We start from the raw sequence: 71,329 nt of genomic DNA, 5'->3' as shown, positions 1-71,329 counted from the left end.
ACATTTATTCCACAAACATTTATTGGCAAGCAGACACAAACAGTGCAGGGACTGCTTCTGTAGATTCAAACCAAGTCCCAGTTCGCTGCCTTTTAGAAGCTCTGAACACCACCTTCATTGGAAAGGCTACGTCAAGACAAACACAGTGACGTTCCAGACGCAGGATTCAGTTACTCTCAGTTGGATCCAGGCGACCACATGTTCCCAAGTTAGAGGCTGAACACAGGATTAGTCACCAGCCCAGCCTCAGGGGCCGGCTTGAAGAGCCCCGGCTACCCCTCGCAAGCTTTTCATACCCTGGTCATGAAATGGAGGAGGTGTCTCCAAAATGTTTTAGCCAAACACAAAACCTGAATACCTTCCTTTCTCCAATGAGAGCTCATTTCTAACAGTCACCATGCTAGATGGAAAGCGATGATCTGCACCAATGAAAGTCATTCTAACATCCCCATGTGACCTAGCAATGGCTGCTGTTTCAGCCACCCAGCCTGCAGGAATTCATTACGGAAGCCCCAAGGAACTAACGCATCAGGGAAGAGGAGACATCAGTGGTTGGCTCCAGGGATCTGGAGCTCCGGAGACTGATCTGGACTGACATGTGGACTATAAGTTAACGAGAAATAGATGGTAACCAAAGGGGAAGGATGGGGTCACCTGGGAAAGAGTTGTAGGTGAGAAAAGAGGGTGTAGGACAGCGCGATGAAGAAGACCAGTATTCCTGGTTAGAGGTGGAAGTGGGAAATTTGATGGGGATGGATGCAGGAAACTGATGAAATCAGGGTAGGGTTGAGATGGGGAAGCTCAAGAAAATGAACAAATACTGTAAGATCAGGGTCTGGGTGCGATGTGGGAAGAACTGTAGAAATACCCGCGAAGTCAGGATGCGGAGGTGAGCAGTGGCAAGTACAATGGAAGGACACACAGACGAGGAGGACAGGGCTGACAATCAAATGTCATGGTGTCATTCTATTAAGAGTTATGGAATCCTACCAAGCTTATAGTCACAGTACACGCTCGTGAAGAGCAAATCAGAGCAGGCCAGGGCAGCCAGAATAGTCCTTTTTCCTCTAATGCAGACCTTAAACTTAAGGGGGTAGATAGCTCTGGAATTATAACTATTTATGGACTTGCCTGGAGAGTCCCCAGGCATAACTCTGATATGCCCTCACTTCCTTTCAAAATGAAAGTCCTTTGAACTGATGAAATTTAATTCACTGGAGTCATCTGTGTTAACAAGCCTACACAGATTTGGGAGTTTCGCTTTATTCTATTGCAGCCTATCAAATGCTAATAAACACAGGTCTTACGGTCTCCTGGTGGCTTTAGAAAGAGACAGAAACATTCCCCCCGCAGACAATCCTCATTGGATTTTGATGATGACCCTAAAGATTTCCCACTGGTGCCCCAAAGTAATCACGCTCCATTGGGGCAAAGAAGTCTTTGTTTTCTAATTATAGAACAGATGTTTACAGAAGCAATTATCCCTATGCCACCCAGAAAAATTAATCTAAAAGCTCGGTCTTGGATTTAGGAAACAGCTGTGTTCTGCCAGCAACAAACCCTTATTAGGAAGAAAAAAAAAAGAGTCATCATGTATATGGACCAAATGTATTTCAGAGCAGCTTTTCCTGCTTTCCCAGAATTCTGAGATTCCAGGAATCAAGAGCAAGTCCCTGTCACTGCTGGTTCCGTGGGAGCAGGTGTGAGGGCTGGGGGACCACACATTTTCTGTTGGCAGAAGAGGAAATCACGAGTGCGCCGCTGCTGGGTCTCAGGCCCTGGGTCCACCTGCCTGGAGAGGGAGTGGTGACTCCCTACAGGATGGATGATCGGTCATTCACTTAACACTGAGCTGCAACGAACCTACGGTCTCAGGGACAGCATCACCGCCCTGCTCAAAAAGCGTCCAGTGGTTCCCCGACTGCCTCCTACACTAAGCATCGGTGCTTCCCCTGGGAACTGGAGACCCTCCATGGATGCTCCCCAAATCCCTTCCCAGCCTCAGCTCCCCGTCCTCTGTGCGCCCTCCACACGAGACCACGTACTGTCTCACCAGCCCAGCTTCCCTGCCTCTAGTCCGCCCCCCTCAGGTGGGCCTTCCCAGCCACACGTGGTCCCGTTGATGCAAGGAAAGAGTTTCTTCAATTCCTACATCGTAGGACTATTTCCCTGTAGCAACATGTAGAAAGTTGGGCAGATATGTTCTCCAAACACAGAAAGCTACGGGCAATTTTGTTCTTCCAGATGTGTAGGCACCAGTTTTTCATTGCGCCCATCCCTGTGCGCAGTTACAGACACTTTTGTGTGAACCTCAGCTTGGGCACCCACTGCAAAGCGCTCTGCGCTGTGTTGCTTTTTCCTCCACGTGAGCTCCAGTGCTTGGCAGAGAGCAGTCTCCTAACCCCCAGTCACTGGGTATCGCAACCTTCAGAGCTTTTCTCCACATTTAACTTCATTCCAAAGTGATTGATCTTTAAGGCACATTTGTCTTTGTATCGGGCTTAGCACCAGCAACTTTTAAAAAATGTAGATAATATTGTCACATAACATATGAATATTTAAAATTACTAATAAGTATAATAAGTATAAAAGTTAAAATAATAGCATAATAATGGCCACGGTCATTCACAGAATGTTCAATACCCACAACAGACAGATTGGTTTTTTGGACTAATAACAATACAACATGGAATAGTGAGTATTTTGTTTTACCAATAAGAGAGGCATCAATATTTACTAATAATTTTTTTAAAATATCTTTTTATTGATTTCGGAGAGGGAGAGAGAGAGAGAAACTTCAATGATGAGAGACAATCATCGATCCGCTACCTCCTGCCTGTCCCCTACTGGGGATCCAGCCTGCAACCTGGGCATGTGCCCTGACGTGAAATCGAACTGTGACCTCCTGGTTCATAGGTCGACACTCAACCACTAAGCCACGCCAGCCGGGCTACTAATAATTTTTAAATGCAGTTTACTAGCCGCTTGGCCCATCAGCTTACAAATTAATTAAACAGGAACTGTGTTTTTAATTTGGGGAATAAGAATCAGTCCAAAGATGGGGTGGTTAATGAGCCTTTATTAATATCTCTGTATGTCCCATTTTCAAATTTTGGATGGGACTCGGTGCTTTTGGGGAAATCCATGGGGTTGGTGATAAAGAGCAGCAGGCAGGTGGGGGTGGTGTATGAGTCAGAGTCACCTGGAGGAGCGGGACAGGGGCAGATCCACCTTAGGAAGGTCAGTGCAGGGACTGGGCTTCCACCGTGGCGGGGCCCGGCTAGGAGCGGTCAGGAAGGCAGGCTGGCACGCTGGGCAAGGGCTTCCACCGTGGCGGGGCCTGGCTAGGAGCGGTCAGGAAGGCAGGCTGGCACGCTGGGCATGGGCTGAGGCCGCTGCCCACAGGCAGGGTTTCTTTTCATGGCTCAGCTCCGTTCCGAAGCTCTTCCCGCTGATGAATCAGGCTTTATTTATTGGGTTATTTAGGAGAATCTCCCCGTCTTCCAATCAACTGATTACGAGCTTTTATCACGTTTATGAAATACTTTCCCAGCAACAGCCCAGGTTAGTGTTTGATTCCAGAAGTAGAGACAGAAGCCCAGCTACCTGGACACATCAAAGTGCTCTGGGTGGGATGGACCAAACAATGTTAACAAAAACGTGTGAGAGAAAGATGGGGGGAGGGGGGGGAGGGCGGGGGGGGGCTGGGGGGGGGGAGGCCAAGCAGAAGGAAAAACAAGTATATAATCTTGCTTGAGTTACTACAGGGAGGCCAATGGGCCTGGACTGTTACAAACCAGGAGGGAGAAAAGGCAAAATTCACGGGGGGATATCCAACTGTGTGGGCCGTTCAGGTCATAGGAAAATGCGTGGGTTGTATTCTAACTCAAATAGGTAATATTAAAAGTTTTAAGCGGCAGAGCAACATAAAGCTACATCCTTTTAAAGAGATACCCATTCGCTGTGCAAGGAGACCAGTAGGAGGAGAGCCAGGTGAGAGTGGATTGTGGTACGCCACGGATGCTGGGGCTGGAGATGGAGGAAGGTGGGTAGCTTTGGGAAACATTCTGGAGGTGCACCAAGACAGGCACTGCTGTCTAATTACCGGCATACCTCGGAGATGTTGCGGGTTCGGTTGCAGACTGCCGCAATAAAGCGAATATCGCCATAAAGCGAGTCACACAAGTTTTTGGTTTTCAGGGCATAGGAAAGTTATGATTCCTCTCTAGTGTGGTTTATTAAGTGTGCAATTGCGTTCCACCTTAAAAAAAATAAAGCAATGTACATACCTTAATTTAAAAATATTTTATTCCTAAAATATACTAACCATCATCAGAGCCTGCAGGGAGTTGTCGTGTTTTTGGGCAACAACAGACTTGCTCAACGCAGGGTTGCCACAAACCTTCAACTTGTAAAAAAAAAAATAAATAAATAAAAGCAATATTTGCAAAGAGCAACAATGCAAAGTGTGGTAAAACGAGGCATGCCTGTTTCAGTCTTCATTCTCCCCTTTCAGTTACCAACAGTCTTAGTTTTGTTGGAGGCAGGCATGTGCCCAATTGCAACGTTCATTGTCCCCAGCTCTCCTGTCACTGGAGCTGAGCACGGATGGGGAAGGGACTCTGAGGGCTCTTTTGAAGGACAGACTCCGCTGGCTTGACTGTCTACCTGTTGCCCTTCCACCATCTTCCTGCCTAAGCCTGGGATGCCGTTTTAAATACAACAGCCATCTCTCTCAGCCAGGACGTCAACAGCCACACCCTTACGAGTGTGCATCTGGGTGTCTGTCTGTACCGAGTCAGGGCACCTTTATGCATATACATTGGCACTGAGAAGTTGAATGCTTTATAAATGAACTAATTTGTCCAGTCTGGACTTGAGTTATAAGAAGTGAAAGTTCTAGAAATCTCTTGACAAACAGAACACCCATTTGTCCTCCCCTCCCCTTTTTTTTCTGAGACCCAAGTAGGCTTGAGGTAGAGACGGCAGGTTCAGATAGTCCGATGCCAACCATCATGCTCATCATTCCTTTACACACTTGCATCCCTAAGGAACCAGATCGGCATAAACAAACTCCTGGCATCCTCTCTAACTTTGCTCTCTGCCATCTATCTCTCAATAATTTCCAGATGAGATGGTGAAAAGAAGCCACGGTTCATTCTGGGTCAGCTTCCATGGCAACTGACTGACGTTCGCATTGAAGTCTTTCTTCTGGAAATGTCTTTAGAAGAGAGAGAAGTGGGGGAGGGGCGCGCGTAATGAGCAACCCCCATTTATTCTGAAGGAACGCAAGACGGAGTTGTTTACAATCTGGTGCTCTTTCCTTTTTCCTTTCTTTCCTTTCTTTTTTTTTTTCTTTGCCGGTTAGTTTGTTAGGAGGATACCTCCAGCTTGTTTCTCAGCAAGGCATAGAAGTTAATGTCAAAGTGGCTTTTGGAGTAAGAGGACTCAGGAGTTACTTGCAGCATCTCATTATGAAACTAGAACAGCAGCCCCAGAGTCATTTGCTGCCCTGAAGTTTTGTTCTCACAGCTCTCTGGTGGCCCAATTGTCATCTTATTTAGAAATCAGGGACTAGCCTTACAGGATGAGCAAAGGCCTAGTTTTTTTGTTTTGTTTTTAAATATATTTTATTGATTTTTTACAGAGAGGAAGGGAGAAGGATAGAGAGAAACATCGATGAGCCAGAAACATCGATCAGCTGCCTCCTGTACATCCCCTACTGGGGATGTGCCTGCAACCAAGGTACATGCCCTTGACCGGAATCGAACCCGGGACCCTTCAGTCCGCAGGCCGACGCTCTATCCACTGAGCCAAACCAGTTAGGGCAGGCCTAGTTTTTAAAAACTGCAGATTCTAAGGCTAAACCTCAAACCAACAAGTCAGAACCCTGGGACCTGGGACCCGGTGTGTGATTCTGATGACCTATGACTCCTTCCCTCCCCGAAGAGCCCAGGAGATTGTCTTGTCCCCTGGAAGCAAACAAGAACAAGGCCTCGGGAATAAGCCAAAGGCATCGCCTATGGAGAAGGGCTAAGGTCAGTGCGGCGCATACAACTGCATTGTGTTGGGGAAAATGCAAGAGAAAAGCCAGACTTGCCACCATTTTAAAAAACATGCTTTTATTGATTTCAGTTCCCTTTCCCTCTGGCCTGTTTCAAAACCCTCTGTGCATTTCCTACATAGGATTTAGGATTTAAGTAATTAAACAGCCCTGTAATTATTCGCCCAATAATATTAGAGCTGTGCTGCTCTGGGAGCGGCCAGGGTGCAGAGCCAGCTATGCCTGACAGTGATTATGGGATGCACCAGCCTTTCCAAGCCTTGATCAGGCGCCAAGGTCAGCTATTCTCGAAGGACCTTGCCTTGTCTACGGAGCATGACGTTAGACTAGGGATCAGATGACTTCAGTTAAACTGCACCCCTCACTCCCATCACCTTGAACAAGTCATTTGACCTCCCTGATCTGCAACGAACACGTTTGCAAAGTGAGAATTACTACTGCCCGCCCTTCGGAAGGACTGCCGTGGGGATGAATGAAATCACCTGGGAGGAGTTTTAGCTTCTGTGCACCAGGGGTGTTTCAAGACTGAGTATTTCATGCAACAAAATGAAAATGGAAAGATATCTGTGACAGCTAATTGCTTCCTTCAGGAAACCGTGTCTTCGGTTTCTTAGACACACTTATCTGACCCTATCCCTGGCCTAGACCTATCAGCAGAGCCAAGAGCAACCCGAACGGGGACTCATTCTGAGCTGTCAGGAAACGGGGTTCCGTTTCAGGAAAGAAAACAAATGCTCGTTTTGTTTCCGTCTCAGACATGGTGCTGGGGTTTGATCACAAATCTGACCTTCACTTCACCCCCGAGGAATGTGTGGTGGATTCTTGTGAGAGGGTAGGTCCAGCATCCCATGACCTGGCCCTGGTGCCCCTTAGCCAGAGCCCGGGACCTCTGGAAGCCACCTGTGGGCTGTGACGTCACCCCTGGCCACAGACGACGGCTCTAGGAATGGGCAGCGTGCCTGAGCTGGTCTAATCAGACTGCCTCTTCCAGGGACCTGATAAAGGTCAGCCTCTCTCTGGACTGACGCTGTAAAGCTTTAACCCTGAAACAGCTTCCTCTTTGTGGCCATTAAAAGTGGGATTTTGGCCTGGCTGGTGTGGCTCAGTGGTTGAGCGTCAACCTATGAACCAGGAGGTCACAGTTCGATTTCCAGTCAGGGCACATGCCCGTGTTGCGGGCTCGATCCCCAGTGTGGGGCAGGCAGGAGGAAGTCGATCAATTATTCTCTCTTATCATTGATGTTTCTATTCTCTCTCTCTCCACCTCCCTTCCTTCTGAAATCAATAATTATATATATATATAAAATTACATATATCTATATATATAAAATTATATATATATATAATTTTTTTAAAGTGGGATTTTGCCTTCCATTGACTCCAACCCCAACTCACAGGAGAGAATTTATCAATAGAGGTGAAACTCAAATCAAAACCCATTACCTATTTCTGGCTTTGGTCTCTCCCTCTTTTCCTCCCTTCCTGCCTCTGGTCGTTCTCTTTGTAATCATGCACATAAACAAAGAGGAAGATAAATTCACAAAGCACCCGTACGTGTCATGAACAAATTTTCCCCACTGCTGTGCAAGTTAAAAAAACCACACACAATAATAGGGTTTGTTATCCACACCCTCCGCTCTCCTCCAGCTGTTGAAAGTTTATAAGCCAACAAAACAAGGCTGCGGCCGGACAGAACAGCATGCAGAAGGAGTGGACGAATCGCCTCCCTGGCCAGCAGTGCACTTGGATACAATGGAGAACACGGCGTCGCTTTTTCTGGACACTTGAGGCTGCCTTTTTGTAGCCACCAATTTTGTTTAAAATCCCTGAGTCACCAATATGGAAAGTCCCCAAACAAGTATTTTCAGATGATGAGTCTCACGGCCAAGTTTCTGTGATAGCCTCCCTGCCCGGCCCAGCCTCCCCCGTGAGGAGCTGCAGCCAGCCGGAGAGTGGGGAGGGAGGAGAATGAAGAAGTTGGCCAGAGAAAAGTGGAAAAGAAAGGAGAATCATTGTTCCTGGGCTTCTGGAGGCTTTCCTGCTCCTGGTTCCTTTTCTTCTTAAGTTACAGGACACGCTCCAGCCCTTCAGATAAATTCCCCGGTGTTTTGCTGACGTTGGCTTGAGTGAGGCTCGGATATTTGTAGCAGAAGAAGCCTAAGTAATACCGAGAGAGGGTACGTCTCCCCCACCCCTTTCCAATGAGGAAACTGAAGGTCAACGAAGGCCAGGCAGTCATTGTACTAAGCTCTTAGCATGCATTACAGTATCTCATTCAAACATATCGCAATCCTACCATATACCCCTGCTATTTCACTGGAAAAATGGGTGAGGCTGAGTAGCTTGCCCAAGGTCAAGAGTATAGGAAGTGCCAGAGTTGGGGATCGAACATACGCTTGCTCACTCCAAAGCTGATGTCTTCACCACCACCCTCTGGGACACAGTAAAGTGAACTTGCCGGCAGTATGATCTCAGTAACTGACTTACTCACCATTAGTCTATCTCACCTCGTTACAATCTCACAGGGGCGGGCCGGCAGGATGGGCCCCATTTGCAAAACCAGGACCCAGCACAGTTCCCAGGGTGCTGTGCTACTCTCCTCCTTTCTTTAGCTCTGAATCCCCCCTCCCCGGCTCCACAGTTCTTTGGCAGAGAATGGGTGAAGCTGAAGAGAGAACGAATCTGAGGAACCGCTTTTAGGACAATGATAGTATCATTAAGCCCTTTATAGGGTGGCCCGGCCAGTGTGGCTCAGTTGGTTGAGCGTCGTCCCACGCACCAAGAGGTCGCCTGTTCGATTCCCAGTTGGGGCACAACCCGGGTTGTGGGTTCGATCCCCAGTAGGGGGTGTGCAGGAGGCAGTCAATTGACGATTCTCTCCTTCTCTGTCATGGATATTTCTATTTCTTTCTCCCTCTCCTTTCCTCTCTCTATAAAAAAAAAAAGATAAAAAGATATAAAAAAGGTTTACAGGGTGAAAAATAGTCTAAACACACACAGATCTACCACGAATTACAGCTGGGAATTAATCTGGGCCTTAGATTGTGTCGCAAGGTAATATATTTCAAATATTAACTTATGTCCTCTCTTTTTTGGCCCTTCTATTTTTTTTAACAGCAAAGCTATTTTATGATTATTGATTCGGGGAATGATGTTAAGAAGGAAGCAAATAGGAAAAATATTTTTTTCCTGTTTCTGAAGTATTCAAAGCCTAGGATGTTAGGGGCCTAGAAAGGTCTCTCCGCTTAGATAAATGTTTCTTGGAAAACATCTCAAATAAGAGGAAAGCCGTGTAGGAACCATACAAACCAGAACGAGGAAGTCTCTATGGTGACTTGCTTGGACCAGTGAGGAGGACAAACTGGGTGGCACGTGGCCCATGCAATGCCCTTGTAATAAACCAGGCTACGTTAAAGAGCTAATAAGCCCATGGAACATCTAGTTCCCCTACAATTTTTTAAAATATATTTTTATTGATTGCGGAGAGGAAGGGAGAGGGAGAGATAGAAATATCAGTGATGAGAGAGAATCACCCATCGGCTGCCTCCTGTACGCCCTCTTCTGGGGATCAAGCCCGCAACATGGGCATGTGCCCCGACCGGGAATCAAACCTTGACCTCTTGGTTCACAGGTTGATACTCAACCTCTGAGCCACACTGGCCTGGCGTAGTTTATGTGATATGTAATACAACCCTAGAGCAGGAAGAAACCTCACATGAACTGAAATTAAGTTTTTACCACCCTGGGGAAGAGGGGCTTGAAATAGAAATCAGACTGAATTTCAAACATCCAAGTTGTTTCTCTTGTGCCTCACGCGTCTGGGCTGGGATTCACCCCCTGACAACTTATACCATTGGCTGCAGCCCAGGAGAGCATCCCTGGCAGAACCCTGTCTCCAAGGGGATCTGGAGAAAGGATGCAAAGGAAGAGGCTCCGGGTCACAAGTGCGGGAGGCTCCTGAGCAGCAGAAGGGCCAGGCCACGCGTCGCTGCCAGCTCAGCTCACATAAAAGGACACGTTGTCTCTTGATCGTCATCCCAGAGCAGGGACGTCAAACCATTTCGAAACACTTCTTTCTTAGGGAAAGGGCCAAATGTTGCATAACGTGACAGACGGGTTGGCAGCCCGAGGCCCGAGGCGAAGACTGAACCCGCTCCAAGGGTATCAGGAACCCTGTTTCCCTGGAAACGATGGGCTGTGCCTTCGGACTCTGTGACCTTGAGGCCATTGTTTGCATTTCTCTTTGAGAGGCGCTGCGGATGCTCCCTCTGTGGCCACAGGTGAGGGGAGGGAGAACGCCACAGTCACACGTGTGCTGAGTCGGCTTCCCTTTGATTGACGGCCGAACACCCTGTTTCACGAGCTGGGATCCAGCTTCCTGCACACTCTGAACTCAAGGGGTGCCTTGGAGACAGCGCAAGTGACCGAGGGCAAGAGAGGTGCCTCCTGCAGTAGCAGTAGGTTCTTGGTCTTTTTTATTGAAAGCGCGGTCCAAGGACCTGTAGGAACAGAACCATCACCTGGGCGCTTGTTAGAAATGCCGGACCCTGGGCCTCGCCCCAAGGCGGGCCCAGAGGACTTTTCAGGCAGTGAAAAGACTCTGTATGATTTTATAATAGTGGGTATATGTCACCATGCACTTGTCTGAAACCAGGGGATGTAGAGCACCGAGAGTGAACCCTCAGGTAAACTGGATTTGGGCGATTCTGATGTGTCCACGTAGGTTCATCAATTGTTAACAAATCTACTCTGGTGAATGATGTTGACGATGGTGGAGGTTGTGTGCGTGTGGGGGCAGGGGTGTATGGGAAATCTCTGTATCTTTCCCTCAGTTTTGTTTTAAACCCAAAACTTCTCTAAAAAATATAAAGTCTTAAAAAAAAATGAGGTCCCCAACTGCTCCAGGCGGATTCCTTGTGAGGGCAGCTGTGTAAAATCAGAGCAGGCGCCTGGAGCAGAGGGCAGGCCCTGGAGTTAAACCGCCCGAGTTCAAATCCAGCCCTCGTTGCTTATTAGCTCTGGGGTTTCAGCAACATGCTCTCTGGGCCTCAGTTTCCTAACCTGTAAAGTGGGACAATGATGATAATAATGGATTTAGTCCCCAGGGTCGCTGTAAGGATTTGATGAAACAACATAAATAAAACATTTAGCATAGTGCCTGGTACACTGAGCCCACAATAAATATTAGTATTTTCTCCCTAGCTGGTTTGGCTCAGTGGATAGAGCATCGGCCTGCAGACTGAAGGGTTCCAGGTTCAATTCCGGTCAAGGGCACGTGCCTCGGTTGCAGGTTCCCGGTTCTGTCCGGGTGTGTGCAGGAGGCAACCAATCAACGTGTCTCTCTCACATCGACGTTTCTCTCTGTCTCTCCCTCTCTCTTCCACTCTCTCTAAAAATCAATGGAAAATATCCTCAGCCGAGGATTAACAACAACAACAAAAATTAGTATTTTAAGAGGAAGTGTTTTGTGTTTTGAATACCTAACAAAGGTGCCGAAACCTTCTTGGAGATGCCTTCCATGTTTTTTTCTTTTCAGCTGCAGAAGACACAGTGACTGACCCTAACTGCTTCCGACGGGTCCCTGTAAGTGGTGGGCAGTGCTGCCAGTTCTTGGAGGGAATGGCGTACATCACTGTTTCTCCAACTGTATTCATCCCACTCTCCACTCTCTTTAAAAAAATCATTTCCACACACAACCCATATGTTTTATTTTTATTTAAATCAATTTACAATGAATTTGTTTTTTTAAAGCCACATCCTAAGCAATAGATAACGTCTATGAAGTCAGTAGTTGTGTTTCTTTAATCCACATTGAAGTGGGACCGTAACCATGGAAATAAAAACATCCGCACGCATATCAAACGTTACTGAGAGCTCCAGGAAGCCCCTCATTCTTCTTCTTCTTCTTCTTTTTTTTTTAAATCCTCACCCGAGGATATTTTCCCATTGATATTCAGAGAGAGTGGAAGAGAGAGGGAAAGACAGAAACATCGATGTGAGAGAGACACATCGATTGGTTGCTTCCTGCAGGGACCCTGGGCCGGGGAGGAGCTTGCAACCAAGGTAGTGCCCTTGACTGGAATCGAACTCGGGACCCTTCGGTCCGCAGGCCAAGGCTCTATCCACTGAGCCAAACCGGCTAGGGCCCCTCCATTCTTGCATGAGCGTTTCATTAACTCCCAGCTGCAGCTCCGAAGGTTTTGACCTCACATCTCTCCACCCAAGTGATTTGAGCAAAACCTTTTGGCTTCCCTCTCATCCAGCCCAGCTGGGGACCGGAGTCACCCAGTGACTTGCCCAGGATAACCGAGCTCGCAGGCAGAAAGAGGGGCCCCAGCTTTTCTCAAATACAAGCCGGGGCGGCGTCCTGACTGTCCGCAGCCACAGCGCCTTCTCGCTCGGTGTCCTCTGTCTTGTCCCTGTGACTGTTTCGAGCGCCCTTCCTCCCACATCCCTGTGCTGGCTGGCTCAGACCACAGAGCAAGAAGTGATCATTTCTACATGCCATGGCTTTCATTTCGCAGTTTGCCAATGTCAGAAGGGCCCGATATCTTTGGGCGTTACCAGGGTTTTTCTCACATTACCAGAGCAACGGCTGGCTTTTCTCCTGCCCTCCTGCTTGTCACAAAGCATATTTCAAAGGAGGAGTCTCACGGGCCAGATTCCATTCCCCTTAAATATGTGAGGCTGCTACGAAAGGAATGCATGAGCGCGCTCCCACCAGGGACAGCCTGCAGCCCAGTTGTGGCTTCTCCACGAATTTTCCGGCAATATTCTGGCCATCCTCGGCAACGTTCATTGATGTCCGAGGAAGGACAAATGAGCAGCATCGCTCTGCTCTGCTCCGCAACCAGCGTGACAATGTGCGTGGACGTGGTGTTACCCACAGTCAGGTCGGTTCAGGAAATATTTTCTGAGGGTGCCAGGCAAACTATGAGTGTCAAATGCGGCGAGGTCACAGGACAGATCTGGCATCTGGCAGCCCTCACCAAAGAGGGAGGTGTCTTTGCAGCAGGGTCGGCCCATGAAAGTGTTCAACTTGTGTTTGTCTAAATCATACATTCTGGAGGGGGGCGTCTAATGGCCCGCGGGGGAGTAGAAATGGTTGTTGGAGGTGAAAATATTGTGGCTATTACGTCGCTCAATTCTATCCAACAAAATCGTATTCTTTAGGGAGAAGTTTAATCTAACTAATTTAAGTAATTAATTTAATTTAATCATTTAAGTTTAATTTTTTTCTTGGTATGGGGTGATAATGGGAAAAAATGGTAGAGAAACACTGATGTGAATGATCTGTATTTCCAAGGTGCTTCTCTGTTGACCTAGCAATTCTGTTTCTATGATCTCTCCTGGAGGAAGAGTCTCCGAAAGAGGCATGTTTGCAAAGTTGCTGACTGCGTCGTCTTTTAAAATAGTGGAGAGACCTCCCTGGCCAGTTTTCTCAGTGGTTAGAGCATCGGTCCTCAGACCGCAGGGTCAAGAGTTCGATTCCTGGTTAAGGGTGCGTACCTGGGTTGTGGGTTTGTGCGTGCGAGAGGCAACCAATCAATGTGTCTCTCTCACATTGATGTTTCCCTCTCTCCCTCCCCTCTGCTCTCTCTAAAAATCAGTGGGAAAAAATATCCTCGGGGTGAGGATTAAAAAAATAAATAAAATAGTGGGACAAGCTAAATGTCCATCAATTGGAAATGGTTGAAAACCTACGGTGCATCCGTAGTATGAGATACTATATGTCAGTTAAAAGGAATGAGGTAAATCTAGAAACAGAGAAATTGACATGGAGAGGAGTTCAGGTCATATTATTGGGTAGAAAAAGCAATCTGCAGAATATATATGCATGATTACATTTATACCAAAACAAACACCCAACTGATCTGTGTCTCCATATGCAAATGTTATATATGCAAATGCAAAAGAAAATAAAAGTAAGGGTATCTGCCAAAGTGGTAAACCCTGCAGGTTACCTCTGGGGAGAGGGATGCATTGGATGGTAAAAGAGGTACCCCCAGGTTTGTTTTACATGACAATGGTTGTGATTTGGGTTGTATATGTTATGACCCCAAATGGAATCTTAACTGATACATCAAATTATTATCAACGTATAGCTAAGCCCTGTCAGAGAAGATAATAAAAGGCCACAGGAGAGCCATGGAAGTGGGAGAAATCTCCCAGAAGGAGTCCATAGAATCGGGGAGAAGAATAAAAAGAGATTTCAGGGGAACCTATATACGAGAGACAATTCAGCTAATGAGGCTTGAAGAGTCAGAAAATTGAAAGATGGTGTCAGCCCTAGGGCTATGCCACTCAGATCCCTTTCAAGAAAAGACTTTCCCTGCCCTGGCCAGGTGGCTCAGTCAGCTGGAGTGTTATCCGGTACACCGATAAGGTTGTGGGTTCAATCCCCGGTCAGGGAACATATTGGAGGCAACTGATCTCTCTCTCTCTCTCTCTCTCTCTCTCTTCCCTTTCTCTCTCTCTCTCTCTCTCTCTCTCTCTCTCTCTCTAAAAAACCAATAAACATATCCTCATGTGAGGATAAAAAGAAAGAAAAATCTATAATAATAAAAGCACAATATGCTAATTAGATCGGATGTCCTTCCGGGTACCAGGTGCCAAAGGGAAGGCAGTGCTGACAGCCAGGGGAAGGAAGGCCTACTCTTGCACAAATTTCGTGCATCGGGACTCTAGTCACTAAATAAAGGACTCACTGTGCGGAGTGTAGTTGATTGACAGCCTCCAGCTGTTACCTCCATGATGGTCCACCTCAGCTTCTAAGGCTGTGCGTCGAGTAAGGCAATGGTAGCTAAGATCACTTCTGGTTAGGACAGCCCTGCCGGTGACCGAGCAAAGCATGGCACAAAGCTCCCCCACACAGGCCTCCCCTAACAGGCCGTCTTTGCTCCAGACTATGCATTGGGCTGATAGAGATGGTCACACCTGCTGGCACTGAGATAGCCCCTTGGCCCGGTACCTCTTCCGCACAGCTCACGCATTTCAACATCTGCTTTCCAGACAACCCAACTGGCGCAGAGGATGTTAAAAGGCTCCATGAGTTAACACGTATTATCTGACTTGGTTAAATAAACATTTAATAAGCACTAAAGTGAAGAGATAGGAGTTAATGTTTCTTCAATGAAAACTACCAAATACAAACCCAAACTGCCAAATACAGGTATTCCTACTCAAAGCAATTCACTTCCCAAGTCATGTGCTCAGCCCTTCCTGGGTTTTTCATTTCCGCTAACCCAGAATATAACCACATTTCATCCATAGTCCCTCCAAATGTTATCCATTTTTATTGTCTTACTTGCCTCTTAAATTTATCTTGCAATCAAATATTATGTAGAGAAAGTAAACAAGGATGAACTAACAAATCACGGGTAAAGGATTTTATTCAAGCCCTTTGTGGACGTCACTACTGATTATTTTCCAGATTCAGCTATATTATAGCATAAACCACAATCTTTCAACACATAACTGCACATGGCAAAAGCTCTGTACAATCAGGTGACCTTGTAAGGCAAGTACTAAACCTGTTCCCAGAACATAGTGGCCAATAGAATTAATTGAAAAGATTCTTGTTTCTGAGAATCTAACCATTTATTTCGCAAAGACAGAATTACATTTTCTCTTACTTCCTTTTACGTCATTTAACCCACATTAATCTTCCAAGAAAAGCATGCATATCTGTTGTCATTTCCTTCTTATAAGAAAAACAGCAAAGCAGATAAAAATCTGCTCTTCCCCAATGCTAGAGAGCCAGCAGCACTGGTATATTAATGTAGCTTTCTAATGTTTTTGTTTGAGGGTCAGCAAACTGCCACCCATGGGCTTAATCTGGCCCACCACCTGTTCTTATAAATAAAGTTTTATTGGAACACAGCCATGCTCTTAGTTTATGTATTGTCCATGGCTGCTTTCCTACTGCAACAGCAGAGCTGAGTCATTGTAAAAGAGCCCATCTGGCCTGGAAAGCCTAAAATACTATCAGAAAAACACTGCCAACTTCTGTCTTAGTTTAAAAAGTATGGCATGTGTTTGCATTTCTATTTATCCATTCTTTATTATTCATTCATCACATTCTAACTGACATCTTAACATGTTAACATTATCTATCATCTATCTATCTATCTATCTATCTATCTATCTATCTATCTACCTATCTATAAAAGCTTAAGCTACTGTTACGACTGGCCGCCCGCTTGACTGGTCGACCGGTTGCTATGACGTGCACTGACCACCAGGAGGCAGATGCTCAATGCAGGAGCTGCCCCCTGGTGGTCAGTGCACTCCCACAGCCAATCTTCTGCGGCCAGCCAACCTCCCGCAGTCCCTCCCCCCGGCTGGCTGGCCCCGATGGCTCCGATGGGGACTGGGTGAGATGGCCCCGATTGGCCCAAATCACCAGCTAGGCTGACGGACCCCACCCGTGCACGAATTCGTGCACTGGACCTCTAGTTGTTAATAAGTGTTGATCTGAAATCAGCAATGATTTTTAAAGATAATGAATGCGCTCATTTTCCTTTAATAGGTGGTTATTATTTTTAGTAAACCGGATTTTTAAAAAATTATCTCCTACCCAGAAGACAGAATCTTGAGTAGAGCGCTTGATAGTCACCCATGTTTCAGAGTAACTTTAAATGTCAAGAACAACAAGATTAGTCCTCAAAAGAAACTGGAAATAAAACATCTATGGCTTTAAGGGAAATAAAAAGGTAATTACGTCCTGATCCCATGTGACCCTTTCTTTCCTTTTGGAAAGATTGCCTCTCTACATAAAAACGATGATAGCCTTTTAACGTGCTTTCCATCCTCGGATCTTTGACGTACAGACCCTCCTCGGTTAGAGGAGCAACAGCTTCCTAGGAATTCATCAAAGATATCGTGAGACCAGGAGTTGGGGGAGGAGGAGGTCTGCAGTGAAAGGCAACCAGGGAGATTCCAGACTTGGTCAGCTGCTGCAGAGGTGGGGCTACCCAGGCCACAAGTTTGCTCAACTCAGATGCCCAGGAGGCTAAGTGTGGAATTCTAGTTACCAGCTTCCCTGTGTCCAGCGCTCGGCTGGGAACTCTTCCGGCTCCCCCTTGGGCATAAATGAACATAGGTCCCCAGTGATGCATGGGCCCCTCCTGAGCTTCTTGGTTTCTCTACTCTCTCCTTCTCGAGGCAGGCACGGTTATGTGCGTTGATGTGAACTGTGGGCTCAACCATACCCTCAGGACAATGAAATCAGCACGTCTCAAGGTAGGCCCTCATTTTCCATACGGCAAGTACTTCTTTGTTTTGTTTTGTTTTGGTTAATCCTCACCAGAGGATACTTTTTCCATTGATTTTTTTAGAGTGAAAGGGAGGGAGGAGAGAGGGAGAGAAAGAGAAAGAGAAAGAGAAACATCAATGTGAGAAAGACACATCGATTGGTTGCCTCCCTCCCACAACCCAGGCGCGTGCCCTTGACCGGAATAGAACCCAACACCCCTTGGTCCCTGGGGCCGGCGCTTTAACCACTGAGCAACAACAGCGCAACCAAGTACTTTTTTACTTCAAAAAAGATGTTTACATGAAATCATAAAAATACTGGTGAGCAAACAAACAAAAAGAGAGAAAGAGAAAAAACAAAATTCTTATTACCTATCAATCCTACCACACAAGGAAGCCACTGTAAAATATTGCTGTGTATTTATTCATACAGTAGTGGCTTGAATGGGGACTCACCCACCCCCTCAAAAGATATGTCGATGTAATTACATTAAGGATCTCTAAGTGAGGTCATCCTGGATTACCTGGCAGGCCCTAACGCCCATGGTGAGAGTTCCTGTAAGAAGAAGAAAACCCATAGACAGAGGAAAAGGCCATGCAGTGAGGGAGGCAGTTTCTACAGATGAGGCCACAAGCCAAGGAAAGCCTGCGACCTCCAGAGTCCAGAGCCTCCAGACGGAGCCCTGGCGTTCAGACTTCAGGTGTTCGGAGTGATGAGAGAATAAATTTCAGTAGCTCTAAGCTGCCAAGTGTGTGGCGTTTTGTCACAGCAGCCCCAGGAAGCAGAAACAATACATTTGTTCAGTAAATATTTATAGAATAACTATGAGCCACATGCCAAGGCGTTGATGAATGAGACACCAAGCTTTTCAGTTTTCTCTGCATACATAGAAATATATGTCTAAGGATATTTCAATGAGTCATTAAAGTTATTAACACACAATTTTCACCTCATAATATAATAATAAATAAATCTGGCTTCGCCTTGGAGACGGCCACATTTTGCTCAAGCAGTCCTTAATGTTTGACTTGAGCTTGCTTCCATTTTTTATACCGCAAAAACCATTCTTTATCTAAATCTTATGCACACCTTTAAGTATGTCCTTAACCTTTTAAAAATGGAATTCTGGAGTCAAAGTCTCTGCCAGTTGTGAATGTATTGTGTCTCAGCTCCAAACTGACCCTTCCTTCCGCACGCAGCTCTGAGAACCAGGAGCTGGATGGATGGGCCCTGCAAACATTTCTCCTCCATCCACCAGTTGGCACAATGACAGGCTTTGTCAATAGAGGGCGCCATAGGAACACTGCAACCCAGGGGTGGCAGGAAGACATCCTGGGTCCCAGTCCTCCATTTTTCATGCAGCATGGAAGCCCAGCAGCCCCCCCAGGCCTGTTCCAACCCCCCTCTGGGGCCACACTCCCCCACACAGGGTAGCAGTTTCCCCAGTAGCTCTGGCCATGGCCTCAGGCATCTGTCTCCCCTTCCCATGGGCACATGGCCTCCTACGTGGAAAGTTGCTTCACCACCTCTGGCTGGGTTCCCAGTGGCGGACACGTGGTCCTCAAAGAAGCCTAAATCTCGACCTTGGGCTGCGGTGTTGGAACCCTCTGAGTCCTGATTCCTCACTGTCCACTTCCCAGCCTACAAGTAATAGCTTCGTTTTGCACGTGCTAACTTCTGGATCTTTTAGAGCTGTTACTTTCCCTCAGCAATTATTTTGATTAAATTTTTCTTATTCAAATAACTGGCACCTATTCAATCTCCTGACTGACCCTGACTGACATCAAATCTAAATGTGTTTACGTTTCCAAATTAACTTTCGGAGCCGTGGCTCCCATTTCAAATTCCTTCCCAAACCCTAGCCAGTTCTGAATATTTTCATTCATTTGTAGCGATGAAAATATGATAAGGAATAAGTTATCCCTTTCAATTGTTTCCATTTGCATTCCTTTAATTACTAATAAGGTAGTGGGAAAACTGTTCAATTAGACGATATATTGAAAGGAGTTGTAACCAGCCAACAGTGGCTGCCTCTGGGGAAGGAACTGAGAGAGGGAGAAGGGGAGGGGGGGTCCCACTTTTTACTCTAAAATGTTGCACAGTGTCCAAGTATTATACAAAGACAAAATATTTGTGCATTGTTCTATAACTAAATACACATGCATCATGGAAGTGGCAGCCGAGCCCTCTGGCCACACACGTGCGCTGCGGCTCAGCGTTGCCTTCTTCAGCAGAGCCGAGCAATCAAAAGGAAACGAGGGAGGCCCTGGCTGGTTTGGCTCTGTGGATAGAGCGTTGGCCTGTGGACTGAAGGGTCCCGGGTTTGAGACCAGTCAAGGGCACTTGCCCAGGTTTGCACTCGATCTCCAGTAGGGGGCATGCAGGAGGCAGCCAATCAGTGATTCTCTCTCATCATTGAGTTTCTATCTCCCTCTCCCTTCCTCTCTGAAATCAATTTTATATATATATAGTGTGTACACACACACACACACACACACACACACACACACACACACACTAGAGGCCTGGTGCATGAAATTCATGCACTGGGGGGCAGGGGGTCCCTCGGCCAGGCCTGCACCCTCTCACAGTCCAGGACCCCTTGGGGGATGTCCGACTGCCAGCTTAGGCCTGCTCACAGTCCGGGATATCACTCTCACAGTCCAGGAGCCCTGGCTCCTTACTGCCCACCTGCTCACTAATCCTTAATGCTCAGCTCGCTGCTTCTTAACGCTGCTATGGAGGTGGGAGAGGCTCCTGCCACGGCAGCTGTGCTTGCCAGCCATGAGCCCGGCTTCTGGCTGAGTGGTGCTCCCCCTGTGGGAGCTCACTGACCACCAGGGAGCAGCTCCTGCATTGAGCGTCTGCCCCTGTTGGTCAGTGCGCATCATAGTGACTGGCTGTTCTGGTCATTTCGCTGTATAGGTCGCTTAGGCATATATATATATATATATATATATATATATATATATATATTTATATTTTTTAAAAAGACATGAAGAGGGGAATGGCAGCCAGCAGGAACAGAGCAGATTGCCCTACATATGAAAGGATCGGGGAGTGATGGAATAAAGAGAAGAGGTACAAGCATGTTGCAGAGGCGGGGCATGGAGGGAAGAAAGGGAGAAGGTGAGACCATAAAGCATGGACTTTGCAAAGAGAGAGGTCTGTAGGAAGGGTGTTTAGAAAAGTAGAGGGGCGTCACATACCTCACTAGCGGAATTCTCACTTCTCCACCCCCTCCAAAGTTATTGAGCCAATTCTAATTTTCAAAGCTTTCTGGAGTCATTTCTATTTATTTTCGCCGTATTGATGTTCTGACACTGACCTTTGAGCCTGTCCAAGATATTGATTTGTGTAACATTTGTTTAATGTTTGTCTCACCCACGAGTTGTGGACTCACATACTGGATTATGAGTTGCTAGACAACAGTTAAAATACTTTAAGACACGGCTTTCTAAAGACCCCCCAAATCCCAACTTCCCTCCTTCTGAAAATAGATGTGCTGTCAAGGGAGTAAAAACTGAAGCAGGGAAAACACATCTGTTGTTAGTCTGGTATAAAAACTCACATAATGTACAGGGTGCTGCTTAGAAGAATTACATGATCTGAAATCAGCTACACGAGTGTATGGATTTCTTCCGATTCAAAATATAAACATAGCTAATTTAAGTCAAGGTTATTCTTACACACAGTTTTTGCCCTCTATCCTGTACTTTTTTAAAAAAAAATTGATGCAACTTTCTTGACTGCTGATCTTTATTAACCTGTTTATTCTTAATACCAAAGCTCAACACATTGGTTCAACCATCTCTTTAAGAAGATAGCAAAAGCCAGGATATGAGGCCACAGGTAACTCAAGTTTTGTTTCTGTTTTTTTGGATTTAGTCGATTTTACTTATAGCTTGTTTTTTTTGTTTTACATTTCAGAACATTTCACAATTACAATTTTCTGACCTGCAAACATACCTTAAACGGAAATATTTTTTAAAAATGATCAAATTAGGTACAATAATGCAACTATTACACCTATGACATTTTAAATGAAACATTGCTAAGTATACAGAACAGTATGGAGAATAATACAACCAACCTCCATGCATTTACGCTCAACTTTTCCAGCCTCACCTCCCACCTCTGCTTTATATGACCCCCCGTCATATAAAACGTGGTCGTTTTGATTTGCATCTCTCGGATGATTAGTGACTTTGAGCAAAAAACGTAGTCAAATTTTAACAGTTTGTAATATATCCTTCAGATCATTTTCCTTTCTTTCTCGCTTTTTTATGGGTTTCAGAGAGGAAGGGAAAGGGAGAGAGAGATAGAAACATCAGTGATGAGAGAGCATCATTGGGTGAGCACTGGGGGCAGGGGTGTCATATAAAGGAGGTGGGAGACGAGGCTGGCAAAGGAGACGGAAGCCAGACCATGAAAAGTCACATCAGGAGCGAGCTAATCCAGAGGCAAGGTGAAGTTAGGAAGGCTCTTCAGCCATGAGGGCAGCAGGGTTGTATCTGAATGCTACAGCGATCACTCGGGCAAGGGTTCTGATGACATCAAAACACAGGGTGGGCCCCGAAATGAGCCATATTGGTAACAGAGACAGGGTAGGAGCCTGTTTGCAAGAGTCTAAGAAAGAAACCATGAGGCCCCAGGGACATTCGAGGGGAGGAGAAATGGAAAGGGGCGATAGGTTTGCAACGAGAGGCTTGAAACCAAAGGATGGAGCCTAGTCGACAGCAGCTGGGAGTAAGCTGGTGTGAATTGAGGGGATGTACAAGAGGCTGGTGGGGAAGCCAGGGGCCGAGATGTGGAGATTCGGAGCAGGAGCAGGAGCAGAAGGGAGAGGCTCGATTCTGGGAGGGAAAAGGAGAGGTAGACAAACCTGAGGAGTGGGCATCTGATTGGCCAATCCTGCCTGCAGCATTGCCACTCTCCTGCTTCAACCCCATTCACACTTGGTATCTGACTTCCACATAGTTTTGCCCTTGACCTTTATAGGGCAGGGAAAATGTGCTTAGTTAATCTCCCATCGAGTTAGGCATATTGCTCCCTGAATTGAGGCCAGACAAGAGTCCACTCAGGGAGCATGACCCCAGGGGTGGGGGAGAATGGAAGGCACAAGACTTGTGATGCTTTCATGCCCGTGTCCTTTGCTGGGCCGGGAAAATGCAAACCAGCTCGCCAGTTACTGTGCAGGTACCGCGGTTCAGTGTCCGACTCCTTCGTCCACTGACCATGACGTAGAAGCTGAAACGTTTCTCTGAAGCTGGAGACCAGTTAAGGTTTAATTCCAGATAAAAAGAAGGAGGTGGGTCAAGAAACCCTAAAAAACGCCCCTCCCCATACCCAGCCGGCAATCCTATCATCCCGAAAAAGGTCCTTTTCTGGTATCTTCCTTTCCCACACTTGGCTATTTTTGTCTCACTCGTGAACCGTCTCGAACCCACCCCAGGGTGCTCCTGGAACCAAGAAGAAAGTATATTTCTAGCAAACACATTGCACTCTGTTCTGGGGCTGGCTGTTCTAAGCAGGTTCTATACTTTACGTCACTTAAAGCCATACAATGGCGCCATGGAGAAGGCCCAATGGCTGTCTTCATTTACAGATGAGGGGCTGGCAAAGGCTGCAAGGATCACCCACGAAACCACACACAGGTGGGAAGAACTCTGATCCGAACCCACCAAAGTGTGTCTGGGGGTCTTGACTCCAGCAATGGAAGGAGGTAAAGCGGAGGATCAACGTGCATGGGAAGCTTTGCTGCCTGGACAAGCAGTGCAAGACAGAGATGTATTTTCCTGAACATTCAAGAGGGTGGGGCGCCTCTTCAGTGAAACAGCCTTCCTTCTCCCATCAGGTCATTAGGCGGAGGAGCCAGGAGTGCAGGCCTGCGTTCCCTCTCCGCCTCCCTCTTTCTCAAAGGGAACGTGGGGTGGGGAGTGTCAGTTCCCCCGCAGGATCTCGGGAGAGCGCCGACCCTGTGTCCTCCGGGGATTCACTTGGGTGGACTTTCACACCCGGCTCAGGGCAAAAGTTCAGAGTGGGGGCCGCTCCCTCCCGGAGCGCCAGGAAAATTCCTCTTTGTAAAGCTCAGGCCCCGTTGGAATCAAACTCCACCCAAACAGGAAATCACCAAGGTTCTAGGTTCAACGTGGTGCCTTCTTTTTAAAAGCCCAACTTTCTCGTTCAGGAAGCGGGGGTTTCCTGGGCGCCTATTTGGTGCCGCGCACGCGACGCATAAGTTGTCCTGGATGCAGCGTGCGCTCTGTGGGAAGAAACAGAGAAACGACAACACACACATCTGGCCACTCTTACAGGAGAAAGGCTTCCAGGGAGCTGTCGTTTTTCTTTAAAAAAAAAAAAAAAGAAAGAAAGAAAGAAAAGAAAAGGTTTTACACACGCACCGCTTGAGTCCCCCAAAGGCCGGGGCAGACCCTGGGCTGGGAGAGTGGAAGGCCTGGGGCGAGGGGGATGGGCGCGAGGAGAGGGTGGGGTGACCAGGTGGAAGGGCAGCGCCGGCGGAGGGATCGGAGTCGCTGCGAGCTGCGCCAGGGGCAGGTGCCAGCGCAGAGCGGGCGGAGGTGCAGGCGCCCGGCCAGGCGGGGGAGGCCGGCGCAACCTCCGCCTCTAGGAGTCGGGCGCGCAGACCAGCTCGCCCGTTGGAGCCGGGCGCACGGGCGTCCCCGCCGCCGGCAGAAGGAGCCGCGGGAGCAGTCGCAGCCGCCGCCGGCGACAGCATCCTCTGGAGAGACGCCCCCGGCTCCGCGGTCGCCTGGCTCCTCCTAGAGGCGAGCGCGCCGCCCGCGCCCCGCCGTCCGCCCGTCCGCGGGGACAGCCACGCCGGCGCCCGCGGCCCTTCACCTGCCGCGCGCTCCTGGGCGGGCGGGTGCGGGGAGAGAAGGGGCGAGACACAGTGACCCGGGAGGCACCATCCCCAGGTCTCCACTCCGCGCAGAGAAGGAACGCCCGCCGACACCGCGAGACCCCGCAGTCCCCGCGCCCAGCTCTCAAGTTCAAGGGCGACGCCCCTCACCAGCGGAGTTACCCCGCGCGGCGCGCTCGCCGGCCCTATCGACCCCGACCGGCCCTCTGCGCCCAGCGCCCCTCCGGGTCCCCGGAGCCGCCCGCGCGCCCGGCGGGGCCATGCCCGGGCTGCGCCGGGACCGCCTGCTGACCCTGCTGCTGCTGGGCGCGCTGCTCTCCGCCGACCTCTACTTTCACCTGTGGCCCCAGGTGCAGCGCCAGCTGCGGCCCCGCGAGCGCCCGCGGAGCTGCCCCTGCGCGCGCCGCGCCTCCGCGCCGACCCCGGCCCCCGCCTCGGACCCCCGCACGGCCGCGCACAACTTCTCCCGCGCCCGGCCGGGGCCAGAGCGGGACCGCGGCGGCCGCAGTGGCCCCGGCTCCAAGCTGCAGGCCCTCTTCGCCCACCCGCTGTACAACGTCCCGGAGGAGCCGCCGGTCCTCGGGCCGGAAGACTTGCTCCTGGCCGGCCAGGAGGCGCTGCGCTATTACCGGAGGAAGGTGGCCCGCTGGAACAGGTGAGGACCCCCCCCCCAACCCCGGCCCGGCCTCCCCGCGCCCCCGGCCCCCGCCCGGGCGGCCTCGCCCAGCCCACGCGCCCTGGCCCCGGGCCCCAAGTGTGTTCCCCACCCAGACCCCACCAGCTGTTGCAGACCTCCGAGTTCAGCCTCAAGTTGGTCTCGGGGCAAGAAAAAGTTTCTAGGCAGCAGCACAGCCAAGAAATGTCCCCAGCCCCTCCCCCGTGAGCTCCTCCGGCTCACTCCGTAGCCCAGCCTCGGTCCCCGGGGTCATTTCCGCCCTCTGGCTTCTGGTGGAAAGTCGCCGTTGGACTCCGCTTTTCCAGAATGAGGTTTCCCCGCAGAGCGCTCCCGGGGCTGGTTGGAATTCGGCGCTCTGCGCTCGGGCGGACCTGGCCGCCGCCCAGACAGCCAGGCTGCTCCCCGAAAACCAGCTCTTCCCCTCCCCGCGCCGCCGCCCCGCCGGAGGTCAGCGGGGCAGGGGGTAAACCCGCAGTTCCCCGATAAGGTCGCCGCTCCGTTTGATTTAAAAGCTGGTTTGCCCCTTTCTGGTGAGTGTCACACCCCGAAGGCAGCGGCAGCGTTCGTGTCCTGGGGATTTGGGTTGACTTGGATCTGAGGCTTGATGCTTTCACAGAGGAAATAAAAATCGACCTGGGAGTGTTTTTTAAACCCGAAGCAAAAGATAAAGGAATAAGATCTCAAACATATTTAGGGTAAAACTAGGAAGGATGTTTTTGTAAAACGCGGGGAGGGGCGGTTTTGGAGAAGATGAAGTGGTCAGTGCTGAGATCCCCGGCTCGTGGCGGAAGCTGTCGGTTTTGAAGTACAGACTTGTCTGAATATCACTCACATCCACGGTTCACTTTCGAACCACACCCATCAATTTTCTTAATGCAAGAGATTGCAGGATGAGATGTCGTGGGGTAAGCATTCCCTCCAGAGCGTGGGGTGTGTGTGTGTGTGGGGGGGGGAGCATGGGGAGACCATAAATCGCAGTGCCAACCCTCTTAATGTTTGCTCATTATTCTGGAGTGCTGAGACTGGGGGGGGGGGGAGCCCTCCAGAAATTAAAAAGAGAGTTATTGGCCGAAATCACCGTGGTGAATTTCAATTACAACTCTGTGGCTGCTGATTTTCTATTAGAAAGAAAGTGGTTCTCAATTCCATCCGTAATTGTGTGCAAAAAAAAAAAAAAGCAATTTGTGATTGCTTCTCAGACAGTCACTTTGGACATTACTTTTATTGCGCCAATAACATGGAGTCTGGCTCAGTGAGCTAGGAAAGGTGGCCCTTAGGAAATTATCTACATGTCTGCTGCCCAGTTAAGAATGAGGAACTGCGGGCAGTCACTTGCTTTTGTAAATGTAGATCAGCATTCACTTAGTCACAGCGCTGTGGCCTGAAACTTCCCCATGTTACTTTGATCCTGAATGTTTTGGCAGAAAAGCGAAAGTCTTTCTCACCAATCTGTCCGACAGTCGACACTGAGCTTGGTTTCTACGCCGCCGACTTCACAGAAGTGCATTTCCTGATCAGAAATGATCTTGGTCATTTAACTGAATATAAATGGGGGGGGGGGGGGAGGAGGGCTGGTGGCCTTGCTGTATTAACAGGAAATGGAGCCGTTTTGTGTGGTTGGTTGAACGTGACAGTTGTGATATTTAGTCATCACTTCTTTCGACTGCTGGAGGTCACAAGTGAGATTTGTGGGCCGTAGCAGGCTGGTCAGCTGCAGGGGGGCCCAGGGAAGCTGGACCTCCAAGCCAGAGAACACACTACCTGCTCCCAAACCGTATTGTCAACGCCAGTGGGGGGATGTTAGTAAGCACATGCATTGTTGTGTGTATCAGGGTTGCAGGTGGAACGTGGAAGATTCGCGGAGTTCATTAGAATCACGCTCAGAGCTCAGTGGTGAGAGTCACTCATTACCTTAAGGGAGAGAGTGCTGTGACCACTAGGAGGGCGGGGGAAGGCTCCAGAGCACAGTGCAAATAACGAGAATGGACAGCAAAGGGAGAAACAGTGAATGGCCTCGCTCATTGTTTAAAACCCTCCTTATTTGGAGCCACAACCCAGCCACTATTTGAACACCCGGGTTGACAGACTTGGGCGAAGGCTGCCCTGCCAATAATTACCTGCGTGAACTGCTACCCAAAAGGGTTGCATCAGCAAACCATCTGCCAACCCAGGAGAGGCGCGGGTAGTGAAAGAAGCCAAGTCATCATTCTCCTCCGCTTGCGGGAGAGGCCATTAGTCTGAGTGAGTGATTTTTTCTTTAAACCATCACGCTAATAAGCAGTGGTATGAAGCCGGAAGTTATCTTTCTATAACTTGAGCTCATGACCGCCAGGAGATAGGACTGGCCCTTCTTTTCCCCCAGGACACTCCTTTTGGATTTCACAGCGTGGAAGACGGAGCTTAGACAGTGATTTGGATGTCGTAGGCTCTCAATCAATATTTGCTCACTTGGGTGTCAGTGATGAGTGGCGTTGAAGTGTAAAGGACGTGCTGTGTGGGGTGGACTATGTACGTGCTGTCCGACAGGCTTTCTGCAAACCTCCGGGACCTGCTGTTCTTCCCTCCCTTCCTCTCTTTCCTCCTCAAAATGTAACTAGACGCGGCACCGTCCAGGTTAAAATGTAATCAGGGGGAGTGTTTCTGCCACTGATCACGGAGAGCGAGCGAGCCAGCGCCAGCCTCCATCAGGCATGATGACACCTGTCTTGCGTAGTGAAGAGGAGAGAGCAGCACAGGGAGCAAGGGAAAGGCAGTCCTCACAGTTTCGGGCCACGGACCCACCAGCCAGACGAAGCCTTTCGCTTTCTAAGTGGTGATGGGAGGCAGGGCCTACCTGGAGCGCAGGTAGCTGCTGTTCAGGTTGTTACTATCCTGGCCTCCTAGAGGCTGCACTTCCGATTTCTCCCCTGCCCACAAGCTGCCCGACCAGAAGACATCTGTCCTCTGACATGTCAGAACACGGGCTGCGTGGCCTGGCCTCTCGCCCACATGTCTTTGGTTGGCTCCTCTGGATTCCTCTGGTCTTGACAGGCAAGGTCAAACCGGGTCATGCCTCACTGGTGTGAAAACTCCAGCAGCTGCGACACAAACATGAGTTTTCTTCTCTCTGCTTTTCTTTCTTGACATCTTCCTCGGGCATTAGGAAAGGTACAGGCTCCTGCAACGACAGATCCCGCACCTCTCAGGAGGTCAGGAGGGTGTGCAGACGCCTGTGCAGACGCCTGTGTTCTTCCCACCGTCAGAAGCTCCTGATGGTCCCTTTCCTCCTGTCTCCTTGCTGTCACTGAGAGAGAGCAACCCTGAGTCTCTCTTTGAAAATCACAGCAGGGAGACTGGGCAGCTTTTCAAAAATGACAGTTGTTCAAGGGGAATACATTGACCCAAGTTTTCCGGGGGGTAGGGGGTGGGGTGGGGCGAGCTTTGAGAAGATCCAGAAGCCGAGGCGGATCTAGGAGGGAGGGGGGAGAAAGAGCCAAGAGAGAGGGCAGAGCACCAGCTGGAAAGGAGAATTGTCTAATCCAGGCAGTTTTGAAAGGAAAGCTGCTTCCCACCATGGCATCTGAGGAATGAAAAACGCAAGCGTTTGATTCTCGCCGCCACATTTTTTTTTTTTTTAAATCTCTTTCCTGCTTACCTCACGCTGGCCCCAGACCACAGGGAACGTAGATTTACTGGGAGCAGGCAGCTCCACCCACAGAGCGGGTAAAAGTCCGGGTTCTTTCTCATGGGTGGTGGCCAGTGGCCTTCCCCCGGGGTCAGCAGGGCCTGGGACCATCGTCTGATTCTCCACCTGGGATGCCAGGCCAAGAAAGGAAACGGCCTCTTCAACTTGAGCTGGGCCTCGGCCACGTCCTGTGTGCGGTTAGCAGAGCGAGTGGGGATCCGACTTCTGTTTCCCACTTCCCTCAATTAGGTCTTCGCTCGGCTGGTTTGGGGAAAGCTATGATGTGAGTGGTTTCTGGATCTCTGGACCTACAGCCGGAGGAAACGTCTTCACTCTTCCGAAAGTCAAAATCTCTGAGCAGATGGTTTCCGAGAGAGGCAGTCCAGATGCCCCTTCCGCATCCCGCAGCCCGGCTCACCGCCATTATTAGCGCAGCAAAGCCAGGGAGGGTCTCAGCGCTGTCCATCCAAGGAGGAGAGGCACTTCCTGTTTCCAAATATATCGACATGAAGCCCCTCCGCGGAGAACTGGAGGGTGTTCTTCAGCTGTCCCATTGCTCCCAACCCTTTACCCTCTCCTCTCACCCCAACCGAGTTCTCACCAATCCCGGGAACTCAGCTGGCTATTTCTGTGCTTGCAAATCTCTACTCGAAACATGCTGGGTATGTGCTACGTACTTTACCTACACTGGCTAACTTAGGCCTCACAACTTCCCTAGAAGTAGGTGACTGTGGCAGACAGAATTCCAAGGTGGTCCCCTGGATTCTCAGCCCTGAGACCCTGACGTACACACACCTTCTCCTGAGTTTTCAATCAAATGCCCATCCAGGTGCTCCCATAAGGGCAGCTGATCTCGGGATAGGGAGATTGACCTCGTCGCATGAGCCCTTTAAAAGCAGAGAGTTTTCTCCAGCTGGTTGAAGTTGAGGAAGTCAAAGATACAAAGCAGGATAAGGATTTGCTGACTTGGAGTCGGAGGGGGCCACATGGCAAGGGAGGTAAGGGATCTTTAGGAGCTAAGATTGGCCCCCAGCTGACAGCCGGCAAGGAAGCAGGGACTTCAGTCCTATAACCACAAGGAACTGAATTCGGCCAACAACAGGAATGAGCTTGGGAACAGATCCCTCCCTTCCCCCAGCCTCCTGAGGAGAGCTCAGCCTAGCTGACAACTTTGCTTCAGCCGTCAGCCCTGCAGAGCCACATGAGTGGACTTCTGACCTCCAACGCTGCAAGCTTCTAGTGGGTACTGTTTTGAGCCACTAGGTTTGTGGTAATTTGTTTCACAGCGATCGAAAACAAACAGTACTGCTGTTTACTTCCTTTTATAGAGGAAACCAGGGACCAGGAGGTTATATAACTTGCCTTCTGAAGTCAGGCAGTAAGCAAACCACAGGCAGGCTTTGGACCTGAGGGTCTGGCCCCAGAATCCATCTTCCAACCAGTGGCTCCACCACCAGGCATCCTTTGATGTCCATAGGTCCTCACTTTTCCTCTTGGGGAAAGGCTGTTCTGACTACCTCCACCCAGCCTCGCCCCTCCCCGGCAGGATGCATCCTCTCCGTATAATACCATATTGCTTTTTATGACCGTGTACTGTCTGGCTTCATGGCGGCCGTCTGGAGCCTCAGGTGACAATAAATAGCCACTTGCTCCCGGCAGGAAAAGCTCCCAGCTTGCCTGTGGTCACACTGACACATCTGTTTCGTGGTTTCCCACAGGGGAGAGCCAGGGTAAATATCTGTGGAACAGATAATTGGGAACAGACGACATCAGGATTTTGGGGGGCTGTTGGCCAATGGTCTGTTATCTCCCATGACAAAAGCCATCCCAACCATAAGATCACCCCACCTATCACTTGTCTACTCCTCCCTAAAAATGTCTAAGGCAAAACCACCTTCTTGAGACAGTCTAAAGTCTGGATCTGGGGTTCTTTCCAGATTTGGCTGTAGTCTAAATAAAATCAATTGCAGTTTTCTAAATAAAATCAATTTTAAAAAATTGCCCCAAACTGGGAAAGAGACAGTCAAAAAGAGTCTTTCTGCCCTGGCCGGGTGTTCAGTGTTTAGGGTGTTGGCCCTCAGACGGAAGGGTCTCAGGTTTGACTCCAGTCAAGGGCACGTACCTCAGTTACAGGCTCGATCACCGGCTCCCGTCGGGGCACATGCAGGAGGCAACCAGTGGACGTGTCTCTCTCACATCAATGTTTCTATCTCTCCCCCTCCCTTCCACTCTCTCTAAAAATCAATGGGAAAAATATCTTCGGGTGAGGAGTAACCAAAAAAAAACAAACAAAAAAATCATAAACACCCCAAAGGAAAGTTGAGAAGGTGTCATTTGCCAGCAAGAGGAAATTTCCTGAGCTTCCGGTGTTTTCGGAGAAAGCAGCCAAGGCCAAGACGTCTTGCGTTAAAGAAAAGTGGCAAACACAGAGACCCCGACTGTGGAGCCAGGAGATCCATGCCCTGCCGTGGGCAGGCGCTGACCTGTGCTTCTCCTGTGATGACCCATTAAGCTGGAGGCTGTGGAGCCAGGAGATCCATGCCCTGCCGTGGGCAGGCGCTGACCTGTGCTTCTCCTGCGATGATCCATTAAGCTGGAGCTGGGAGCCTGCGGAGCCTGCGGAAGCAGGCTTGCAGCTGGCGGCACGCCACCGGGGAGGGTTTTAAAGAGCCGCAGTGGTGGCGAAGCAGAAGTCACCAGGCAGAAGAGCATCTGTGTGCCTGTCATTACAGGCAGGCACACACTTGGAAGCCTAATGAAAACCATAGTACGGAAAGGAAAAAAAAAAAAAAAAAAAAAAGGCTTCGTTCTTTCTGCGGCCTGTCGCTTGGCAGGGTGTCCTGCGTGGAAATGTGAAGTCAGGACGGAACTGAGTGGGAGCGCCTTGCAGATGCTGGCATCCAGGATTTCCAATCCCTCGAGCTGACCTCGGAGGCCAAGCGCTGGAGGCAGCCAACATCATTTGGCGCGAGCAAGAGGCAGAGTTAAGCAGCAGCAAAGGGCCTCTTTTATTGGATTCGCTAGCAATAAGCCACATAAATTTGGGAAGCCACAGGAAATAGAAAATAGTAGAGGACTACGGTTCCTAAGAAACCAAGAACCTGTAATAAAATTCAGCAGAGTATGAGAGTGGAAGGGACGCCCCAGGCGTGTTGGCCCAGGGGCACTCGGACTGAGAAGCTGGGCCGTAAAATACGAGGCAGCCCCGGGGAGGGGCGGGATTGGGGAAAACTTGGGCAAGGTTGATGGGTTTAGAAAAGAGCTCTGCTGGCCTAAAACCAGAGCTGCTCATCCTGGGAAGCCAAGCGCAACTCTCCCCTAGGAAGCGAGCCTTCAGCTGCCCGAGCCTGGGCCAAGCCCCGTAGGGCGTGAGTCAAGGCTGTTGATGACGGTAACCAAAGCGGAGCCCACGGGGAGGGGCAGGCCGTGTCTCCCGGCCAATCCGAGTGCGCCGCGGGGTCTCTGTGCCATGCCAGTGGGATTTTTGTATCTCTGACTCACTTTCTTCCACAGCAGAATGGTTACAAATCCTGGAGGGAAGGTGTATTTGTCTCACACCCAGCTCAGCTCATGCGTTTTTCACTCTAAGGGAAGAATTATGCACAACCAGCAGCTGCTGGTTCATACATTCTGTGCTCCTCGGAGCGTTCAGGGATACGAGAGAAAGTCAGATTGACCAAGCACAACTTCATAAGCAAATCAAGCCCCATTGTTTCACTGTAGGGTTTCTTTTTGTTTTGTTTTAATATGTGTTTTTTTTTTTAATTGATTTCAGAGAAAGAGAAGAAGGGAGAGGGAGAGAGAGAGAGAAAAAAAAAACATTGATGAGAGGGAAACAGCAACATCGATTGGCTGCCTCCTGCCGGGGACCCAGTCAGCAACTCTGGGCATATGCCCTGACCAGGAATCAAACCAGCAACCCCCTGGTGCATGGGTCCATGCTCAACCATGGAGCCACACTGGCCAGGCTATAGGGTTGTTTTTTTAATAGGGTCATTGGAGGCCCCTTAGTCCAAGTGATGAGGCCTATATTTCCCTTTAATTTTATGCAAAATTTGCATTCTGTGCGTATGTTTATGTTCCTGGACATAGTTCATTATTTTTGCAAAGTGTTGCCTGCATTGATTATAGGATACTTTGGTTTCAAGGGATAGAAACCCAACTCAAACTAACACAAGCAGGAAAAGGGAATGTGGAGACTCAAGAAACCAGAACTCAGCAAGGGCAGCTGTTGCCACTCTCCTTCTCCTTAGCCCATCTGCCTGTCTTAATCCCCTCCTGCAGTTTCAGATCCCAACAGCCCTGGGGCCACAGCTTCGTACTAGTCTACCAAGCAGAGGCTCAGGGAAGTCGCTTATGCTGATGAGTTGTTGGGCAACGGGCAGGCAGCTGTTAGTGGTAAGAGCTCTGCTCATGTGTCAGTGAGAAAGAAATCTAGTAGAACCCTCATGAAGCTGGTGTGGACCGAACTGTGTTCCCACAGAATTCATACATTGACATTCTAACCCACAGGACACCTCGGATGGTGACCGTATTTGGAGATAGGGCCTTTAGAGAGGTGATTAAGGTTAAACGAGGTCGTAAGGATGGGGCCCTAATCCAACATGACTGGTGTCTTTATAAGAACAGGCAGAGGCACCAGGGGTGTGTATGCTTGTGAGGACAGAGTGAGGAGGTGGCCATCTGCAAGCCAAGGAGAGGGGCTTCCAACCTGCCAACACCTTGATCTTGGACGTTCAGCCTCCAGAGCTGAGAGAAACAAGCTTCTGTTGTTGAAGGCACTCAGTCTGGGGTATTTTGTTAGGCAGCCTGAGCTGACGGATACAGAGGCAAAAACTATTTCTGAAACTGTCTCTCTCCTCCCAGTGTGGTCCTTCCAGCTTCAAGAAGCACCTCCCCCCCCCCCACCCCCGTCAAGCCTCCTTAGCCTCCCTAAATCCCAAACAAGACAGCCTCAGCCAACCTCGTAGGACCAAGTGATTAGCTCTTCATTTATTCTCTTTTTAATCTGTTTATGAGTAGATATCAAGCTCCCCTTCTTCTGAAGACAAGTTTTGAGGTCAAAAGGTGAAAATTGGCTGTTTGTCTCTCTTTGCATTCCTCCTGTAATAGCCCAAATCCGGATCCATGTGTCACTCTCTGGACAGGTCTTACTCAACCGCTGAGCCAGAGCAGTGACTGTGAGGTCGGGATGGGGTTGGGACTCGGTTAGCCCAGAGTGAGCACACATGGTCTGTTGCAACACAGCATGAAAGCAGTTCTGAGAGGAGGACGCGATTGTATTTCAACCAGAAGGGAAATGAGTTTGTGTCGGGAAATCAGCCCATTTGGCAAAATCTCACTAACATCTTGGTACAGTCATTGCTTTCTCAAGAGCAGCCGGACCCGTGGGTTTCATGCTCCCACCACACCCCCACCCTGGTCTTCAGGGAGGTTCCACCAACAGTCTAAGTAAATCTTGACAAAGCATCGCTTTCCCGGCAGCCTCTGTGGAAAAGCAGAGAAGATCCAGGTCAGAAACTCTGGCTGTTAGTTCCTCCTCCTCACTGACTGTGTCGTCACCTCCACCCTGTGTACCCTACTTTCTGCCCTTGTGGGTCCGAGGATTGATCTAGTCCAGCTGCGGGCAAACTATGGCCCGCGGGCTGGATCCGGCCCGTTTGAAATGAATAAAACTAAAAAAAAAAAAGACCGTACCCTTTTATGTAATGATGTTTACTTTGAATTTATATTAGTTCACACAAACACTCCATCCATGCTTTTGTTCCGGCCCTCCGGTCCAGTTTAAGAACCCATTGTGGCCCTCGCGTCAAAAAGTTTGCCCACCCCTGATCTAGTCACAGGCCCTCAGAGGACCTCAGTAAGATAATACGTGGAAAGAATCCCCAACATACATTTGTAATGAGCTCTACACGAAGGCAAGTTATTGAAAGCATTAAATAAAAAGACATCCTAGCCCGGCTGGTGTGACTCAGTGGTTGAGCGTCGACCCAGGAACCAAGAGGTCACCAGGTCGATTCCCGGTCAGGGCACATGCCCAGGTTGTGGGCTCGATTCCCAGTAGGAGGTGGGCTGGAGGCAGCCAATCAATGATTCTCTCTTATTGATGTTTCTATCTCTCTCTCCCTCTCCCTGCCTCTCTGAAATCAATCAATCAATAAAAAAAGACGCGTCCTATATTAAGCCAGTAGTTAACCAGTATCTCCCTTTTCTTGCCCTGATGGCTATGAAGGCCACGGCTGGGATCTTGGTGTGTCCATCAAGCTGGGTCCCCGAGTCACTCAGTGGAATCCCTACCGATCTTCACGAGGCAGGTGGCGTGAATGAGAGGGGAAAGGCTTGGTTTTGTTAAGCTGCTGAGATTTCAGGATTCAATGGTGACTGTAGCAGGACCTTACTTCATTCCACACGTGTGAAAGAAATATAACATTGATTTTATTCCTCTAAAATTAAACCAAAAGGAACTTAGGCCCCTTTTCTGTGAGGTGGGTTGGCAACTCAATCTCAGTTATCACTGGGACTCCTCTCTCCATACCCACTAGTGTTGGGGGGTGGGGGGCATCCTTAGGGTCTTAGGCAGCAAGACCTTTGAGGAGGGCCCTCTCGCCACGTTCCAGCACCTGGTCTCATGCAGGTGGGTGGCACTGTTGTTTCTATGCCAACCTCAGGCTCAGGATTGGGATTAGTTGCTGAAGGGCACCTTCCCAGGCACAGCACACAGCCATTTCCTGCCACCCTGGCTCACCTCCAGGCCAGCACACGACCCCAAACCAACTCTCCTCTCCTAGTCTTGGAGTACCTACGTGCTTCCCCCAAAGTTTGTGCTTCTGTGGGCACTTCCTACTGTCTGTCAACCCCAGGGGTCCTCAGACTTTTTAAACTTGGGGCCAGTTCACTGTCCCTCAGACCGTTGGAGGGCTGGACTATAGTATAAAAAAAACTATGAACAAATTCCTATGCACACTGCACATATCTTATTTTGAAGTAAAAAACAAAACGGGAACAAATACAATATTTGTATTTGCATGTGGCCTGCGGGCCATAGTTTGAGAACCCCTGGTCAGCCCCCTTGTCTAGCATATTCCTTGACTTTCTAGAAACAAAACATAAACCAAAGCCAGAGGAGGAGCAGGGTGACCTGTGTAACGAATCGTTTGCTGGGTCTGGGATTATAAATGCCCTTAGACAGGGAGACACCTGCTACCTTCTTAGAACAGCGGTGCGTGGAGCTCTGTAAGCACAGAAGACACATTCATATCTCAACACATTACCCTACCCCATGGGGACTGCGCATGCTGAGGAGGCAAGCGGGCCAAGATGTGCAAGTCACTCCGTTCGTAAATCAGAGGGAAAAATCATACCATGCAAATGAGCGCTAACTCACAGGCCAAGGCCTTGAAAGAATTTCATCCATGGGTGGGCCGCCGGGAAGTTGGCCTACGAACCATGAAAATATGTGGCCCAGCCTAACCCCCTGGTGCAACCCCCGACACAGTCCCTCTACACTCAGATCTCCTTCAGATGCCCATGCCTGCGTGACAGGCAGTGAGGCAAAGTGGAAACACTTTTTAAAAAGAAATATATTCTGGTAAACCCTCGACTACTAGCGGCCCTGGGGTGTGGATTTTTTTTTAAGCTCCTTTTTCTTGGTCCACGCTGAGTACTGCTGTTCTCTGCACTCAGGAAAATGGTGCAAGAGAAAGAGGACCCACGCTCATCAGTGTCACTTGCTAACTGTGTGTGTGTGTGTGTGGGGGGGGGGAAACATATTTATTTCAGGGCTGCACAGTTCGAGGACGAAACGAACCAAAATGATGACATTTAAGTGGATCAGTATCGCATCATTTGCAAGTAACACGTGTGTTTGTATTTTATCAATATGCTTGTTAGGTTGGTCTGACCACTAAATGAGTGTGACTCACATTTGTTTTTTAAACAGCGAAACAGCATTTACAGTGCTCGCTGAACAGAGGTGTAGAAGGAGCTCAGGAGGCCCCGAGACAGGCTTTTATGCTATCTATGGAAAATATTAAATTGCACGGCGTCCAGAATCCATCAGAGCCACTTTCGGGTCAATCATCAGGGGATTAAGTGCTTTATTTGCTCCTGACTCTGTGGCTCCAGCCCAAGGTTTCTCACCCTCAGTTCTACTGACATTCGGGGCCAGATAATTTTCTGATGTGCTGGGCTCTCCAGTGCATTGAGGGTGCTTAGCAGCACCTCTTAACACTGACTATGACGCAAAAACGTCTCTAAATATGGTGACCCTTGAGGCGTGAAGTCGCCCTGAGTTGAGGGCCTCTGGCCTACACCAGGGAGGCGGCTGCCCTCTGGGAAAAAATAGTCTGCAGCTGTGGGGCCCGTGCTCCGTGAATCATCACATCACCATTAGCTTGAGGGGCTTCTCGGTCCAGTGTTAATATCTACTGTTTCCAAAAATGTACTGTGTGCGACACAGGATCCAGGGCATGGCGACTGGGGCTATATAACGGAAGGGTTTACCAATGCTCTCTGAGCAGAAGGCCTGACTGCAGGACTTCTCAGAGCCTTCACGGCCATTATGCAACTGTGACTCTCCGAGAGGGTCTGCAGCTCACGGCTCTCTCCAGTTTGTTTTTTGTTTGTTTGTTTTTGCGTGCAGCCAGTGATGTTTGGTAGTCCTTTTTGGTGCTTAGTTCTATAGAATAGAATCTTGGAAGCTTGGCCCAGCTCGAAGCTTTCTGCTGGTTCCCTGCCTTGACTCTGGGGACCCCTTACAGCAGGGATCGTTTTTACCTTTTTCTCCAGAGTGTCCACTCTATCCTGTCTTCAGAGATTGATCTGGAAGTCGTTTTGGCTTTTTATTTTTTTATTCCTCACTCAAAGATATTTTTCCATTGATTTTTAGAGAGAGTGGAAAAGAAAGGGAAATATATAGAGATATCAATGTGAGAGAAACACATCAATTCAGGGCACGAGGCTGGGAAGGAGCCTACAATCAAGGTGCGTGCCCTTGACTGGACTCGAACCCGGAACCCTTTGGTCCGCAGGCCGACGCTCTGTCCACTGAGCCAAACCGGCTAGGGCTGAAAGTTGTTTTGAAGACAGAGAAGCAGGTGTTGCCCTGAGGTCAGGGTCCCGGCTCTTGGGCTCTCCCTCCCAGCTCACAGGAGGCATGTGGCTCATTCTGTTAGGTCAGTGGTCGGCAAACCGCGGCTCGCGAGCCACATGCGGCTCTTCGGCCCTGTGGCATGGGCCACGAAGTTTCAATCGCACGGTACGTGCGTGCCCGCACGTGGTATTTTGTGGAAGAGCCACACTCAAGGGGCCAGTTTGCCAACCACTGTGTTAGGTCATCCAAACTCAGATGCCTACGGAGATGTCTCCCTACCTGGATCGAGCCGCCTGGTTGCATTTATGGGCTTACAGGTCTCTACCTGGGGTGGGGGTGGGGGTGGGGGGTGGAGCCTCAGCTCAGAGCTGCAGGGTGAGGAGCCAGAGTGTGGCACATGGACCAGGTGATGAAGAGCTTGGCCTCAGAAGCCAACTGGCCAGATTCAAATCACTGCTCTTGTGGCTGCCACTCACCAGCAGTGGACCTGGACCAGCTCAGGACAGTTTCCCAACGCTGTCAGTCTGCCCACCTGTGAAATGGGGCTGACAGGTGTGACTGCATTCAGGGCCCACCCGGATCACCCAGGACCATGGCGCCAGCTCTGATCCCTAACGTAATCGCCTCTGCAATCCCTTTGCTCATATGAGGCAACAGTCATGGGTTCCAGGATTAGGATGTGGCTCTCTGAGGCCATTACTCAGCCTCCCACGGGCTGTCCCAAACAATACAGGGGAGCGCGCTTGCTGTCACCCTCCTGAGCAGACTCGGGCAACTAGGAAATTAAACATTAGTTGCAAATAATTCTTCACAGTCCTCCTTCCCCACCCACAGGAGGCATAGCTTTATCAGTTTCATGGTTAATATGCCTGTGCCCAATCGGTCTGACTAAGAAGGGCCATATATAAATGGAATCCCAAAAATCATAGTGACCACAGCTCAGAGATACAACTGTGAAATTCGCTTGATCCTCACCCAAAGCCCACAAGGCAGACACACTTATTATACCTACCTTTTCGATGAGTGGAGCAGAGTGGTTAGGTAACTTGCCCTGGGTCACACAGCTGTAAGTGGCAGAGCCAGAACTCAGGACAAGGGACCCGTCCCTCCCACCCTCCTCTCTCTCTGGATTTGCAGACTCATCACCAGGAGTGACTCCGATTTACTGATACAGCATCCTTGCCACCCACCACCTACCCCTAAAAACCGAGCTTTGGTCCGTGAGCTGATGAAGCAGATGCTCCTTTAGGGCTGAAAGACAGACTCCAGAGGGTGCATTTACTTCTGTCTCGGGCAGGGAAACAAGGAAATGAGGAGCAATTAGGGAATGCACTTCGGGCCCACCAGGTCACTGCAGCTCCAGGACCCACCTTATGAGTTCCCGTGACCTGGAGCATGGGGGCCCATCCTCCCTGAGCCCCTGAGTTACAGCTGCCCCCCCCCCCTCCTTGCCAGGCTTACTTGTAGAGACCCCAGAAGGACTGGGGCATGGATTGTCCCCCTCCACGTGCTCTCAGCTCCCCACGTCCCAGGAAGAGGATCCAGGCCCCCACTTAGCAGGAGCAGCTGAGGTGCCCAGCTCCAGGCTCGCTTACACTGCCTCACAGCTGCCCTTGGACCTCCCTCGGCCTCCAGGGCTCAGAGGTCGAGGTGGGTGAGGAAGCAGATGGGCAGAAAGGGATGACGTGGGCAACATGCCCTTGGGGCCCCTGGGACGGATGGGGAGGGGGGCATCGTCAGCACCCTGTGGCCTGTTGGATGAGCCGCGGGCTTTGGTGGTGAGCCAGCCCGTCTGCTGAAGGGGAGAGTGGGTCGCCCCACATATTTCTGTAGCGAGCTCATGCTGTTGATCTGAGGAGGTCTCATACGTAGGCGCTGGCTAAGGCGGTCCATCAGAGAAAGCTAAACTAATGGGCCTAAACGGACATACTGGGCGTCCAGTAGACACTTCTGGGTTGTGAATTGCACGAATCACAGGCATATTGACCACGAAACAGACAAAGCTTCAGTCCGGATCTGTCCCTTCCCTGTGGGGCAGAGAGCTGTAGGGCGGGGAGGGACGCTAGCTGGGGAGGGCGGAGGGAGGGGTGAGGGGTGGGCAGTCCCGATCAGGACACAGCACGTGTAAGTGTGAAATCACAGAGGTAAGGGCCCCGAGTCTTCAGGGCACCAGAGATTTGCTGACATCTTTTCTCATTCTGCATCAATAGTCACGCTCCCGCCTGATTTTGTATTCATAGTTTTGTTCTCTTTTTTTCTTAAAAATGGTCCCCCAAACTGTCTAAGTGCCAGGCCCCACTGAACCTGGATCCTTCTTGGTCACAGGAGACGTAAAACATTACGAAGGAGGATTTTTCCAAACTCATCACCTTCATGCCAAGAACAACTCTGGGGAATATTCTTTTCTGAGACGAACGTCAAGGGAAAGAATATTGAAACGGACAGATGCACAGATTTCATCCGAAAGCCCAGCCCCAGGGAAATTCCATGATGCTTTTTACATGTTCTTTATGAGCGTGCTTTCGGACCCACCTTATGAGTTCCCGTGACCTGGAGCATGGGGGCCCATTCTCCCTGAGCCCCTGAGTTACAGCTGCCCCCCCTCCTTGCCAGGCTTACTTGTAGACCCCAGAAGGACTGTGACATGGGTTGTCCCCCTCCACGTGCTCTCAGCTCCCCACGTCCCAGGAAGAGGATCCAGGCCCCCACTTAGCAGGAGCAGCTGAGGTGCCCAGCTCCAGGCTCCATTCCCTCCCCACCCCCCCCACCCCCCGCCCGCCCGCGTGCCGGGAGACGCCCCCTCCTGTGTCCCAAGGCCAGACCTGCCTGAACATTCAAAGCAGGGGTCCTCAAACTTTTTAAACGGGGTCAGTTCACTGTCCCTCAGACCGTTGGAGGGCCGGACTATAGTTTAAAAAAAAACTATGAACAAATTCCTATGCAAACTGCACATATCTTATTTTGAAGTAAAAAAACGGGAACAAATACAATATTTGTATTTGCATGTGGCCCGCGGGCCATAGTTTGAGGACCCCTGATTCAAAGGTTGGAAAACAGTGCTTCTCTCTAAAGCAGCGGTTCTCAACCTTCCTAATGCCGCGACCCTTTAATACAGTTCCTCATGTTGTGGTGACCCCCAATTTCATTGTGCACATTGAACATAATTAAAGCATAGTGACTAATCACAAAAACAATCTGTAATTATACATGTGTTTTCCGATGGTCTTAGGTGACCCCTGTGAAAGGGTCGCTCGACCCCCAAAGGGGTCGTGACCCACAGGTTGAGAACCGCTGCTCTAAAGCCTCGATCACTTGGTTCCTGCTTGGTTTGCACATGGAGAGACCGCAGACAAGCTACAGCAGCAACCAGGTTGCCTGGGTGATCCTGCACTTCGCAGACGTGCCAAGGCATGACAGTGGCGGTGTCTAATGCAGCCGCATGACACACACGTCATGCCCTTGCTTCGGGATGTTCCGGGGGTTTGCTCCGGCTTGCAAAGCGGCTGCTTCTGGTTACCCACTACAACTGGGTAAAACCTGTCCTCCACCTGGTCTCCGGTCTTCATAAACACTCACAATAATAATTAAGGAGAGCGACCGTGCTTGGGGCCTACTCTGTGGTTGGATGTTACCACACTTAATTCCTACGACGCAGCGAGAAGCTGTCAGCATCCCCATTTCCCACAGCAGGTAAACCGAGGCCACCTTTTTGAAGGCCATGCCCTGTCCCCAGTCTTCTCATCTGCAAATTGGGAATAAGAATAGGTATCTCATAGGGTGGTGTGGGCTCGCATGAGATGCTGTGTGTATGGCAATGGCACCCGGCCTGATCCTCTCAAGGTCATGTTGCTGGTGAGAGGCAGGACCAGGCCTTTGTGACACTAAGCCTGTGTCCTTTCCTACCATCCCCCTCCTGGTGAGCGCTTGCTGAACTTCACGGTGCTTAGTCATGTCTGCGTTCTGCTCGCCTTATTTCAGCAGGGGCGGGACTTTGCCACTGTCATCGCTGTCACCCGAAATAGGCCTCGTGCTTTGCTTTTGTGCCGTTTACTTATTTGGGAGAGTCGGTAAGATGTTCCGCTGCAGGTGGCGCGTTTGAGGTGGCCCCTGTAGGAGTTCTGTAGGTGGAGACGGCTGTCATGTCACATGGACTGAAGACTTAGACACGTCCTAGAACAACAGTAGGGTTACCTCGGAAATGAACATACCAACTAGGCAGTCTCACCTAGTCCGGAACTGAAGCGAGGGTTCGAACAGGCACTGAGTGACGACGACTGAGAAAGGCATCTCTCACGTCAACTCATGTGGGTCTAGGAAGTGGTTTTGTTTATGAAAAAATTCCCTAATGTGGACACGGGGAACGAATTCCTGGGTCTTGATTGGAACCCAGGGGACAGATGAGATGGACGGGCTCCATCCTTCCACAACCCCCCCGTGTGTGGGCCGTGTAGAGCGGGAGGGGACACCGTCTCCCCAAACCAGTGCAGGTGGAAGACACAGCAGCAGAGGGACGGATGCTATGAGGCCCCCCTTGTCCCTCCCCCCTCTCCCGGTTGCTCCGGGAAGGGCAGGGGAGCACACCAGAGCCACGGGTGCCCAGCTACGTGAATGCTTGCAGAGCAACTTGTCCCCATCTGGAAGTGGCCCCCAGTTCGCCGCATTTGGTTTTGGATGTGGTAGCCCAGCTGCTGTCGTAGCTGGAACCCCGCGGCTGTCAGCTCCACTTGAGGACGCTCCTGCCCTCCCGCCCCGCCTCCCCATTATGACTGCTGCCCTTTCTCCTGACTTTCTCTGCGGCTCTGGTCCAGGGTGACTGACGTAGCTCAGGACTTTGCAGTCTTCCCATCAGACTCCCCAGAGAGTTCAGCAGTCCCAGAGTCGTGGCCTCCCAGTAGCCTTGGGAACTAGAGTCTGGCCTGACGGTTTTTTCAAATAAAAATAAATGTTAATATAGTGTTGTTTTTAAATCTGGCAGGCCTGCTGACCTAGTCAGCCACTTGCCCTTTCCCTGGCCTTTCATAAAGCCCTGGTCTGAAGCAGTTTAAGTGTCACTTTAAACAAGTATACCAGTTACCCCCACCGCCCCCCACCCCGAGCTGGGAGGCTGCAGACACCTCGCTGTCTTGGGAGAGAAATCTCAGCTTTGAAAATGCTCCGAGACCTGAGCAAAGAAGAGGTGTTGGCTCAAAAATGAAAACTCTGAAATCAAAATGAATGAATATAGAACCAAATGTTTACAAAACCACGACTCAACGTTGACTCACCTTTATGTTACTAGATACTTTATTCGGCACAGAATTCACGATAATAAAAGGAAACATGCAAAAATGTTAGCAAAAAAAAAAAATTGATTTTGGGGTGAATTTTAATATGTTTGATATGAGGTGAAAGTCCCCAAAAGTAGAAATGCCAAGAGGCTGCCAGGGGACCTGGAGCAGGTACTGAGAGAAAGCCGGGACCAAAAGCTACCAGGTGTCATTCACCATGGATGTGATTACCTTGTAAACGTGTGCATCTTCCTCAAGACAGCTGACTTCCACCCCGGACAGGAAACCCCACAAAGGACAGTCATGCGGTTACTTTATTCACATGGGGGTGGGGTGGGGGGTGGGAGATGAGGTGATTGTCAGCTCAGTTGTATGTTGGACCTGAACTCAGTGACCCAAGTTGGTACTCAGCACTCCCCCAACGCTTCCACTAGGGGGCAGTGCAGAATCAAAACGCCCTCTGCTCCCGAGGGTCTGGATTCTCTGAGATACAGTCTGGGGTGACCAAGTGAAATTTTCTTTGAGAATTGGGGTTTTATCTTAAAAATGATTGTGGATACTGCTTTCTCCTGCATAACACGTCTACATTTAATATAGAGGTAATTTGGAAAACTTTTCACCTATAAGGAAATTGAACATCTAAGAATATCGGCCCTGTTTGATTTGCCAGTGGCTCCATCACAGGCCTGGGGGTGTGGCATCAGAGTTGGAGAAAATGCATGTGTAGGAACACCCCAACCCTGACCCGTAATCAGCTTGACCCAGCCAGGTGACATCCTGCTAATGTGCCTTCTTCCCGACCAGAAGGCTTCCATCTTTTACTCAACCATTGATTGACTCAGCTTCCTCTCTGACCCCCAGATACGCCTGTCCTGGCCTGCCTGCCTGTCCTTGCCCGCGTCCCTAGTGCTCCGATGGTCCCTAATCCAAGAGCACCTCCACAGCTCCTCTTCCATCCTAACCCCACCACCCACTGAATCCCGCCGAAGTCCGCCTCCTTCCACCGTCATCTTCCTCTGACTGCTTGCCACGCAATCCTCTTTCCTTCCTCAAAACTGTGAAGGCGTGTTCGTCCGAACGACTGCCTTATATGCTGCTCTGATCATGTCCTAGACATACAACTTGTCCCCCAAACTAGACTCCACGCCTCTCAATGGCAGCGGCCTTGCTTTTCACTTGGTTCTTTTTATCCTGGCAGGACAAACAGTAAATGGACCATTAATTCTTCTTTTCCTATGCGACGTAGTAATTAATCTAACTCAGCTTCCGGCTCTAGGTGAGGCCCCTCACCCTCTGGTCTTTTCGTTCCCACCAGTTACCTTCTCTCCCTGACTCCTTAGGTCAGACAATATTGGGAACTATTTTACAGACTTGTTAACGGGAACGTGCACGGAGAGGCTCAGGACTGCTTCCTGAGATCCCAGGTTCTCCGAGGTCCCTCATTTCACTTTTAACCACCTGCCCGTTTCCTTCACAAGCTTCGTCACAGTTTGTGTTAGGTGTTTGTGTGTTATGCATGGTATTGTGTGACTTGCTTGCCTGCTTTGCTCACTAGACTGTAAGCTGAGGGCAAGGAAGGACCGTGTGGCTGACCCCCCCCCCCCCATGGTAGGTGCTTAATGCTCCTGTTGAATGAATATTTCAGCGGGTCTTTGCATTCTTGCGTCTCCTATTTAAATAAAACCAACTCTCCTGCTCTTTCAGACGACACAAGATATACAGAGAGCAGCTGAACCTCACTTCCCTGGACCCCCCAGTGCAGCTCCGACTCGAGGCCAGCTGGCTCCAGTTCCACCTGGGAATCAGCCGCCACGGGCTGTACCCCCGGTCCAGTCCTGTCGTCAGCAAACTGCTCCGCGACATGAGGCACTTTCCCACCATCAGTGCTGGTGAGGCCCAGGATCAGGCAGGGACTGAGTGTCCCCCAGAGGCTGGTAAACCAGCCAGGCTCTGGGGTGGAAAGCCAAGGGTTGTCTCTGACTCCTGATGGGCAGAAAACCACACACACACACACACACACCCTCCTCACAACCCACAGGGGAGGCATGAGGAGGTGTTCCATCCACTTTAAGAAACGTGATGGCTCCCCTTTAGAGAGTGCTCCCTTTCCTCCCGGCAACCCTCTCTTCTCAGGGACCTTATGGCGTGGACCCCTCACTGCCATTTTGCTGATGGGAGAACTGAGACTCAGAGAGGATGCACAATTCAGCCAGGGACCAGGGCTGGAGCGGGGGTTCCGACAGGCCTGCTGTCTCAGGTCTGTGCGGCCAGGCACGACGTGTCTACGTGACAGAGCGGGTGGTTAGCAGAGACAAAACCAGCACCGCTTTCCCAGACAGACGCTAGGCCTGCCGATGGAAGGGCCAGCGAGCACGGGGCTGGATGGGGCTCCGGGCGATGCCCCTGGCTGCCTCGGCGTCCCCTTTAGTGAGTCCAGAGCCCCGTGTTGTTGGCGCCCCTACACATGGCTGAACGCTCTTCCCGCCCTTCTCCTCCACAGATTACAGTCAGGACGAGAAAGCCTTGCTTGGGGCGTGTGACTGCACCCAGAGTAAGTGAGCTGGCCCTGCCGCCCTCCACGTCACAGCCGTCACAGCTGTGTGAACCCTGGGACCCCTCTGTGGGGTCCTGGTTGGGACTTGAAGGGGCGGGACTCTGCCTAGGCCCTGAGAAGCCAGCATTTCTCCCCGCCCACCCACATGACGGAAAAACCCTTGAAGAGGGGCTGGTGTGTAGGTCCCTGCTGGTCAGTGCGTGATCCGGGGACCAGCTTCATCGGGATTGGAGTGCCTTTCGGATTTAAGAGGCAATTGTGCAGGACAGTGGTCTCAACCCCAGGAACTTATTAGAGTCCCCTGGGAGCTCCACACAGGCAGAGACCCAGGCATCAGCATTTTAAAACCGTTCCTAGTGATTCTAATGCAGCTGAGGCTGAGACCCCCTCACCGATCAGAGAGAGGCGTGAGGTGCAGCACAGGCCCCTCCCAGGGGGTCATGAATTTGGTATAGATGTACGTGGACCCTGCACAGCCCTCAGAGTGGCCAGGCCAGGCCTGGACACCGAAGCCCCAGAGCAGTCACCGGCCAGGAGCAGCCTCATCCATTTACCTTAATATACCGAACACACATCAGACATTTCCATGTGTGTCGTGACGTGTTAAAGGTTTGAAAGACAGAGGTTTGTGGGGCCCAGGACTTCCCTTTTCTTTAACACCTGCCATTTGCCATATTACAGAGCATAGACAGCGTCCAGACCCTACCACGGCTCACAGCAGGGTGGGGACAGGGTGGGGTGAGGGCTGTGCCCAGGACTGGACACATGAGGAGGGAGCTCTCACTGGCAGGGTCCTGTGAGTGCATCTTAGGTGCCTTGCTCACCCAGCCCTGTCTCAGCCCTGTTTGGTCTTGACGTGGAAGATACGTAGATAAACTAGTCCACTAATGCAGGTTAGCAGATGGCATCATCAGAATCTAAAAGGTTCCAATGGAGCAGAACCAGTGGCAGTTCTTAGGGAAACGTTCTTTGGGGTTTGCTGTGTCTGTTGGGGAAACCTATATTGTTTGCCCTTTTCCCATAACAGCAGAGAAGGTATTGTCTTGAGCTGCTGGCACCCTCTCCATGGCCTGATGCGATGGAATGTACCCTGCAGGCTTTCCAAAGCAAATTCTGGTCCTTAGAGAAGAAACCAGTTGGGTTTATTGAATGAACAAAGGTCCCAGCCCCGAGCTTCGTCCCAGAAGCGTGGTTAACTCACCCTTGTCCCCTCACAGTTGTGAAGCCCAGTGGGGTCCACCTCAAGCTGGTTCTGAGGTTCTCGGACTTCGGGAAGGCCATGTTCAAACCCATGAGGTAAGTGGTGCCTTCCTCGCCTCCATACCCAGCCTTGGCAGCTCTGCGGGGTGTTGACCCAAAATTAGTAAAAGTGGCCTAAGGTCTTCAAGCCAGTCATCTGTAGACTGTCCTTTGGGCAATCTGCCCACGCACTGAACTGATTTTGGTGATACTTTAAAAAAGAGGTAGACCTTATCAGGTCATTGCTAGCATCTGTGCTAACACATTTCCTGACTGTCTTTGGGTCATCAATAACCTTATGAGCCAAGAACTGTTCAAGTGCCCACTTTACAGATGACAACAGTGAGGCCTGGAGAAGCCAGCTTGCCCCAACCTCCCAGCTGCAGACAGTGGAGCCAGGGTTCAAACCCGGACAGCTGGACTGTTAACACTCTACCACTGTCATTCACACCCACTTGTTTCCAGGGCTAGGACTCTCAAAAACGGTTATAGAACTCCACACAATACTTGTTTTGACTGAAAAACTAGGCCATGAAAAAGGCTACTGTGAAGTCAGTATATTCTTAAATCAATTTCACTTCATTTACAAGGCAAATACCTGCCTTTAAGATTTTGCAGAATGTGGGCGAGATACATATCCAGTCTAGAGCTTGGTGTACCTATAGATTCCTGGCCCCTGGGGTCTGCAGCCCACAGGCTGGGACTCCTGAAGTTTATGTCCCCCCCGGAGGTGACATGTACAGGAGACAGTGGCCCCGGGAGGGAACCCAAGTAGAGGGATTTAGGTTCCAAATGCCCAGTCAATTGAGAGGCCCATGGAGTGAATGGCTCAGTAGATGAGCCTGGGGCAGGGCCTCGTGGAAGGAGCACTGACTACAGAATCTTAGTTCTAGTCCCTGCACTGCTTTGACAAAAGCACCCTTGAAGGAGGGGTTTGCAATAGACCGGCTCCTGGGAATCTCTTGGGGAGCCTTGAAACAACATCCTGGTGCCCGAGTCCAATGGGATGGTTCCGGAGCTCCCCGGGGACCCCAAGGCCCAGAGAACCTGAGAACAGCGCTAAGGCAATCCCTGTGCATACACGAAAAGCAAAAGGCCTTTTTCCATTCCCTGTGGTCATGCTTATCAGCTGTCTCCTCCGGCTCCCCGCGTCCAGGGCATGATTCCTCCCTTCTTTTCAGACAGCAGCGAGAGGAAGAGACGCCCGCCGACTTCTTCTACTTCATTGACTTTCAGAGACACAATGCCGAGATAGCAGCTTTCCACCTGGACAGGTAGGGTCTGGCCCTGCGGAGCTGGCACTGATGGCAGGGGCCAAGCTCGAGGGGGGGCTGGGCAGATACGCAGGGGGGACCTCCCTGGAATGTCTTCCTTCCATGATGCCTTTGGACCCAGCACGTCCCACCCAGTCCCCTGGGTTGAAAACACAAAGATGGTGCAGATAACAGAAATAACTGCTTAGAAAACTAACCCTGCCAGGCGGGGCATGCTGCCATCTTGGGCATGACATTGCCCTTTGCTCTAGTTTCCAGATCTGAAAATGAAAACACACCACCCCCATTTACCCAGGCAGCCTGAGGTAGTGATTTTAAGAGGTGAAAACAAGTTCCTGAACTACCGGCTCCTATTTGCCCAGTCTCTGTGACTCACGCACAGTGTGGTCTGCGCCCTGGCAAGCCAGTCACCGCCCGGGAGCTTTTCAGAAATTCAGAATCTCAGCCTGGACCACTGAATCAGAGCCTGCACAGGGACAAGGTCCCAGGCGACTCATACACACGTGGACATATGAGCTCTGACCTAGAACACAGCTTGGATCGGGGAGGGTTAGCCCAGGAGACTTGATGGAATGAGGGTCCCTCTTCCGCCCTTTCTCCCACACCTTCTGAAGTAGGGTTGCCCTGGGCACCGTCAGCTCAGCACTGCAGAGACCCTCGCGGGTGGGTGTGGTTGGGAATGCCAGTCCACTTCTAACAGGCGACCATCTGACTCCCCAACCATCGCTCCAATCTGAACAGGGCTCCCTCCCCTCTTTCAGGATCCTGGACTTCCGACGGGTGCCACCAACAGTGGGGAGGCTAGTCAATGTCACCAAGGAAATCCTAGAGGTCACCAAGAATGAAATCCTGCAGAGCGTTTTCTTCGTCTCTCCAGGTAGAGTCCTGGCCAAAGCCATCTTCTAAAGACACGGTAGGCCAGCGTGGCCACCAGTACGTTCAGCAGTGGCCTGTCCAGCCAGTAGCCATGGCCATTACTGGGATGGGTGTATGCCGCCATCCCACACTCCCACCTTGGTCTGCCTGAGCTTCACAAGAGGAACTGGGGGTGGGAAAAAGTCATACCTGAGATGCTAGCTAGCCTGGGCGGGCACCCAACTACAGTGGGCCTCCCTGGAATCAGGAGTTATCCAGATAAGGAATACTCTACTCCTGTGGACAGGATGCAGTTTACTAGCATCCACCATCTGGAAAAGGCAGTATTTCCTCCTGCCGCCTTTCCCCCAGCTATGAGTTCAGGGGTTCCCTTTCCTTCCATGGATCTCTGGGGACAGGAAGATGGTCTGCCTCCCTAACACTTCTCTTACTCCTCCTCTCTCCCCATCCTCCAGCCAGTAACATGTGCTTCTTCGCCAAGTGTCCATACATGTGCAAGACCGAGTACGCCGTCTGTGGCAACCCCCACCTGCTAGAGGGCTCTCTCTCCGCGTTCCTGCCGTCCCTCAACCTGGCCCCCAGGCTGTCTGTGCCCAACCCCTGGATCCGCTCCTACTCGCTGGCCGGAAAAGAGGAGTGAGTTGGGCCCCTGGCCGTGCACATTAGCCCCTGAGAGTGACCACAATCCCACAGGAAGGACTTACAGCTAGCCTAGCTTTTGGACCCCTAAAGGCTACCTCAGCCTTCGTCTCACCTTATAGATCCTGGGACCAGCTGGCCGGAGTCCATTCTCTCCCCTTAGTTCATTTATTCAGTTATAAAGAGACTACCGTCTACCCAACTTTAGGCGCTAGGGGATACGGGAATGAAAGACACAGGCTCCCCCTCAAGAAGCTCCGCTGTCTAGCTGGGAGGTTATAGAAATAGCCAGATTCTGAAAACACAGTGTACACAGAGAAGCACACGAGGAGCCCGCATGAGACACGCCTGCTCTGCCCGTGAAGCCAAGGACCCATCGTGTATCCCTGGGGCTAGCACATAGTAGGCACTCAGTTCCTATGAGCGGACTGAATGAACAGGGGCTGAGGAATGTCTGAGAGGAGCTGCAGAAGCAGCAGGGAGGGACGCGGAGCCAGGCGTTCCCCTGCTGCCCGCCATCTCCCCCTGGCACGCGGTGCCCTAGCCATCAGTACGGCGTCCAGCACAGCACATGCTCAGACATGTCCTGAAAGGACCCAGAACCTTCTCACCACATGGAATCTGCGCCTCCCATGTCTTTGCTTAGCGCCCGCCTGAATGTACCCAGCTACCAAGTGTGCATACAGGATTAGGGAGGCAGGGGTTTGAGGGGTAGGGAGGTGTGAGGAGGGCCCCCAACACCTTGCCATCTTGGCTTTTCCAGCCCCAGGACTGGTTCTCCCCCTCAGGTGGGAGGTCAATCCTCTGTACTGCGACACAGTGAAGCAGATTTACCCGTACAACAGCAGTGACCGGTTGCTCAACGTTATCGACATGGCCATCTTCGACTTCCTGATCGGTAGGTACCCCGCCCCCAGGGCTCCTAGCACAGGGTTCTGCTGCTGGTTCGGGATTGTCCCCGACCTTGGGCACCAGTTACAGCCTGGACCACGAAGCCTGAATAACCCCACACCGCTCAGGGCCTCAGAAGTTAGAATGTTCCCCTCCTCAAAGGGGGTGCCACTCCAAAGACAGGGGTATCAGCCTACAAGCCAGGCCCAAGCGGGCCTCAGGTTTGAATCACTGACCCCTTTGACCAAGGGAGGCGAAACCAGGGAGGAAAAGAGGGTGCACACTGAACAGGTAGCAGGGGGAAGGCCTCGGTATCCCACCTGGAATGGTTAGGAAGAGTTGTTATGAAGGCGGCCAGTACACACACACACACACAGACCTGAAGGCCTACAGAACCTGCCCGGCTCACTCACACCCTTGGGGAAGTCAGCCTGTGTCTGCTTTCCCAATGGGCCTCCGTTGAGGAGCTCAGGTGAGGAAGGAAAGCTAACATGGGTGCAGAGTATTCGAGTCCCAGGCCCAAGGGCTTGAAGAAAAACAGTGAAAGCCTTAGATTTGCAAAGTGCACACTAGGGTGTGTTGGCTTGTTTAGTTTCCTTCTCCCTCGGCAACGTCCCTAATCACTGAGGGGAAATGACAGCTGTGGCCCTGGGTTCAGGTTCTTGTCTGAACTGCCCTCCGACTCCTCAGCCTATGGTCCCTTGCTCCAATGCCTCCCTCCTTTACAGGAAATATGGACCGTCACCATTATGAGATGTTCACCAAATTTGGGGATGATGGGTTCCTTATTCACCTGGACAATGCCAGAGGGTAAGTGTCACCCATTCCTCCCGCCCAGCTGCAGCCCTTGCAGCTGCTGAGGGGCTCTGTAGTTGCCTTGCTTCTCCTCTACCCTGAGAGCGCTAGCGAAACAGATGGGAGCTTTGCATCGGGTTTTACTTGAGGGCTCACTCCCGGAGGCAGAGCACGTGGCTCATGCTCGGTGTCTGGCCCTCAGTAGTTGGTGAATAGATGAATGACTGCTTAGGTTTAACATTTTTGGACATCTGGACAAAGGCTTTTGTGAGCTGATTGAGGACAGGGGCTGGAGGGGCAGCTGCCATGAGCCCTGGCACTTTACCCTAAGCTGTGCTTTCAAAAGGAAGGCTGAGGCAGAGAAGAGAGAAAAAACAGTGAGGAGGGAGGTCTGCTTGCCACTCACGAAATGCTGGTTCTCCTCCTAGGTTTGGGCGACACTCCCATGACGAAATCTCCATCCTCTCGCCTCTCTCCCAGTGCTGCAGGTGAGCTTTCAGTTCAAGGGCACCATTGCGACACTTTATCCTTCAGTTCAAGGGCACCATTGCGGCACTTTATCCTGCTCGCAACCGCGTTCTGAGGCTCTTTCTGTTTCCATTGGTCTGGACGTGGGTGGGTGGAATGACAGGAATTACCAATATCTCCAAAGCTTTCATCTTTCAGCATGGAATGAATTAGGACCTTTTTTTTTTTTTTTTTAAACCTTTCACTCACTAACTTTAATATTCAGCCCACTTTGGCAGAGCCTGTCTTTGATATGAGTAATCAGATCTCTGCTTCGCCTAGCACTCAGAGAAGCTCATAAATATTGCTACTTGACCACCATCTGAGTAAAACGCTGTCAGATGGAAAGGAAGCATGGCCTTCGCCTGGCCACCGTTTCTCTGGAGCATCTCCAACTACTTCTGGTCCTGGTCTCAGTAGGCTTGTGAAGTGTCCAGTCACTCAGCTGCAGTTAGAGCTCATTAGAACGATAGGACTCCCACGTAGCAAAACCATCTCATTCCTTTTCCAGCTGAAAAACGCAGAAGGAAGCCGGAATTTTCTTTATAGGTTTAGATGTGCTCCCCTCCCTGCCTCCCTTCCTGAATAGGGCAAGCAGTTTATGACAAAAGTTGGACAATTAGGCTGCATCTGAGTCCAAGTCAGATTTCCACATGAAAAGAAATCAGAATTCTAAAGTCAAGGTCAGTTCCACCTACCCCATTTTCACCCCTCGGATTCAAGAATCTCACACCAAGAAGTAAAGTTGCCAAGAAACAACTTGGAGGCCAAGTAAAGTTGCCAAGAAACAACCTAGAGCTCCTGAGATGCCCAACTTCACCATTTCACGACTAGAAACCTCTCGCAGCTTTAAATCGCTTCTGATTCTCTTAGCAACATCAGATGTGTAAGGTCCAGCATCGCATTACAATTATCCTCCTATCTAATAAAAGAGAAACATGGTAACTGGCGTACGACCGCTACCCTTCCCATTGGCTAATCAGGGCAATATGCAAATTAACTGTCAGCCAAGATGGCGGCCGGCAGCCAGGCAGCTTGAAACTAACATGAGGCTTGCTTGCTTCAGTGACGGAGGACTCCAACGTTCCCCGCCTGCACCTGCCGTTGCAGGCCTCTGAGCTGCAAGCAACTATGTAACAAACATAGAAGCTAAACAAAACCCCAGAAACCTGCCAGGCTTCAGCCAGCAGGATCGCAACATTGTAAGCAAAGGCCAGAAACCTACTTTCAGCAGCGGGAGGCCTAAGAGCTGGAGCCAAGCCTCAAAGCTAAAGCTGGCCCAGAATAAAAAAAAAGAAAAAAAGGAGCAGTTAGGAGCTTCAGTCACCCCCAGCCTGAAAATAGCCCTCAGCCTCTCACCCAGACTGGCCAGGCACCCCAGTGGGGACCCCCACCCTGAAGGGTGTGACCAGCTGCAAACAGCCATCATCCCCTCACCCAGGCTGGCCAGGCACCCCCCAGTGGGGACCCCAACCCTGAAGGATGTGTGACCAGCTGCAAACCGCCATCATCCCCTCACCCAGGCTGGCCAGGCACCCCAGTGGGGACCCCCACCCTGATCCAGGACACCCTTCAGGGCAAACCAGCCAGCACCCACCCGTGCACCAGGCCTCTACCCTATATAGTAAAAGGGTAATATGCCTCCAAGCACTGGGATCAGCGGAGCCGCGAGGCCTCCCGGCACCGGGATCATCGTGACAGGGGGCAGTGCCCAAACCCCGATCGCCCTGTGGCTCTGTGTGTGACAGGGGGCAGGGCCACAACCTCCCTATCCACCCTGCTCTGTTCGTGACAGGGGAAGGCGCCCCAACCCCCTGCTCTGTGCCTGATAGGGGGGAGCTCCCCAACCCCCTGATCGCCCTGCAGCTGGGTGTGTGACAGGGGAAGGCGCCCCAACCCCCCCTCCCCCCACGGGCCCTGCTCTGTGTGTGACAGGGTAGAGCCATAACCTCCCCATTGGCACTGCCCTGAGTGTGAGAGTGGCGGCACCCCAACCCCGATTGGCCCTGCTCTGTGTGTGACAGGGGCCAGTGCCCCAACCCTCTGATTGGCCCTGCTCTGTGCGTGACGGGGTGGCGCCACAACCTCCCCATCGACCCTGCCTTGAGCGTGATAGGGGATGGTGCCCCAACCCCCCAATCAGCCCTACCCTGAGCGTGACTGAGGGTGGCATCACAACCTCCCGATCGCCCTGCTCTGTGCATGACAGGGGGCGGTGCCCCAACGCCCCAATCGGCCCTGCTCTGAGCCCGACCAGGGGCTGCACCTAGGGATTGGGCCTGCCCTCTGCCACCCAGGAGCAGGCCTAAGCCAGCAGGTCGTTATCTCCCGAGGGGTCCCAGACTGCAAGAGGGCACAGGCCGGGCTGAGCGACCCCCCTCCCTACCGAGTGCACAAATTTTTGTGCACCAGGCTTCTAGTTATAGTATAAACAGCTCAGCAGGCCTTTGACCAAAAGGCAATTGGAAAGGGCTGCGAAATACTGGGTCATCTTTTATTCACTCCCTTTTTACCTGATTTTCACTTAAATGTGCTTAAGATATCGGGGGAGAGGCTCACAACAACAACCGTTTTTTTGCGGGGAAAGTCAGTTCAGGATGAGTTCTTCTCTTTACACTTATGTTTCCTATGACTGTGTCCTTCCAGGATAAAAAAGAAAACACTCTTGCACCTGCAGCTGCTGGCCCAAGCTGACTATAGGCTCAGTGACGTGATGCGGGAGTCACTGCTGGAGGACCAGCTCAGCCCCATCCTCACAGAGCCCCACCTCCTCGCCCTGGACCGGAGGCTCCAGGTCATCCTAAGGACCGTGGAGGGGTGCATAGCAGCCCACGGAGAGCAGAGTGTCGTAGCCAGTGGCCCAGCAGAACAGGCAGCCCCAGACTCTGGCCAGGCTAACCTGACAAGGTAGGGGCTGGACGAGCCCAACTGCAGAAACGACACCTGCAGCCACGGTGGACTCGAGTGTGAACCTCTGCGTCCTCACGTGCCCTGGCCCAAGCTGGAGGCCCTGGGTTGTGAGCTCAGGGAGCAGGTAGGGCATTGGGACGGTCCTCAAAGAGCCAAAGTGGGACCCTGGCCTGCCTTCCTGGTGCACCGTTTCTCGAGTGGACTGACTGCCCTGGCTCCGCAGACCACCTCCTGAGCCCACTGGGAAATCTGGATGAATCCAAGGTCAGACTTGAAGGGTATGGAAGCCTTAATCCCAGAAGAGAGTATTGTGACAAATAAAATAAAAGGACATCAAGTGGACACCTAACTGACCTCCAGATCCTTATTGTATCTACGAGGGTAACTCCTAATCCAGACAAAACATCTGACTTATAACAAGCAAACAAAGATATCTAAAACTAACTCTCACATAGGTTCCAAGTAGACCTCACACTTTCTCCATCACTGTGGCTCAACCCGAGGATGAGAATCACTACTGACCGGTCCTCTGAAGTAATTTCTATGAAATGGCATTACAAGAGGTAAAAATAACAGGGATTTGCTCAGAATACCAGGAAAGGGATGTTTCAATCTAAGACTATTTAAGTATCAACTGAAATAACACAAGTATGACAAACTAGCATCCAACACAGGAGGGATTTTAGTGAAGGGACACGGGTGGTCTTGAAGGCGGGACAGCATAGGAGTGGGCCCGGCCGGTTCACAAGCTGGACTGAGGCTGGAGAAAGCCAGGGCCTAGCACAGCTCCCCAACCAGTCTTTCCCAAGATCCAGAAGCTGTCCCCCGCCTGCCCCCGAGAGCAGCAGGGGCACTGGAGAGCTCTGGCATGCCAGATGCCCCTCTCGGCTCCTATCAAGGAGTCAATCTGAAGTTTATTTCCCAGACCTCCCTCAAAAGTGGGTATTTTGAGGATTCCCTGTCTCTTCTACCTTCTCCCTCCTGACTTGCTGACGCCTGAAACACCTGTGTTAAGAGAGAGGCTGTTTCTTAGTCCATAATTCATGACTGAAAACACAAATGAGAGGAAAGTATTCATACTATAGAGTAGCCAGTTAGTCAACAAGTAAAAACTCCTGGTTCTATCAGGTCAACTCACAGATAAACATCGGAAGAGCTCAAATACAGCACAAGTGTGTGTGTGGGGGGGGGTGTGGGTAGAAAAAAGTTACTAAAGGTACAAGGTCAAGACTAAAAAAGTCATCCAAGACTTCTGCAATGTGTCCAGACAGCCCCAATAAGGCACATGGCAAGGAATTTCTGCCCCACCCTGCTGCCCCACAGCACACTGCCCCTGAACCTGGTCTCCATCACTCCCATTCGCTGAGCTCTTACCGTGTGAGAATGAACAGTTTCCAATCCTCCCGAACATAGAAGCCCCTGCTTCCAATGCACAGCAAAGAAAATATATGCTGAGATTAACAAAAATCACACAACTCCATGATTTAAGTCTCAATTTCCAAAGTGCTCTTTCCACTGTAATACAGAAGCTCAAGAATCTCGCCCAGTTTATGAAGCTGCATTTCTTTACTTAAAAACAACTCTTTATTAGAGGAACCTTAACTTAAAGCAGAGACTTCCATAGCCCAGGGATTCCCACTTCATGAACTGTTTGCCTACTTCAGGCCGATAATTCCCTCTGGAGGAGGGACTGGGTAATTAACTCAGAAGGGAGAGAAACGTTCAGGCAAAGACCTTGCAAGAGCAGCACAGTGGCCTGGAGTTCCAAATGGCAGCGCCAGCGCCTCAGAAGGCCAGCTGCAGCTCCACCTCAGCCTTTCCGGGACGATGCATGGGTCCCAGGGCCTATAGCACAAACTCAGGTGTACTTTACAGAGAGAACGGAATTTGACCACAATGTGTAGAATACCCAGACCCCTAACTATCCCCTTATCTTAAACATTCCATTATGTTTGTACTAATAACAAAACCAAGACTCTACCGTTTGTCAAAAACAATAGAAAACAAGACTCTTTTCTTAGAACTTTCAAGTTCCTGTAACATATTCATTTTGGACCATTGTTCAGCTTCCCGTGACACAAAATCCCCCCATCTCTAGGTAAAAAGTTGTTCTCATTACTGCTGACAACAAACTAAAACGTGAAAGGGAATTCTACAGCACGCGACTTGTCAGAGAAAAGGCGTTTAGAGGACATTTGAGTTTGAAGATTGTAAAAAGTACAGCTGATTCTCTTATTCGGGACAGTTTAATGGTCTACAGTCACCACAGGCACTAAATTAATGGACACTAAACCGTTTGCTCCTAGAGGAAATGAGGGTTTAGGTTCCCGTGAGTCTCTGGTTATTCTGTCAATCAATCAATACATAATCCTGCTTTACGTGTTAAGTGTGTTAAAGAAACCTTTATAGTACTATTGATTCATTAATACTGAACTTGTGGCCAACTGCACTGTATGTAACTCATGCCTAAAAGAAGCTTACTTAATATACTTATTTTATTCATAAGGCACACCACACATCCTTGCACTTAGGAATGCTGGCTAGCACTACATTCGGGGGCCATTTTAAACAGCGAAATCACCAATAGAAAGCACAAAAATGCAAAAAAAGTGGCACTAAATACCATAGAGCATGAAAAAGACATCTGATAATAGTATGATGGCAAATGAAAAGCAGAGCGTCGCCTTGTTCCACCTGGGTGCATGCAGGGAGACTCGCTCTTCACCGCGTGTGCCTGGAAATAACTGAAGGGCTGCAAGTATTGATTTGGGGGTTACAAATAAATTTTAGCAAGTAGGCAAATACACAAAATTCACAAGCACAGTATCTGTGAATGAGAATCAACTGTAACTCACTTTGAGATTAACAAAGATGCCAAAAAAGCTCTCCATCTAGTGGTGACTTTTAAAATCACAAAACTATTAAGCTAAATTGGCAGGACTTTCACAAAATGAAGACTTATATTCAATAGCGGTTGTGGTACAGTGGCAACAGAACAGAGTTGAGTCACAGCTCTGAACTTATGTCGGTAAGCACATTCGAACTCCACAGGTACACAACAATACTGATTTCCATGTAAAATTTCCAGAGTAAGAAGAGATTAATGATGCCCCCCTTTTAAATTCTCCTATTTACAGCCTTTACTGATAACTATTATGATAGCTACCTTGGGGGACATATTAAATGGTGACCTAGCCATTGCTTCTCAAGGTTGTTTTACAAAAAGGGATTAGCTATTAATTTGTCGCTGGAGATGCAGTAGTATTAAGAAAACCGACATCATGCTACTTCAATTTTAAAATGTTGGTATTTGAGTCATTAAAAAGAAACCAATTCTATATCAGTCAATGTTTTAGAGGAGAATTAAACTATAACCAGTACAGTCAACCTAGAAACATTAAAAAATATATATACCTATACCCCCCCCCCCATATCTATATATATATATGTTTTAAGCCCAGCCAGTGTGGTTCAGTGGTTGAGCATTGACCTATGAGCCAGGAGGTTGAGGTTCGATTCCCAGTCAAGGCACATGCCCCGGTTGTGGGCTCGATCCTCAGTGTGGGGCCTACAGCAGGCAGCTGATCAGTGATTTTCTCATTACTGATGTTTCTGTCTCTCTTTCCCTCTCTCTTCCTCTATGAAATCAATAAAAATATATTTAAAGGTTTGTTTTTACTGATTTTAGAGAGGGAGAGAGAGAAACATCAAAGTGCGAGAGAAATATTGATCAGCTGCCTCCTGCACTCCCTTCACGGGGACAGAACCCCAGCATGTGCCCAGATAGGAAATCAAACCAGACCTTTTGGCATATGGGAGGACACTCAACTAAGCCACACTGGCCAGGGCAACCTAAGGAACATGTTTAGCTGTACTCTGTTGTAACTCTAAAGGTTCCACTCCAGTAAGCTGATGGAAGGAATTACTGAATTTGGACAAGATGATTCAAAGCAGTTCTAATTAAAGGATGATCTAGAATACAGCACATCTCCAACTCATCGGACTTAAAGAAATTAATAACAATATACCGAGTACAACTTAATTAAGTCACTCCTCATAAATAAAACTTTATATATGCAAAATATATAAACAGACCTCAATATCTAAGTGGCTATTAAATTTAACCAAGGTGAGTATGCTGACCAGAAATAATGTTTCCCTGTTAAGTCTGGGCAAGTTCCAAAGCCAGAGAACCAGTCTTCAATGAAAAGAAAATGTCCCACTTCTGATTTAATCCTTCCTTCCAATACTCTATGAACAGACCTGCTATATCTCAATTACCCTTTAAGCAAGGTTTTCAGATTCATTCTTTGACAAGCTGACTTCGAAACCACTGAAAACAAACACATGACTCTTTTCAAACACTAATTCCGTAATTCACTTGTGATTTTCATTCTTGCCAATCAGATTTGGAGATTCCAAAGGGAGACGGGGAGGACGAAGGGAAGAAAAGGACGAAGGGAAGAAAAACGGATTCATTTAAGAATTTAAATTATTGAATCTTTTTTATTACTTGACCTACCATTAAGACAATCTATAACAAAAAGAATAGAGTATATTAGCACACACAGTATAATCAGACTAGTAACCAGGAAACAATACAAAATGGTCCTTTGGCCATCTATACTTTCTAGAGCAACAGATCTGAGAAATTCACTTACCAAGTCCAGAAATGATGACTTCTAAAGTCTTGATTATCAACTAAGACAAACTATGCCATTGTGATATCTCACGTATACTCAGATTGCACAAAGATAAAGCTTTAAATGTGTTAATTTTTAAATTTAGACTTACAATTTCTTAGATTAAAAACTACAAAAGGGAGTAAACAGCAAGCCAAATTATTTAAGAGCAAAATTCATTTAGGAAGCATTATATGTGAACATGATTATTATATACAGATATGAAACTGCAATTTATGGCATTCTAAATAATTCACTGAAGTACAGTTTTGGCATTTAAACAAAGATCAAATCAAGCTTTACGCTAATAAGAATGTAATTTTTATTTTTAATTTTTTAAATATAAAAGGTAGCTAAACACAACATATAGATCAGAAACCCTCACTTAATACAGATTTTGAAACATAAAAAATTTGTAATAAGGTGGCTTTCTATCCCACACTAAAAGGTAAATAAAACCTCTTTCCCAGATTTATACTTCAAACTTAGTAACAACCTAAAAACTGCTCAAATCTATCAAAAAAATCTACCATGACCAATTTGCCTTTTAAATGGCCTGGGAAAGGGCAGGAGAAAGGATTAGTAATCAGAGCCAGTTGCATACAAATGGAAAAATGCTTGCAGTCACTCCCAAGTATAACCCTACATTACATATAAATCACGATGAAAATAAAAGTGCCCACATTACAGAACTGTGAGATTTTGTTTAAAAAAATAACATAATAAAAATAAACTGTTGGGTATCATTGGTGCACATGGAATAATGTAACACATAAAGTTGATAAGGCTGGAAAATACTGAAACACAGTTAAGACGCAAAACACAAGCTTATTTTAAAAGAACAAAACATCTGCCAGAGAATAAAGCTAGATAGGAAAGCAGAACTTTTCAGCAGGACGGCCTTTGAGACCAATTTGCAACAACACAGGCACACCCCACCCCACCCCCACCCACCATAAATTCTAGTTGATGTAAAAAGGAGGGGAAAACATCAAACCAAAGTAAAAAACTTCTCCCCAAAATCTCTTGCCCCAGTGAATTTAGTGGGGCAAAGTTCCCAACAATGAACTCTCCACCTGGCATTTCTTCTTTTAGCAACATCACCTCCGTCTTTGTTATGACTTTTGCTCCATATATTCTATCTATTCCCAGCAATCCAATCTCCTGAAATCAACTGAAAGATGTACACTAACCAAAAGCTCTAAGCCAACAACCAAGAGTGGAGACCTGGAATTCTCATTCTCAATTCAGCATCTCATGATCAACATTTGGCACTAGCTGGATCAATAAAGTTCTATTCAGAATTTCTGAGCTGAGGCAGATGTAGTTAAATCATAATTAGTATTTGCAGCCTATGATTTAGTTTCAAACTCAAAAGGCAGGTATGAATAGCTACACCTAAATGTATTTCAGAACTGGAGACGAAAAAGTAACAAGATACAATCAATACCAGGCAAATTCGCTTGACAAACATAAATTCTGGTTAAAAGGAAGAAGAAAACGTAACAGATCATATCCATCTGATAACTAGAAAAAAATGGGTATTTTCCCACCCTTAATCTAGTTTAAACACAGGCAGATATCTTTCTAAGATTTTTTCTATATCAGTTTTCCTAATCCTTAGAGCTTAATGAGAAATCATTTATTCTATAAAGAAATACAGCATAAATGGCCACAGTCTAAAATATGCTTATGATAATTAGAAAATTATATCACTTAAAAAAACATCTTGCACTGTTACAACATTACTCCATGGTAATTATTTGGTGCAGGGATCTGCCCTCACCAAAAAGCATGGCACGTATTGCCAGGTGGAATACTAACACTGCACAAAGAGAAGCAGCAACAGCAAAATCTCCATAGAACTCTCTATTTATTTAACTGTGTAGGAGCATTCAGTTAATGCTCCAAATTAAAAACAGTGCAATAAGAGCAACTTTAATATAAACAGACAAGAAGCTGCAATGCCAGTGGCCACGTGGTGCTGCAAATAGGGAAAATAAAGCAGTGTGCGAGTGAGGCATGGATTGGGGAGGTGAAAAGGGAGGCACAGGAGGCAGATTTCAGACAGACAGTGACACAAAACTATTGTACTGCTGGATGTTTCGTTTGAGGATATCTGAGCACGGGCCAAGAACACGTTCAAATCTAGGTCGGTCCAGCTTAACGCACTTCAAAGGGCCACGAGCCACCACCGTGGCAGCTCGGGGACGATTCATCAGTAGTGCTATTTCACCTGGAGAAGGGAGAAAGAAGAGTAAGAGGAGGCTAACTTCTATGAGGAACATTTTCTTAGATGTGTATTTCTGAGAAGGAAAACAAATATGTATTTCTCTTAATAACTTAATACAGGCCACATCAAATCTGTACTTAAAAAACACCTGATCGGCCCAGCCGGCATGGCTCAGTGGTTGAGCATTGGCCTATGAACCAAGATGTCATGGTTCGATTCCTGGTCAGGGCACATGGGTTGTGGGCTCGATCCAGTGTGGGGCGTGCAGGAGGCAGCCAACCAATGATTCTCTCTCATCACTGATGTTTCTTTCTCCCTCTCCCTTCCTCTTTGATATTAATATATATTTTTAAAAAGTATTTTTTAAAAAACCAACTGAACGATGAGACAATCAATAACTTACTTATTAACTGAGTAAAGGCCAAAATCTCACACTAGTTCTCTGAGAGGCAAAAAAAAGATTGCAATCTATATATATAAAAGCCTAAGTGACCATTTGACTGGTAACTATGATGTGCATTGACCACCAGGGGGCAGACGCTCAACTCACAAGCATGGAAACATGGAACAGACTGAGTCTCAAAGGGAAGGGGAGAGGGCGGGAAGAGATTAACCAAAGATTTTACATGCATACTAGAAGCACGGTGGGGTCCCTCGGCCTGGCCTGTGGGGACTGGGCTGAAACGAACAGTCCGACATCCCCCAAGGGTTCCCGGATTGTGAGAGGGCACAGGCCGGGCCGAGGGACCCCACCTGTGCACAAATCCGTGCATCGGGCCGCTAGTTAAAGAATAAAATTCCTGGGTATTGGCACCAAATCTCCCCCTCCCCCCCAAAAATAAAAAAATTAAATTCAGGAGAATAAAAGACAAATTATGAGACTACGATATTGCACTTAAAGGTGACTTAAAGAAACGATATTATTTATTGTGAGGAAATCTACGTACCAAAATAATCAGAAGGCCCCAATCTTCCCACTTCAACAAACTCTTCGTTTTCTGATCTACGCTGTAGCACAGCGGCTGACCCCTGTAATAAAATCACCAAGAAGCAAAACAAAAATTTTCAAATATAGGGTTACATTTTTTTTTTAAATTTTGTTTTATTGCTGAAAGTATTACAAAGAGTATTACATATGTCTCCTTCCCTCCCCCCCCCCCCCTTGACATTCCCCTGGACTCCCCTACCCCCAGGTGACATTTTTATATACTATTCAATTTTAGCTACTATGAAAAAAAAAATGTCATGGCTATTTAAAATCCTGTGTGTTCGTATGACAAAAGCTGACTGAACAGAGTAACTGCATGAGCTTAATTCCTATTTACCCAGCAGTCCCTGATAGGGGGCCCTTCTCATCAAGCTAAGGTGCTTGGGTAACTTGAAGGGTTCACACAGGTTAGTAAACTACGGGAGGCAGGAAGGGGGTGATCTAACCTTGCTACCTGTTTTTATAGGTAAATTTCATAGGAACAATACACCAATTTACTTATAGTGTCTGCAGCTGCTCCTGCACTATGGTGATGGAAACTCTAGGGCTCACAGAGCCTAACTTACTTATCTGGCCCTGTACAGAAAGAGTCCCTTGATCCCCCTCACCACACCCCCAGGTTAAATAAAACCAATTAGCATCTACTGAGCCACATTCATAGAAAATATACTTTTTGGATCTACTTGTCAGTGGAGAGTATCTGCTATACGTTCCCACGCGTTGTGAAGCTATAAAACATAGTAACTTTTAGAAGTTAAACCCTTGCCTTTGATCTTTCGTTGCCAAATGGCCCAAACACATAATTTTATTTATTTATTTATTTATTAATATATATTTTGTTTTATTGCTTAAAGTATTACAAGGAGTATTACATATGTCTCCTTCCCCCCCCCCCCCCTTGAAATTCTCCCGGCCTCCCCCAAACACGTAATTTTAACAAAGATGGTGCAGAATCATTATAGTTGGCTATGTTGATAGCTTGTTTGCTTGCATAAGGGGGATTAATTTCAGCAGGCCAGAATTGGGCAATTACTTCATGAAGAGCCCTTCCAGAATTCTGACTCAAACACATTTAAAATGTGGTGGTCTGATAGAAAAACGAACAACTGCATTCCAAGATGAAAGGCAATTTTTAAATAAAACTGTCAGGTATTCTTTAAACCTAAGGGTGTAAATAAGAATTAACCTTTTTTCTCTTATAGTGTACAACTTCTAATAGTATCAAACGCAAAGTCCTTTACCTCTAAGATAATAAAGAACTCATCCCCTGGTTCTCCCTGCACCACAATCTTCTGCCCATCTTCAAACTGGACTGGTTCCAATGCATCAGCTACTGTGAGGCGTTCCCACTTGTCCAAGGATTCTGAAAAGTAAGAATTACAAGAATTTCTCAAAATTCAGTATTGTTAATAACTTCAAAACAAAAAGTATAAAGAGAATCAACCACATAGCCATGCCCATTCAATACTCAGTGAGTGTCTCACATGAAACATGGTGCCTGTCTTCAATTACCTCTAGTCTCAGCAAGAGCCTCTGATTACTCATAGATAACCCTTAGGTCTTTACTTCAGCAGCCCCAGTGACCAGGTTAATTTAGACCAAATGCACCCAATGGTAAAGGAATTGAAAATGTAATCATTTTGTATTCCTAAAGATTGCCATTACCTAAAAGTAATATGGAGTGTCACCATGCGTATTATTCCAGAGGGTTATAGAAGTCATTTATCTATTTAAATCCTCAGTTGAATTAACTTATCAAAGTAACAAGAAGTAGAAAATAGTTTGACCTTTGGAACAAAAGTTAACACCCAAGACACTAAGCAAATGTAATCATTTCAGAGAAAGGACAAATAAGGTGGTGGGAGGGTGGAAATCAATTCACTATAACAAAACATGGCAGAAGGCATCCTACCTTATAAAAACTGCCATTTACCCTCTCAATGGTTGTAGCAACACATAGACATACCTCCAAAATGTCAACAAAACTTGCAGCATTTTTTCAGAGAAAGCATATAACACCTCATCTTTCTACAGAGGAAATACATTCTTGAAAATCTTTCCTTAACCAATAAACTCACTGATGGAGCAACAGAGACAGATGTCACAGGAGGAACAAGTGTGAATGTCCGGAGTCAGGAAGAGGACACTCAGCGCTTCTGTCTCTCCAGGAGAAGGGAGTAAGTAGCACATATTCCAGAAAGCTTCTCCCAGCTCCAATCTTTTCTAAGGTTTGTCATATACTAGCAAGTTAAGCAAACTTTAAAATTACTTCTCGGTACACTTTAACTCTGTATTCCATGTGTTTTATGTTACTATTAGTAAAAACAGAATTGATAACTAGAGTAGTTTTTATGAAATACAATAGATACTGCTTAAGAATAGCTAACACTTCAACTTAATAATTCTCTATGCCATCTTCCAAAACTCACCTAAAATAGACACTTTACTAAGAAACTCCTCATACATCTTCCGCTTTCTCAGGGTGCTTCCCTATAAAAACACACACACACATACACAAAAACAAAAAACATCATGTCAAAAAATGTGTAATTATCAAATAATGCTGTGGAAGAATAAATACTAAGTTTCAAGTAAATTAAGAGAGAGAGAGAGAAAAGTCACAGCTTGCTGCTTCTGCTTCTTGATACATGGTTCTTTTTCTTCATGTGACTATAGCTGAATATATTTCCAGCTCAGGGTTGTTCCCCATAACTCCAATCCTCCACGGAAGGAAAAAAAATAAAACTGCTACCACTTACAGCCCTCTCCCCGCCCCCCAAAAGTGCTCAACTGTCTTATCTGCAATGTTTGTTAAATATATATAGGGAGGAAAAAGGGGAACAACACAGTACCCTACAATAAACATTCCTTACACAACTGCCTTGGCAATTTATATACTTTATAAAGATTGATATATACACACACATCTATACCCCAAATACAGAAAATTTTCAAAGTACATCTAACTGCATATTGTCAAATAGCCAGATAGGCTCTGCACAAATTTAGAAAACCATTCAAGGTGACTAATGCCGTCATCTGGGACTTAAACATCCAAAGCTACTCTATTAATTTGCCACAAAGTTCTCAAAAAGTCCGACTACATCATCAGAATGTTCCAAAGGTTTTGTTATTTTGTTTATTCCTTTAGTGAGAGGGAACATGACATTTTCATTACCGATAACCCACTTTCAGTTTAGGGAGCTGATTCCTTCTGAATGGCCTTATGGAACTTTATGCACTTAGAAGCAGCAGCTATCAGACTATCTATGACGTGTAAAGAGTGGGCAAGTGAAGATGTGCCTATCAGCAAGTGGAGAGAATTACAAAGGTAAGCTGACCATTTCATATACACTACATTGTTCCCCATGTTATTCCTGGTCAAACTTTTGTTCTAAAAGATGACTGTCTCAAATGGTACAATCAATAGTGCTAACCTGGGCTCAATGCAAAGCACTCAATCATTAAAAGTAATTTCTCATTTTAATTTGGTGATATTATTCAATTTAAACATCAGTTACATGGACAGGTAGTCTAAATCACATTTCAAAAACCATTGTCTTACCATAAGGATTCTTCTATAGCTGTCTCGGTCAATACCCCACAATTTCACATTTGTCTTAGCTTTGACAGTGGCTGCTCGAGGTGTTCCATAAATCAAAGCAAGTTCTCCAAAGCTTCCTCCTTCCCCAACACTGGTTGCCCATTCATTGTTGACATAGACCTAAAATGCATGACAATTGCTTTTGTCCTAAATACACAAATATCTAAGTATTAAAAACAGGCAAACCTTTTTTAGGAGTCAGAATCCTGAACTTGTTTTAAAATAGAATATACGCCCTGACCGGTCTGGCTCAGTGGATAGAGCATCAGCCTGCGGACTGGAGGGTCCCAGGTTCGATTCCGATCAAGGGCATGTACCTTGGTTGCAGGCACATCCCCAGTTGGGGGTGGGCAGGAGGCAGCTGATCGATGTTTCTCTCTCATCAATGTTTCTAACTCTCTATCCCTCTCCCTTCCTCTCTGTAAAAAAAAAAAAATCAATAAAATATATTTTAAAAAAAATAAAATAAAATAGAATATACTATGTTTTCAATACATAGCAGAGCAACATACTTGACTTCTGACAATGAGTGCAGTTCAGAGTGTCTGTGATTTACCTGGTTTAATCATCTGATAAGAAAAAGTACTCACTCAACTGATGATCAGGGCAGAAAGATGAAGCAAGCATTAATAAAAACCATACACATTTACAGAGTACTGTGCTGAGCACTGTGCTAATAAGCATTTCACTTGCATAAGGCACTGAGTTTTCTAATAATCCTGAGAACAATGCCATTAGTATCTCATTTCATTTATTAACAAAACTTACAGAATCAAAAAAGTTGTACCAAGTCTCATTACTAATGACGGGGTCTAGAGTCTCCCTTACACTGTCTTACTCCATAGCACACATGCACGACGTAACCATCACTCCAGCAGAAGTTCTACCTAAAGAAAATTACCTTTAAAAAGTTTGTGTCATTAAAATATTTGGCAAAAGCACTGATGGAATTAACATACAAAGGCTGTAACAGCCCTTCAGAAACTCTTAGAAGCAATATAACTCTTAGAAGCAATATATATCAATACACTGACTTTTAAAATTATCAACATATTTTTGCTCTTATTAAATCTTACATCCATCTCTCCTTGATCAATCACATAGAAGTTATCCCCTTCATCACCTAAAGGAGAGGAGAATAAAAAGTTAGAATCATTTTACAAATTAAAGAAACACAAAACAAAGTATGAAGTTAATGTGAAATAAACTTATTTCCAGTTCTACTATGAGAGAAGAGTGTGTGTTATAAATTATAACACTCTTTCAAGGGGAAAAAGTCCAGGAACATATTTTAAAAATCATAAAATTGATCAAATTTTCAGTCATCTCATAATGAAAAATACCTCTGAAAAATAACTTCAAAAACAGCCATTGTGTGTGTGCAAAAATATTAACTGCCTATTATCTATAACAACATAAGAACCCAAATAAGTAATAAAATATCAGGCTGTCAAAAATAAGAAAATATATGGATCATAAAGACCCACAAAGATATCAAGAGTACATAAGAAAGGCAAAAGGTGAGGAGGGACCCAAAAGAATAGATCCATCTTAGTGTATGTGGGCAAAAAGGTAAGAATCATTAGAAGGTATAAAACCTCATAAAAAGAGAACTACATGATGGAGAAAACAGTTATGCTTATTTCCTACTTTATTTTATATGTGATTAATAATATGAAGGATAGCCCTAACCGGTTTGGCTCAGTGCATAGAGCATCAGTCTGCAGACTGAAAGGTCCCAGGTTCAATTCCGGTCAAGGGCATGTACCTTGGCTGTGGGCACATCCCCAGTAGGGGTTGTGCAGGAGGCAGCTGATCGATGTTTCTCTCTCACCGGTGTTTCTAACTCTCTATCCCTCTCCCTTCCTCTCTGTAAAAAAAGAAAAAATAATAATAAAAAAATTTATACATATATATATATATAGAGAGAGAGAGAGAGAGAGAGAAAGAGAGAGAGAGAGAGATGTTTTAAAAAACATGAAGGATATATGATTCTGAAATTCCATACATCCAAAATAAAAAATGTAGGAATTTCCTTTAACAGTTACTATAAACAAAATTGTATCAGATGGTAGGGAAATATTAATCCCTTAGGGAAAGTGTGCCTTTTAGCTGAGTCAATTTTAATTTTCAAAAGAAATAAAAAAGTTCAGTAGTTTAACAAAAGAAAACTGGTAGGGTAAAAGAGAAAAACAAACTTCCGTATTAAAAACCCTCCAATCTGGCCTCCTCTCCCAGAGTAACACTGCAGGCCACAACAGCAGAGCCCTTACCTTGCTGAATAACAGTCTCTCCAGCAATAAAGGAAAGCGGAAACATGGCATCAAAAATATCACTGCAAGGGACAGAAGGCCTCGTGTTACATTTCATGCACCTCTTCTGTGGATTTCAAGCATTAACCTTAAAATTCAAGCTCCTAGATGTTCAGCAGGGATTGTCATCAAGTGAGTAATGAACATTAAAATGTGCAATGATGATGAGACTAGTTTGGGACTACAGCTATACAGGAAAAGGGCATATAACAAAGAACCTGTACCTACCTTCTCTCATTATCATCAAGGTGTGAAAACAGCACATTCTTTTCAATGGCCTTGGCTAACGCAGCCATTGTCTTATAATCTTTTGGTATAACCTAGAATAGAAGGTCAAATGATGATTGCATAAACCAAAAACATTTCATGCTTGCAACCTGCATGTCAAGTAAATGACAAGTTACATGATGGTATTGAAACAAGACTGCTTTAAGTATTTTCAACATAACCCACATACATATACCACCTTTGGTCCACAAAGTACTCAACAAATACTAATTAATGCCCTTGCTTATAGCCAGACCTGTATTTAAAAGCTGGTATTTGGTTCTCAGTCAGCAACTAAAGAAACAAACTAAAAAACACCTTGACCAAGATCATTATTCTACGGCAAAGTGAACATTTTATGATAGTCATTTTTTAAATTGTGATCATGTGCCATTAGTTCCACAAGCCTCTTGGCAGAACGACTCTCTTCCCTCTTCAAGCTAATAGCATAACCTGAAATGGCGGGTGGGTTCTAAGGAAGAACCAATCAGGATGATGCTTATAGGATATAAGGTTAAAAGCCACAACATAAATTACAGGATGCCAAAAAAATTGACACCATGATTCAAGAAAAAAAAGGAGTACTGCCTCCTTCGACTGCAAAACATCATGGAAAAGAAAACACCCAAAAATGAAATTATTCACTGTTTAATAATCACTTAGTTCTTTTCTCTGATGGCACTGACATCACAGAAATTTGTCCCTCAGTACCCAAGAACACAGGATGGAGCCTATTTGTGTTTTACTATTCAAAATCATGAATGCATTCATCAAAGAAACTAGAAGATTACCATGTGGGTCCCGAAAACATTGCCCCAAATGTTTAGACATCAAAGCTACCTTTCTAACATACGATGCAGCATCTTCCTCTGTGTAGACTTCAGCGCTGATAGCACCTCGTCGCCTCCGGCCTTTAACCACTGGGTTGGGTGGAGGAGGAGAGATTTCATCCTCTCTCGAATCTCCACGAGTGCTTGCTTTCTGCAGATTCTGAATCTGTTTGGCCTCCTCCTGAAAAAAAATTTATACATTTACAAAGGAGATCTTTCAGGATGTAAAGTTGGTGTTCTTATATTTCAATGATAAGTCACCTCAAATCTCTTCCTCTAACACCAATGTAAAAGTTAAGGGGAATAGCAAATTCCAAATGGGGGAAAACGGAGTTGAGTTTGAAAAGAAATATTCTGAAACAGGACTGTTTCTCAGATGATAATGGATGCCATCTTATAATGAACAAAAGTCATCAGTATAAGGACACATAACATGCAAGTAAAAAATTAGATACTTATTATAACACTAGAGGCCCTGTGCATGAATTCGTGCACTGGTGGTGGTGGTGGTGGGGGGGGGGGGGGGGGGTCCCCTCAGCCTGGCCTAAGGGGATCGGGCTGTAACAGGCTCTTTGACCTCCCCTGAGGGGTCTCGGATTGCGAGAGGGTGGTTCTTGGGTGACGCACCCTAAAATCGGGCTCCCTCCTCTCTGGTTCTGGATGCATCACCAGAGAACGGCGGCTGGCCCAAGTGACCTCAGTTGGGCAGCTCCTGCGTTGAGCGTCTGCCCCCTGGTGGTCAGTGCGTGTCATAGCTATTGGCCAGTTGCTTTAAGCTTATATATACACACACATATATACAACAAGGATTGTAACACACACAACAGCAAAAAACTGCAAAACAAAATCCTGAGGAATTAGGTTTTTAGTATGCTGCTGCAGATAGCATGAGACCCCTCCTTCCCCCCAAAATAGAATGTATTCAGGCACTGCAAAGTGATTCAAGAATGTTTAGATTACTGGGTTACTTCCTTCATTCAATAAGCATTTGCTAAATCTGCATGCCAAGTCTACGATAGGCAAGGGAAATATAAAAACCAATGGAGGGTCCTGAGCCCATGGAATTCATTTCTAACTGGAGTCTCAGAAAAAAACAAATGAAATTATGTGATGATGGTAACCAAGAATTTAAATTAGATCAATATTTCTCCCAGCAGAGCTATAAGCATTCTTTATTATCAGTGTTTACACTTGTAGTTAAATTTAAAAAACTTTTACCTGCTTTTAAGAACATCTTGCTAAACTAATTGACATTAAAAACTGAAATGAACTATTTAACATTCTTATTTATCACATCTAGAGCCTTAAAAAGAAATTCCTCAGGTCTGCAACAAAGAATGAGTTTATTATGCCTGATTTAAACTAAGAATGAAAACACAAGAATGTGTTATCCACTACTTTTCTCATTTGACTCATTCTCCATCATTTTTCTAAACCACCTTTCAAATTAAAAATGAAGTTATTAGCATTTACGAATTATTTCTGAAAAGTTTTTGATAAAAATGAAATTGAGGTGGATGCCTGCCTATTGTTTCCCCTCTTGCATGGTACTCAGCCCTGACTTTGGCATCAAGCCAATACACATGCAGCAAAATATCCAGAACAGTAACCATCAAGATATTAATGTTAGTTTCTATTAACAGAATCATGCCTGATTTTTACTTTTTTTTTTTTTTTTTTTTTTTGAGGAACAGAGGTTTGCTTTATTTTTCTCCTTTGTCTGGATTTTCTAATTTTCAATTAAGGAAACACAATAGGAAAAACATATCACAAAAATAGATTTAATACATTTGTATGTTTGATTACAAATGCATGTACTTCTTGAC

General features: G+C 47.9%; 2 protein-coding genes across 3 annotated transcripts in view; one reads left to right on the top strand and one right to left on the bottom strand.

Moving 5' to 3' along the window:
* Positions 1–24,464: 24,464 nt before the first annotated feature.
* Positions 24,465–54,932, top strand: FAM20A (FAM20A golgi associated secretory pathway pseudokinase; the record flags this gene model as incomplete). Its single annotated transcript, XM_081109925.1, has 11 exons — positions 24,465–24,859; positions 44,607–44,791; positions 45,403–45,453; positions 46,674–46,752; positions 47,877–47,969; positions 48,731–48,846; positions 49,301–49,481; positions 50,273–50,382; positions 51,104–51,185; positions 51,599–51,658; positions 54,324–54,932. The coding sequence occupies 11 exons, from the start codon at positions 24,465–24,467 to the stop codon at positions 54,586–54,588; spliced, it is 1,617 nt and encodes a 538-aa protein (XP_080966051.1). The 3' UTR covers positions 54,589–54,932.
* A 4,141-nt stretch (positions 54,933–59,073) lies between these two features.
* PRKAR1A (protein kinase cAMP-dependent type I regulatory subunit alpha) overlaps positions 59,074–71,329 on the bottom strand; it is a 20,021-nt gene continuing 7,765 nt past the window's right edge. For both annotated transcript variants that reach the window (XM_081109923.1, XM_081109924.1), the window contains exons 3-11: positions 69,514–69,684; positions 68,635–68,726; positions 68,368–68,429; positions 67,171–67,217; positions 66,056–66,214; positions 64,920–64,980; positions 63,732–63,853; positions 62,450–62,531; positions 59,074–61,505 (exon numbers count right to left, since the gene is read on the bottom strand). In XM_081109923.1, coding sequence (XP_080966049.1) covers positions 61,333–61,505; positions 62,450–62,531; positions 63,732–63,853; positions 64,920–64,980; positions 66,056–66,214; positions 67,171–67,217; positions 68,368–68,429; positions 68,635–68,726; positions 69,514–69,684 — 969 coding nt within the window. In that variant the 3' untranslated portion in view covers positions 59,074–61,332. The remainder of the gene's footprint in view (positions 61,506–62,449; positions 62,532–63,731; positions 63,854–64,919; positions 64,981–66,055; positions 66,215–67,170; positions 67,218–68,367; positions 68,430–68,634; positions 68,727–69,513; positions 69,685–71,329) is intronic.

The sequence above is a fragment of the Myotis nattereri genome (genome assembly GCF_964212035.1).
Source record: "Myotis nattereri genome assembly, chromosome: 16".
Lineage (NCBI taxonomy): Eukaryota > Metazoa > Chordata > Mammalia > Chiroptera > Vespertilionidae > Myotis > Myotis nattereri.
Note: the sequence above shows the minus strand (reverse complement) of the source record. Positions and strands in the feature narration are given on the sequence as shown.